The sequence below is a fragment of the Hibiscus syriacus genome, unplaced genomic scaffold (genome assembly GCF_006381635.1).
Source record: "Hibiscus syriacus cultivar Baekdansim isolate YM2019G1 unplaced genomic scaffold, ASM638163v2 tig00110422_pilon, whole genome shotgun sequence".
NCBI classification, from domain to species: domain Eukaryota; kingdom Viridiplantae; phylum Streptophyta; class Magnoliopsida; order Malvales; family Malvaceae; genus Hibiscus; species Hibiscus syriacus.
In genome coordinates, this window is record NW_024062732.1 from 1,238,477 (window position 1) to 1,310,565 (window position 72,089).

Consider the following 72,089-nt stretch of genomic DNA (forward strand, 5'->3'; position numbering starts at 1 on the left):
TTGGAATCCAATAGAGCGGTGGCAGTGGGCTGGATAAAAAATCCAGCTAGTTCCACCCCGATGTTCCTTTCCTTAGTCAAAGATATTGCAGAGATTGTGGTAGATAAAGGTGTCATTGTGCGGCATGTGGTGAGAGCAGTTAATTGGGAAGCGGATCAATTCGCCAAATTAGGGATTGGTTAAGTGGAGGGGATTTATTTTTGTTGTTGTTTAGATTCTAGGGAATATTTGACAGCTTAGGTCATTGTATAAGTTTGTTCCTAGTTGAGTCATATAAGGAGGTTGTATTCTGTAGGGTAATTATTTATGCTTAATTGTAGTGCATCTTTGCACAGTGTTGAGGGCTGCCAAGGGTTCTTGGCGGTATTGTGATCTTTTTGCACCTGGGTATTATGCAATAAAATTTCTTAGGCACTCTTTTCCTCCTTCCAATGTTCGTCAAGTCTTTGTTGCTTGACGGATATGAAGGGATTTTTAACGAGGCCTTCTTTATTATAAAAAAAAGATCCCTAAGAAAGTTCAAATCATGTGAATCATCCTTGCACTTAAAATTATGAGGAAACTTCTATAACCGGAAAGAGGAAAAAGCAATATTTCCTTCTTCCACCACCTACAATCATATTTTCTGCAGTCTCTGCTTGAATGCATAAGAACTCACTTGTTTATTCGAAGAAAAATAAATAATTAAAATATATATAGCATTGTCTCTTTTCAATTGTTTTTTCTAGTACTTCAAATTCAAATCTTTCTTCCGTGCAAGACTATAGTCTTAGCTAACTATCATCAATTCTAACTCCAGAAAAAAATCCAATGTTCATAAATTCTAAAACAAAATAGCTACATGGATCAGAAAACAGGAAGAATTTCAATATTACCTCCGGGCAGGTCCTAACCACTGGCTGTCTAGACTCGATCTCATTATTTACTTCATTTGAAAGATCAAGCTGCTGCTCACATATTGACATGTCCCCACAGCATCCAGCCAAATCATTAGAGCTACTGAGCTCAATCATAACAGATATGCCATTCTCCTCAGTACCACCCCATTCTTCACAAAAGCATTTCCAGTCATGCTCAGTGATAATGGTCAACCTATCTGTCTAAAATCCAAAGATGTGAGACTTTAAAATTTGAACTAATATTTTAGATGAAGAAGCAAATTGGATAGTGCAAAATATATAATTAAAAATAATAAATAGCACTAGCCACCAGTAGTTATCATTATCTTCAGATTCAACTAATGAATGTGTGTGTAAATAGTAGCACACTTACAGAAGAACCCTTCTGGAAAAAGGAACCACGTTTGTAAGCCACTTTAGGTGGCCTCTCCAGAAGGCGTACATGCTGGTGACAACAAACGAGGAAGAAGGATATTACAACCATTATCCTCGTGACATAAAATAGAACAAATAAAAAGATCACCAACTGAAAGCAATATAAGCGTCAATAATCTGCAGATAAAAATCTAACTTCAGGAGCAAATTCCTCACCATAAGGGCTCAAAATCAATTTTAACTATAAAGAGGTTGTTGGGTCATTCATAAGTTCATTGTACTGCTACATCAATAAGGCAGTCCATGCAGTAGTCATCTCTGGCAAATGTTGGCCCCCCATTGTACTGCTTTGCACAAACACCATCAAAATGAATCAGAGGTGATTGACATCACACTGGAGAGGCAAGCAAGAGATCCAAATGGAAAATCAAGAATATCTACACATGTACAAAACCACTTGCATAACAACTATTAGTTATATGATTTGACAAGAGACAAAATAAATAAGGTAAATTTGCAGCAAGAAGGAAAGAGAAAGTTATTATAACAATCACTATATAGCTATGGGGGCAGTAGAAAAGTATGCAAAGCTTGCATCAATTATCTATTCTTCTAGGAAATTGCATATCGTTGGAAGAACCAATTGTAGGATGGAAGTGAATATCATAAGGTGGAATATAAGCAAGCTAACTAAAAAAGAAGGTAATGAAATAAGAACTTTTGTGAATAAACTGCACGTCCATTTTATTAGAAACTTAACCAAACAGCAAAGATAAAAAAAAAAGTAGACAAGCGAAGTATCAAAGCGTAATCAACGATGAAAAGGAAATAACAGTAGACAGTTGGAGCAAAAGAGTTAAGATGATTACAATGATGCTACCTTAGAGAACAATTTCATCCAGGCTTCAGCTGACAACCGCTTCACAGAGCCAGCTTTGGAAATCGGTAATTTTCCATGAGAACATTGGATAGATGAATTATCTAAGACACTGCAAGACATCAAACCATCAGCAATAAAGTAAAAATGGGAAAAGAGTGAACCTTGCAACAGTTTTCATGGAAAATTACAAAATATCCACAAAGAGGATTAAATTCAGAAATTTAGTGGAGGTCATGGATGTATCAATGTATGTCTTCAGCTTCCATTTCGGTTCTTGTAAAGGGGTCTCCTACAGAGAAATTTCACCCAGCGAGGGGTCTGAGACAGGGTTGTTCGTTATCGCCACTGTTGTTTAATTTGGCCGGCGAGTTACTGCATCTACTGCTAACTAAAGCAGTTGACATGGGACTGTTTTCAGGTTTTGATTTAGGTGCCCAAGATAGAGCATTTAAACTTTCGCATTTGCAATTTGCGGATGATCTTATTATTTTCAGTAAAGGCTCTTCTCGTGATTTGAGGAATGTTAGAAGAGTGCTATTAATATATGAGTTAATGGTGAAGCTAAACCTAGCTAAGAGCAGCATTTATGGCATCAATGTTGAGGATGGGGTGGTAGCTTCTTGGGCTAATGACATTGGATGTTCGGTAGGTTGTCTTCCATCTGATTATTTAGGATTACCCTTGGGGTACAAGAGGAATTCGGCTGCCATGTGGGATCCAATTGTTAAGAGGTTCCATGTTAAGTTAAGTGGTTGGATGTCTATTTCCCTGTCGCTTGCTGGAAGGGTGGTGTTGGTTAAATCAGTTCTGTGCTCGCTCCCCGTTTATTTTCTTTCAATTTTCAAAATTCCAGCTTCATTTCTGTGTTAAAGAAATTGAATTCCATAATGGCTTCATTTCTGTGGGGGGGGGGGCAGCGGATCAAAAATGTATCCACTGGTTAAAGTGGAATTCAGTTAGTAAACCAAAAAGGATGGGGGGTCTAGGGGTCCCGAACTTATCTCTTTTGAACAGGGCCTTATTGGGGAAATGGGTTTGGAAGTTTGCATCTGAGAAGGAGTCTTGGTAGAAGAGGGTGGTATGTGGTGTGTATGACATGGAACCGAATTGTATAATGTTGGGGAATTCGTGGCCAGCCCGTGCATCATGGATTTGGAGAGGTGTGGTGAAGAATTTCTTTACAGCTGATGGATTTGGGGATTATATTAGGAAGAATATGCGTCTGAAGACAGGGAAGGGGAACTCTGTGCAGTACTGGAATGATGTTTGGCTGGGTGATGTACCTTTGAAAATAAGGTTTCCTAGACTCTATGTTCTCTCGAGCAACAAGTTGGGGAAAGTAATGGAGTTTAGGGTCAATAATGGCGCTGGCTGGGTGTGGGACATTCAAATGAGGAGGAATTTGGCGGATTGGGAGGTTGAACAACTGCTACAGTTGCTGTCCTTATTGAACAATTTTCCTATTACGCCATGTGTAGATGATTGTTGGATTTGGTCAGGGAATGGAGAAGGTTGTTTTTCAGCTAAATCTTGCATGAACGTTTTCCTCGATCAAGATGGTACTCAGCAGGAGGAGATATGGGAGAGGCATATTTGGGTTGGGATAGCTCCTCCTCGGGTGGAGTCATTTATTTGGCAAGCTGCTCATCAGCGAGTGGCGGTTAAGGTGGAGTTACTGAAGCATGGTGTGGCAGGGATAGTCGATTCTTTATGTTCATTGTGTGGTCAAGAAATGGAATCAGTCTCGCATCTATTCTTGCATTGTGAGGTCGCCTGGAGTCTGTGGCCTAGATTCTTGAATTGTTGGAATTTGTCTTTCGTGATCCCTAGAAATATCATCGGCTTTTTTAATTTGTGGGATGATTTACTTCCGAAGTCTTTGATATGGAAATTTATTCCAAGGGCGTTGATGTGGTCAGTGTGGAAATGTAGAAACGAGGTAGTTTTTCAGAAAGCAAAGCTAGATGTGGTGAGACTGTTCTTTATTGTTCATTTTAGAATAGCTTCCTAGTTTGTTGCTAAGCACAAGGATGTGAATATCCCTTTAGATTCACTTGTGGGCGATTTAAAACTTGTTGATTTAGTGGGTAGACAAGGAAATGGTATTCCTAAATCAATTTGTTGGGTTCTTCCTCCGGATGGTTTTTTAAAGCTTAATTTTGATGGAGCGATGGCTAAGGGCTGGGATAAAGGAGGTATTGGTGGTCTGATCCGGGACAGCAAAGGGGCGTTGCTTCATTGGTTTTCTGAGAGTATTGGGGGTGGTCCTCCTATCTTGGCTGAATTATTGGCGATTAAGAGAGGGTTATGTCTTCTGGATGATTTAAACTCTGTTATTTTTCAGAGGACTATTCTTGAATAAGATTCAAGCACTGCTCTGAAGTGGATCTTGAATCCGGGGTTATGCACTCCTATGTTTCAAGCATTGGTGAAGGATATTGTCTCCCTTTTGTCAGGGAAGGATATCATTTTCAAGCATATTTTGAGGGTTGCAAATTGGGAAGCTGACAAACTAGCTAAAGATGGGATAGGGTGATGTTATGGCGTATGTCTGTTTGGGTTGAGGTGTAGGAGTTTTATTTTTTATGCTTAGCTACTGTGTTTAAGTTTTATGTATTTTTGGGTTGTGTTTGCAGACGCTTTGGTCTGCTTTTGTTGTTCTATTTGTTTCCTCTAATATATTTTAGGCACTTTTTTCCCCTTTTTCGTCCTTCATGTTACTTGCACAACATGGAGGGTGAAAAACGGGGTTTTTAATGAGGCCTAATTTTCTATCAAAAAAAATTACAAACTTAAGTAAGATCACTGATACACATTATTCCACACCTTAGAGAACAATAATCAACATCCACATGTGCATGAGCAGATTATAAGACCAGGTTTCAATAAAATGTGGCACTGTACTTACGGTGGAGAAATATTATCAGCCCATTGACGAAGCCAATCAGTGCAAATCCAATAGAATGGTTCTTCAACAGAATGAACGGGAGCTTCAGATAGCACTGATCTCACTTCCTGTCTCCTTTCAGCTATGTGTTCTAGTTCTCTTTTCTTTTTCAATTTGAATTGTTCACAAGCATCAACATATGATGAATTCAAGTTTGTTATCTCCTGACAAAGATGAGATGGAAGCAAAATTCCATCATGTAAGAAAACTGCATCCCCTTCTATTTCCATTGTGTTGGCACTATTCTTCTTAACACAACTAAGATTATACATTAGCATGTAGGCATCAGTAGATGAAAACATCTCTACATGACTCCCACCACTAGATTCTTCATGTTGCAGCTTAATGGGATCCAAATGATTTCCATTTGCAGTGCCACCGACTCCTATGCAAGACGAATGAAATGGATCGGTTCGATTAGATTTAGTATAGGAAGTTGAAGAGCCTTCTCCAATGGATGATGACCCAAGTTTGAGACATGCTCATCATCAAACTCCCACCACTGCCTTGTATTCTCATCCTTAATATGAGCTATGTAGTGGCCACTGTTTGTGGCAGTTCCTTTGTGAATAAGAACTGCTGACAAGTCGTATATTAACTCCACTTGAGAAGGCTTCGACAACCTCCCCCGCATATCTAGCTTCCCAGGAAAGGAGAATACAGAAGTGATCTTCTTCTTTGACGTAGTCTACTGACACATTGAAGAACCCAAAATATTAATAATGTTATGACTGTTTGATGAAGCATTCTACTGACAGGAGCTTCTACTACAGACAACACAAAATGGAATTGGTTGTGCATCAAGTTAAAGGTTACAATAAAAAGGAAGGATCTGCTAAAATTAATTGTAAAATGTTAAAGCAAAGAGCAAATTGATACCAAATACACCATCAATTACCTTTTGAAGGAAATCATAGCGCTTAAGCTGGAAATTAAGCACATTAGGCAGTGAGCGCAGCTTGATACTGCGAGAAGCATCAACTCTTGTGTTGCATGACTCACAAAAATATTGATTATCGCCATGCAGCTCTTCCACGCTCAGGTAATCAGTTAAACTCTCTTCTAGAGTTTTCAGGCCCTTGACATTCAACTCAAGCTCATAAAAATCTTCCATATTTGAAGAAGCTTCAGAATCTTTGCCACATTTTGAGCACCTATGAAAGCAGGATAACATAAACACATTCGTCTACCTCTACTATAGTTGCATCCATATGGTTAATAGCAAACTTACAGTTTCAAATACCATAAGCAGGAAGACCATTTATATACATATATATAAATATTCAAAGGTGTAAGAAAATAAATGGGTGAAAGGTAAAATGCATACCTCAGTACAAATTAGTAACACTGAAAAAAACCAAGATATTAACAAATAACCTCACCACAGAAAGTGGATGCAACTTGATTAATGAAATGTTTATAAGGTAGATGCTATAATACAGGAGGCTTGTAAATAGTAGATGATCAATAAAGGCTGTTGATTCATGCACCTCATATAATGTTAAGCCAAGCATAACAAAGACTTAGACTAAAGCAAGTTCACATTGAAGGAATTGTTTGAAATAAGGCAACGAGTAAGTGCATTCATGGTAACTTAAATGAACCTTAATCATGTGCATTTTAGAACAAGGATTCCCAAAATAACATAAATTCAGTGTGATCTAAAACTCACATGAAGGAAGAACCTCCTAAGTGGACAGAAGTAAACAAGAAAAAGTTTTAAATGGCATGCAATCCCTCTTAAAAACATCATACAAGTAGTGCAAACTATTTTTTCCCTCGATATTAAAGAGTGGGTTATATTATTAAGCTCTCTCAGTTTTCTTCCCATTTTAGGTTAGTTAATCCTTTTTCTCGATCATAATATGAAGATCTTATATAAGCCTCTAAAACATATCAAACCAAGTAGACAGAAGAAAAGTAGAAATCATGCCATGGGGAAATAGAAAATTATAATTGGCAAACTAGCAAAGATGAAATCAGTCTTACATTGTAACATGTGATACACTTCCTCGAAAGAGATCTTGAACAATTGTCCTTGCCTTGGGAATTTTAGAATCACTTAGACATTGTTCAAGCAAAGAAAAAAGCAAGGTCAGAAATTCATGGCTGTCCTGTTGAACTCCATTATCTAACTCAAGTGTTTTTATAAATGGCGCAGAGTCAATGAAAGCCATTTTACTAGCATACAGTTGCGCAAAAAGTCGTGTAAGTTGATCTAAGACAGGATGTTTATTCAAAACATCAGGTTCAACAGAGAAAACACCTTGTCGAAATGATTTGTTCATGTACAGGCACTGTAGAATGCTGTTAGCATAGCATGTTGCACCCAGATTTGTAAGACCAGCAGGTGAATGAGCAGAAGTACGGAGATCTTTACATGGATCTGGACCAAGGGCCTGGACAATATCCGAATTTTTCTGCCATAAGCCAGTTTTCCTACTTCCATTTGGAGATGGAGTCAACCCACAAAAGCAATTAGGGTTGTCCTTAGTATTCACACGACATCCCTGGCAAACCGGTTTAGTGATCATGTACAGCTGATTTACATCATCATCAGTTATTTCACCTGTCAGATGAATTTTCCTGCACGAAGAAAATAAAATACATAAAGAACACTAATATAAAGATTAACAACTCTCCTGTGCCCCGTGGGAAAAAAATAAGTAAAATAATTATGTCTTAAATAGAAAACAGATAGTACCTTAATATTTCAGTAGTTGTATCATCATTCTCCACCTGCCTGTTTCTTTTATTTTTACTTCGGGTTGTTGGTCGGCTCATTTTATCATTGACCGACCCTGTTGTGGGCACAACAAAGAGAAATTTGTCATGTGATGCTGTTACGGAATAAAGCAAAATTGTAAGTTTAACTGAGAGCAGACTTAGAGCATAAGCATTAAATTCACAAGACAATGAACTGAGAAACGAAATAAGATGATGGAAACAAAAACTCCAAGAGACACTATTGGGACAGCAACCAGTATAACATTTATTGGCAATATAAGGAACAGTTCCAATCCATCATCCGCTACCGCTAGGGAACAGCGGGATGAACAAATTTCACGTCAATAGCAGCGGAACAAGGCCACGAATGGCAGTGTAACGGAAAATAAGGGTCCCCATTTCCGCTAAACCTTTCAAGAAAAATTATATTCTTCCGAACAAAGTAAACAGAGAGAGAACGTGATCAACAAGTAGTAGGATTGACAAGAGGAAAATCAAATATAGACCAGAAACACAAGCCGAGCCAGGACTGAAATCCCAAGACTCGAGTATAAATCTTCAAGTTAAGTTTAGGGTTCCGAAATTACCTTGTTTAATTTTCTAGGCTTTGGAACGGTCTGCCGGAAAATTGAGTGCAATAGAGGGATTGGAACAGCGAATAAAGGATAGGGCGTGGAATAAAACAGGGGGAAGAGAACGAGGAGACTGGAACAAGCGGTGATGAGAGGCTTCTTTGGCGGGGATGTGAAGAGAGCGGGTCGGGAATTTTTAGGGAGGAAAAATGAACATTTCCGTATATATGGAAAACTACGCGATTAGTCACCGAATTATTGTTTTTTTTTAATATGATAACTGTTCATTTTGTAATTGATAATTCAATTTTATTATTGTATATTATTTGTTAATGATGTAATTGGAAATTTCCTTTTAAATAAATCATTAAATCAGAATTTTTTGCCCTTAACGGGGATTGAGATTTATTCTTTGTTGAAAATTAATGATGCACGACATCTTGGTTTTGAATTAACTGATTGTGGTGGTATCCCGCGGAATGTTCATGAAAAATAGATAATAAGCTTCACGAAAATAATTATATTTATTCAATTTTAATACGGAGTTATGAGATGTGTATGAAGGATCGTCTGCAAAGAAAAAGGAAGCGGGCCTGAGAAATCGAATTAGCCAACTTGAAGCTTCTCCAATCACGTACGATACAGAGGAGAATTTGTTGGCTGCTAGAGGAGAGCTAAGGGACCTAATTAACAAAGATGAAATTTATTGGATCCAACGGTCAAGGGTGGCCTGGCTACAAAACGGGGACAGAAATTCAAATTTTTTTCATGTCAGGCAAATGGCAGGAAAAAGAAAAATTGGATTAAGAGGCTTGATGGTAAGAACTGCAGCTGGGTCGATCAGATTGAAGACATTTTTAATGTTGCTACCGACTATTTCTCCACTTTATTCCGGTCGTCCAATGCTGAACCATCCGAAGTAATTCTCAACATCATTACTACATGCATTTCACCGGAGGAGAATACTAAGCTGTGCGCAGAGTTCACCATCGAGGAAGTCTTGAAAGCCTTTGCACAAATCAATCCTTCCAAAGAAAACAAGATCACGAATGGAATGACCAAACTAGCTTAGAAAACTATCATTTGGCACAGGGATTTTCCAACGATCACCGACTGAAATAGAGCTCCTGCTGAATGAAGAGAGGCCAGACAGCTTGGTGGATGCTACTGCTACCTTGCATATTGCTTGAGCTCTCTTAGTTTCCTTTTTATTAAAAAAGCATTTTATTTTTTACAGTTTACCCGACAAAATATGTATTCCTCATATTTGTATCACATTTATTACTTTTAGCTATTTAAAGAATAAATAGCATTTTTAAAACTGTCGTAACCGTCTTTCGGTTGGGCCACGAAATTGGGCTTCGACTTGAAAAATGTGATTGGAGTCGCCACCGATTATTTATTTTAAAAAAAATAGGTTAATCAGATACCTTATATCTTATCTGATCTGCGTCTTACCAAAAATATGTCGGATTCGGGAGTCGGTTACGGTCAAGGAAGGATTAGCACCCTTGAACCGCCCTTTCGGTACTACGTAATTTCCAGTTGTTTTTAATTAAGAAAATCGAAAGTTAAAATTTAAAGGTAACATATGATCCAAAATTACTTACCTCCGATCAATTTGAAAGAGTACCCTTAAAAAGTCGAGAAACGCGTTAAAGGAAAAAGGAAATAAGAGTAAATGAAATAAAGAAAATAGAAGGGAAAAAATTAAAAAAATGATGAAAAACTAAAAGAGGAATAAAAATATATAATTATTAAGTACAAAATAATAATAATGATAATAAGTAGTAAAATAAAAACGCAATCACACCAAAAGAAAGTAAAAAAAGAAAGTCAAGGTTTGGTGAAGTATAACTGTCGGGAATAAAAAATACGATAAGGGGTAGGACCATAGTTAATAAATGAGTGTGATGTATCCCTATAATATAGTAAGAATGAATAAACAAAAAATATTATGATATAATATATATATATATATAATATAATAACGAAAAAAAATAATTTAATAAAGTAAAATAATAATAATGTAATATAATATAAATACATGAAAACAAAAAAATAAATAAGTATAAAATATAAAATATAATTAAATGTATATATGCATATGTTTAAAAAAAGTAAAAATAAAATATAAAATATAATAAAATATATAATGATAATAATAGTAGCAAAAGAGAAATATATTTATACGTTAATAGTAAAATAATAATAAATATAATAGTTATAAATATATATATATATATAATAAATTTAAAAAACATTAAAATAATATTAGAATAAAAATAATTAATATATATATACTTAATAATATGAATTATCAAAAAGAAATAAATAAAAATATGAAAATAATACATAAGTGACCGTTCATCGGCGGCAAACCTCGAAAAAAAATTAATTTTTAAAAGCCTTTTCTTCCCTCGTTTTAAATATTCTAGTATTTTTCCAAAACGGTCTCGGGGTTGTGTAGATCTAAAAGAAAAGTTTCGAACGACAACCCCTTTTCCTCGGCCAAAACTGTTTTTTTCAAGCACAAAGACGAATAACAACACATGCAAGTGAAGAAAAGAATGCGAAAGGTAAAAGCTTTCACCTTTTATTGCTCCTGAATTGTCGAAAAAAAATTAATTTTTAAAAGCCTTTTCTTCCCTCGTTTTAAATATTCTAGTATTTTTCCAAAACGGTCTCGGGTTGTGTAGATCTAAAAGAAAGTTTCGAACGACAACCCCTTTTCCTCGGCCAAAACTGTTTTTTTCAAGCACAAAGACGAATAACAACACATGCAAGTGAAGAAAAGAATGCGAAAGGTAAAAGCTTTCACCTTTTATTGCTCCTGAATTGTTTACAATAACTTCAAAACAATCTATTTGCTCGTATTTTTTTTCTGGTAATTTCGTATGCCCATCGTGTGTTACAATAGTGAGCTACAATGGCTATTTATAGTGCTTGTGGATCCTATCTTTAGGAATTTAAATCTTAGTAGAACTCTATCCTATTTTTAGGAGTTTGAATCCTAGCAAAATGTTATCCTATTTTTAGGAGTTTGAATCCTAAAATTCTATCCTATTTTTAGGAGTTTGAATCCTAGTAGGACGAAAAATGTGTGTTGACAGCTGCCCCTCTTTGCCCATAGTCGTGTAACGGGGATAGGGCAAAGATTAAGAGACACACTTTTCGTTCAGTGGAGTTGAAAATTAACTTTGATGTTTCAATAACTCCCTCTCGAATTGAGTTACGGATGACTCCTCCATCGTGAAGTCGAGTTCATCTTGAAATGATATGAAATTAAAGCCGTAGTTCGGAATTTGAATCAGCACGTGGCTTCCCGTTACCCATCGGTCTTCTTCTCGGTTTAAAGACCTTGGATCGGAATCGAACTCAGAAATCTTCATTGACAGATAGCTTTTTCTTGACTTAAGCTATGCTGTTTGAAAATGGTTGCTTGTCACTAAGGCACGGCTAACCCAAGTCCTCTTCTCGACTTGAAAACCTCGACTGCAACCGGAAAGTAGTGCGATTGATGTGTCATCGAGCTGAATGGAGTTGAATTCGACAATTTTGATGGCAGATAATCCTTCTTTGAGTTGGATATCCTTCGTCGTGAAGTTGAAATCCAAGTAGGTAGCATTGTTCCAAGTCCAATATCCTCCGTCGTGAAGTTGAAATTGGCTCTGGAACTGGGATATTGTTTGTTGACAACCAGCCGTCCCTTCGTTGTGAAGTTGAACTTGTGTTGTCTCGAGTCCAATATCCTTCGTTGTGAAGTTGAAATTGAATCTGAATGAAATTTTGTTGACAAGCAGCGGTCCCTTCGTCGTGAAGTTGAACTTGCATTGTCTGGAGTCCATATCCTTCGTTGTGAAGTTGAAATGGCTCTGAGATTGGGAAGTTGTTGTTGACAAGCAGCGGTCCCTTCGTCGTGAAGTTGAACTTGCATTGTCTGGAGTCCAATATCCTTCGTTGTGAAGTTGAAATTGGCTCTGAGATTGGGAAGTTGTTATTGACAAGCAGCGATCCCTTCGTCGTGAAGTTGAACTTGCGTTGTCTGAAGTCCAATATCCTTCGTTGTGAAGTTGAAATTGGCTCTGAAATTGAGAAGTTGTTGACAAGCTGCGGTCCCTTCGTCGTGAAGTTGAACTTGCGTTGTCTGGAGTCCAATATCCTTCGTTGTGAAGTTGAAATTGGCTCTGAAATTGAGAAGTTGTTTGTTGACAACCAGCCGTCCCTTCGTTGTGAAGTTGAACTTGTGTTGTCTCGAGTGCCACGATATCCTCCGTCGTGGAGTTGAAATCGCGGATGGCCCCTTCACTGTGAAGTTGAGCCTTGACTTGAATATCCTTCGTCGTGAAGTTGAAATCCAAGTATTGTATGTTGCGGGTGGACACAATTCCCTTCGCCGTGAAGTTGAAACTGTGGAGACCCCTTTATTGTGAAGTTTGGCTTCGAGCTAGATATCCTTCGTCGTGAAGTTGAAATCCACTCTCGAGCAAATCGTGTCGCTTTGAGTTCAATATCCTTCGCCGCAAAGTTGAAATTGACTCTAGCTAAAACCTGAAAAAGTTATGCATATATGTGATGCTATGGATGCAATGCTCTTAGGTGTGCCTAAAATGCATATGCAACATATGTTATCTTGGGGCTTTAGAGAGAAATCTCGATCTCCAGTTGCCTGTCTGGAATCTTGATTCTTGAATCTTCAAATTTTGATCCCTGATCTTGAATTCTTCAAATGTTCAAATCTGATGTGCACATTCTATTTTTGATTTGAGAAATGCTTCTCGACCATCTCAAGTATGTGCCTGAGCTGAGTGTAACGGTTCAGATGATGCTTCAAAGAAGTTGTCTTGAAAGAGATAGAATTCGTTTCAAGGGAAACGATCTCAAAGATATCTGTTGTTTCATGAGAAACGGTCTCAAGGGAAACAAAATTATGTTTTAAGGGAAATAAATTTGAAGATTTTGTGTTTCAAGAGCAACTGTCTCAAGATAGACGAAAATTGATTCAAGAGAAACTGTCTCAAGAGAGACAAAACTTAGTTCCAAAAGAAACTGTCTCAAGGGAGACGAAATTTGTTTCAAAGAAAACATATTCAAATATTTTGTTTCAAGGGAAACTGTCTCAAGATAGACGAAATTTGTTTCAAGAGAAACTGTCTCAAGAGAGACAAAATTTATTTCAAGGGAAACTGTCTCAAGAGAGACAAAATTCTTCTAGTGAAAACGGTCTCAAGCGAGACAAATCTTGTTTTAAGAAAAGCAATCATGAGTGAAATAAATCTTCTTTCGAGTAAAACAGTCCCAAGTGAGACAAAGTCTGTTTTAAAAAAGCAATCTTAAGTGAGATAATCATCTGCATTAAATGAGATTGTCTCAAGCGAGACAGAATTTATATTGGAAATGTCGAATCTGAAAATGAATGTCGATCTTTTTATCTGTCGAGTTGGTTGAAGTGTAGCTTCTTGCTGCTGAGCTAAGAAACCGACATCAATCTGTAAAGGTGCTTTTGAATCGAGTATCCTTCGTCTTGAAGTCGAACTTGACTCTAAAGCTGTAAAAATTATGTACGTGGAAAGAAAATGATAGATATGACGCTCTAAAATATATACATAAGATGCATGTAACATGAATTGGTTATATTTTATCTCCTGAAAAAGGTCTGATAATTCGCATTAGGATGATGAATCCCCAAAGATGCCTCAATATCCAAAAATGCCCCAATATTTGATGTTGAATCTTCAAAGATGCCCCAAATGTTCCTCATTTCTTACTTCAGCATTGATTCTAAGCATGAGTTTTGTGTCTAAGAGTCACATGTCATTTACCAAGATCCACTCTAGAGAGACTGTCTTGTTTGAAAAAAAATGTTTTTCTTTCTTTTCTATTTTCAAAGTTATGAAAATATCAATTAAAAGAGTTTTGAAAATATTATCACTTTCACGGTTTTACAATTGAGACGAATCATAAAACTAGAGTTCATTGGATATCAAATAATTAATTACAATGTTAATCCTTCTATAAATTATAGCTATTTGACAAGTGTCAAGATCAAAGCTATCTTTGAGAGATGGTCAAGTAAGGAAAGGATAAAAAGTCTCAGGTCATTGTGTTTGGTCAAAGGTTTGGCATTTGATGCTCAAAGGATTGATGGGGTAGCTCGCATGCTTCTCTACTGGAAGTGTTCTCTGACTCCCAACCTTCGTTGTCACACTCGGATTGTGCGATGCCTTATCAAGGAATTTGTGTGATCGCTTCAGTTGCACAATTTTTATATTCGAGCCGCCTTTTCAGGTTTTCAACTCGAATCCTCCTTTGGTTTCAAGACGTTATTCAGGATTTACGTATTGAACCCCCCCCCCTTTGTTATTTTTCTCTACCATACATTAATTACATTGTTTTTTTGCAAACAAAGATTAATCCTGATGTGCGGGATGAAATCTGAAGATAGTCTCTTCTGTTTAGAAATCCATGTATGATTAGAAGGGACTTTTAAGGCACGTAATGTAGGCCAGGGTTCGTGGTTATGAAAGAAAATGATAAATAGGCCCAAACAAGTGTTTCAGGGTATTGAACCAAGGATCAATTCATTTTGATGCCATCGATCTTGTCTTGCTCAAAATGTCTCTTTCTCTTGATGCTCTATGATCTTCGAGTGAAGGGATTCAGTGATTCGGGAATGATTGTGCTTGATCAATCTCATTAAAGCTTTGATGCACCATTTGTCTTTATGGAATCTTTGCATGTGCTTTTTGTCCCTTTTTCTTTTTGATTTTTGCTCTTTTTTCCTTTTGTTCTTGTTTCTCTTTTCTTTGGTTTTTTTTTGCTTTTTTGCTTCTTTTCTTTTTGTTCTTGATTGGATCTTCGCACTTGCCATTTGGTCCACCTTTTGGTGTCTCCTTTTGATTGATGTCTTCACTCATGTGAGCAGATTTCTTCCACCTTGCCCCCCAATGTGGAGGGTGATCCTTGGTTAGGGTTGAATCAGAAGAAAAATACTACAGGCTCAAAAGGGGACACAAGGGATATATATTTTCTCCTGTTGTAAAGGGATAAAGAAAGAAAGCCGTTCATCATTTCATACATGGAAGTCCTCACAGAAGAGGTATCCCCAGGGGGATAGATTTTCAGGATTAATTCATTCACATGAAAATAGTGTAGTTAATGCGTGATAGAATTATTTCGAATGAATTGTTTTTTGCTCCTTGCTCCCAACATATCTCAATGTTCAGGCTCCTGGCGAGATGCCCCAAATTGTGTCTTAGAAGAATGCTCATGTTCAAATGAACAACTCAATGCCTTGGGTATTAAAATGTCAATTTTGAGTCTAAAAAGACAATGGTGTGACTTTATTTGACTCAAAGAAAGGTATGGGTGTATCAAAAAGATAAAGACAATGTTCAAGAATTTCAAAGGGAAGTTATGTCAAAATTTGGTCTTTTTGGTAATGATCAAGGTTTTTTATTTTGGGGTTTGAGACATGATAAGAAATGTCTAATCTTGTCATATGTCAAAAATCTAAATTCTTGAAGAGTTAAAAGAATCCTTAATTCATTTAATATTCGAAGAACTAAAGATTAAAACTCGTTCAATTGCTCCACCTTATAAAGTAGCATAAATTCAATCGTTTAAATGATTAAGCAAACATGAAATATCAAAGACGTGTTCAAACAAAACAATCCTCTAAGTGCAAATGGTATATGCCATGCCCCTTCTTCGGCAAGCGTCTTACAGTTTTCAGAGGAATGTTTGGAGCATCTTATGTGGCAACTGCAAACAACTTCAACATCGTAGCCCTCAGGATATGTGGACTCTTTTCTCAGATCATCCTGGCAAGCTTAGTCATATAACCAACTGATCAAGCTCCCACTGTACTGATTTCAGTTTTTTTTTAATTGTTAAAATCTTACTTTCATGTGGTGTCCACTTCATCTAATCATCCATGAAGAAATTTGTGAAAATGCTTAAAAATGTATATGAAGATGCAAAAATGCAAAATGAAAGAATGCATGAAATGTTCGAGGCATTGATCCCGAAAAGTGTCCATTATTATAAATAATCTTTACTTAGACAAAAATATTTTATCTTGTAAGAGACGTAAAAATAATCAAAGGTACATTCGGACTAAATCCTCTAGACCCCGAACAGCTTCTAGTAGGTTGACAAGTCTTCTGTCTTCATCTGTCACTGGTTGTATGCCTTGTCGGACCACTCCAGCTTCCCTTGCCAGGCCCTGAAGATGACGGACTGCCTTATGTACTTGATCCAGGAAGTCTCGGATGACCGCGTCTCTAGCCTTCACCATTTGTTGTGATTGCTCCCAACGGTAGCGCCACTGTAAACCCTCGTCGAAGGGCATTATCTGAAGCTCACTCTCTTGCTTTTTGAACCCATCTACAACAACTTCTAACTCAGCTATGGTTTTTTCATCTCGCTCATGCTGCTTTTCCAGATCAGCCATCTGGATTCTTAAGCGTTGGTTTTGATGCTGATTATCTGCTAAGCGCCTCTGGGCAGTCTTCATATGTTCCTTCCAAGCTCTCTCATCAGGCCCCTCGAACTTTCTTTTCAAGTTGTGAGCTTCATATTTCCAGTACTCAGAAGCCACTTTTAACTTGGAGTTATCCTTGACTTTATCTTGATACCCATTTATCAAGTCTTCGAGCTCAAAACGGACTTTTTCCTGTTCTTTTTCAAGTTTGTCTGCTCTATCTTTCTGAGAGTTGGCATCTAGCTTCCATTGATAACGTTCAGCTTCGAGTTCCTTAACTCTTTCCTTCAGCTCGTTATTCACAGCTTCAAACTTTGCCTTAACTATCTCAAGTTCAGAAGGGACATGCTTGAGATGTTCTTCCATGGTCCGTGTGTCCTCACAGTCCGACACCGGGATGTTATCATTCTTTCTCAATCTTCGCCACTCCACATAGTCCGGAGTAAGCATGTTTCTGGCAGCTACCACATCCATCCGGAATACTTTCTTCCATGACCCGACTGCTTCCTTGATCATATTCTTATAGTTGTCACCATGGTACACAAACTCTGATCTAGCTAGTCCGCATGTTACTGGGACAAACTGACGTGCCACATACTGTCTAAGTGCTAACAATGGAGCATACCCAACTGCACCCCAAAGTCCAAGTAAGGTCATAGTGTCAGAGTCCCTACATCGGAAAAGAACGTCACTGAGGAACAACCAAGGGGCTCTCCAGACAATATCTCGGTCCTGAAGATGAGTGAACACTTTCGTCCACTTCTCTTTTGAAGCGCCTTCATGCCATTTCATGGTGATGAACTCTCCCAAAGGAGAATATGTAGTGTTAAATCGGCGGTAAGCAACCCCGTTAGTCTTCCAAAAGTGGCTGTGTATCCAGACTTGAAGGATCTGAACACATCCAATGAATCTACCTCCGCCAGCTCTTCAGCAATGGTTGAGAGACCGAAAGGTCTCGGCTAGGATGGTCGGTGCTGGGTTGACTCGTTTCGGAAGTTGCTTAAACAATTCTACTACAGCTGCGTCAATGCATCCCAAAACCTTCGGAAAGATGATCAAGCCATACAGACCTAGTGCAAAAAGGTCTATAATCTTCCATTCATCAGGGTGGTCCTTCATTAGTTGCCTTATGTGGATCCACTCAATTCCTTGCCCGTTACCTTTGTGTTGGAGTCGGTCAGTCGCCCACTTTTCATCAACTCCTGCAATCTTAGTCAGTCCGTTCTTGAAAGGCTGACTCTTGATGTGTTTGACGTAAGCTCGCTCCAGTTTAATGCTTTCACAGTGCAATAGTGTAGTATACTCCTCGATGGTAGGTATCATGTCCTCCTGGTTAAAAGTAAAGCAACTGTATCCCGGGTTCCAGAATTGAACCAAGGCTCTGATTAAGGGCTCATCGGTCTTAACATGAAGTAAAAGTGCAATGTCACCATACCACTGACTGAACTTCTGTTTCCCATCATTCTTCCAACTGTCCCAGATGTCTCGAAGTTCTTGCACATTGTTCTGTTTTAGGCTGATAGAGGCGTAACTAACCAGCTCTGACACATAGTTTCCTTGAAGATTGTCTCCCTTTTCCTTCTGAGTCTTCTCGGACCATAGTCGTACCTCGGGGTTTTTAATCTCTTGTATTACAACACCTTTGTCCATGGATTCAGATTATTCGAGTTTTAACAAACACGTTTTAGTGGATCAATACCTCTTTTAAATGATGCAAGTGATGAAAATAAAAGAAAAGAAAAAAAGATGAAAAGAGTTAGTGAGGTGAAAAATAATAAAAAACGATCATGAAAATGAAAAATCCTACCCCACATGATATCTACCCCATATGCTTATTATTCCTACCCGGACATGATCTCTATCCCACATGCTAATCTCAAACAAATCCTAATCGCATATTTGTCTAGTTCGCATGCTTTGAACAGAAAGTAAGGCAGGAAATATAACAGCCTAGGGTTTGAAGTGAGGTTTTGGGGTGGGCTCTAATTCTCCATAGTCTCCCGGTTTAGGTTCTAAAAAAACGGTACCCGAGTTCTCCTTGTTGGTGCCCCTTTGGGCTTGCCAGACCCTTAGTCCTAAACCCATCACAGGTTTGTGTGGACTAAGTTAAACTCGAGAGGACACATTCCCTTATGTCTATGCGGAGAATAAATTCACACGGAGACATAAGGTATATGAATCCCGAAGGCTACTTGCTAGGCATATGCGGTGAATAAATTCACACGAATGCGTCGCTTTCACCCCCACTTAAAACGGGTTCGGAGCTCGGGTTTAGAGCCTTAGATGAAAAAAGACTTTAAGGGCTGAAATCATTGAGAAAACGGTTAGTACAACTAATTACTCGAAAATATAATCAAAAGTAAGTAATAAGGATCGAAATGTTACCTTAAAATTTAAACTTACCCTTTTCATTAAAAAGACAACTGGAAATTACCTTAGCTTGACTCACTTACCTGTGTCCCCAGCGGAGTCGTCAAGCTGTCGTAACCGTCTTTCGGTTGGGCCACGAAATTGGGCTTCGACTTGAAAAATGTGATTGGAGTCGCCACCGATTATTTATTTTAAAAAAAATAGGTTAATCAGATACCTTATATCTTATCTGATCTGCGTCTTACCAAAGATATGTCGGATTCGGGAGTCGGTTACGGTCAAGGAAGGATTAGCACCCTTGAACCGCCCTTTCGGTACTACGTAATTTCCAGTTGTTTTTAATTAAGAAAATCGAAAGTTAAAATTTAAAGGTAACATATGATCCAAAATTACTTACCTCCGATCAATTTGAAAGAGTACCCTTAAAAAGTCGAGAAACGCGTTAAAGGAAAAAGGAAATAAGAGTAAATGAAATAAAGAAATAGAAGGGAAAAAATAAAAAAAATGATGAAAAACTAAAAGAGGAATAAAAATATATAATTATTAAGTACAAAATAATAATAATGATAATAAGTAGTAAAATAAAAAAACGCAATCACACCAAAAGAAAGTAAAAAAAGAAAGTCAAGGTTTGGTGAAGTATAACTGTCGGGAAGAAAAAATACGATAAGGGGTAGGACCATAGTTAATAAATGAGTGTGATGTATCCCTATAATATAGTAAGAATGAATAAACAAAAAATATTATGATATAATATATATATATATATATAATAAATATAATAACGAAAAAAAATAATTTAATAAAGTAAAATAATAATAATGTAATATAATATAAATACATGAAAACAAAAAAATAAATAAGTATAAAATATAAAAATATAATTAAATGTATATATATGCATATGTTTAAAAAAAAGTAAAATAAAATATAAAATATAATAAAAATACATATAATGATAATAATAGTAGCAAAAGAGAAAATATATTTATATATGTTAATAGTAAAATAATAATAAATAAATAGTTATAAATATATATATATATATAATAAATTTAAAAAACATTAAAATAATATTAGAATAAAAATAATATATATATACTTAATAATACGAATTATCAAAAAGAAATAAATAAAAATATGAAAATATACATAAGTGACCGTTCATCGGCGGCAAACCTCGAAAAAAAATTAATTTTTAAAAGCCTTTCTTCCCTCGTTTTAAATATTCTAGTATTTTTCCAAAACGGTCTCGGGGTTGTGTAGATCTAAAAGAAAAGTTTCGAACGACAACCCCTTTTCCTCGGCCAAAACTATTTTTTTCAAGCACAAAGACGAATAACAACACATGCAAGTGAAGAAAAGAATGCGAAAGGTAAAAGCTTTCACCTTTTATTGCTCCTGAATTGTTTACAATAACTTCAAAACAATCTATTTGCTCGTATTTTTTTTCTGGTAATTTCGTATGCCCATCGTGTGTTACAATAGTGAGCTACAATGGCTATTTATAGTGCTTGTGGATCCTATCTTTAGGAATTTAAATCTTAGTAGAACTCTATCCTATTTTTAGGAGTTTGAATCCTAGCAAAATGTTATCCTATTTTTAGGAGTTTGAATCCTAAAATTCTATCCTATTTTTAGGAGTTTGAATCCTAGTAGGACGAAAAATGTGTGTTGACAAAAACATTTTTTCTTTTCATTTTCTTTAATAATCTATTGTAAATAACTATTTTATTTAATAATTATGTAAGAATGAAAAGGATAAGAATACTTTTATAATATATTTGTTAGTTAATCATTTATAAGGGTTGATAATTATTAAGATATTGTTGGATTTTTTTTATTTTAAGAAAAAGGAATCTATTTTCCTTATATATAAAGATTGTAAAGAAAATGAAAGAATCAGATTGTAATTATATCAGTTTGTAAAAAAAAGGAATAATATATGGATTTAAAATCAGTTGAGGGCGACGAATAAGAATAGGTAGAAGGGGTAGGAGAAGAGGACAACCAGATCTACAACTTTTATATCAATTACTATATTAAAAAATTAATACGAAAAAAGGAGAGGAGAGGAGAGGAGAATTACAGGTATTTCTTCCTTATTTTATTGTTCATGCTTCTTGAATTAAAAAAAAAAAAAAGCAAATGATCCTCCAAATTCTTATTATGATTTAACGTCAATTATTTGCATGAAATGGTCGATTTGGTTATGACAATAAATTTAATGTGATTTGTTTTTGAAAATGCGACAGCAAGCGATGGCGGAGGACAAAAGCATTTCCGACGGTGAAAAAAGCAAAGAATCCAGTCCCCCGGCACCGGCAGTCAGGAAGAAGCCCAAGGGAGTCCTCTCCCGCGTTTGGAGCGCAATCTTCAGAAACGACAGGGACAATTTTGAGAAGAGGCTTAAACATATTACCAAGGAAGAGACTGCTGTTCTCGCGCGAATGAATAGAAGATCCCAGGTTTGGAGGGGAATAGTTAGGCATCTCATTGTATTTTCCGTCGTTTTGGAGGTACTCATCATCTCATCACCTTCTCTCTATTATCTACAATTCATTGCTCAACGTTTCTCACACACTGCTGCTATTAGTAATTGTCTCAGTAATCATATGCAACTTTCTCGTTATATTTAATTTGGCACTTGTCTACTATATATATCTTGTATATGAAAAAGCTCATGAAAGATTTCATTGGTGATTTTCTTCTCACTCTGCATCCTGTATTTTATATACCTAGCTTGTTGATTTTGTTTTCCCCCCATCCATACATGGTTTATTTATACTCTGTTTACATTTGAATCCAGTCGCTGTTCTATCAACTTCTTTCCAGAAAAGAAGTTGATGCAGATTTTGGTTTTCTATTGGAAGTTCTCATGAAAGATATAATTGGTGATTTTCTTCACTCTGCATCCAACATTTTATATTAGCTAACTTGTTAACTTTGGGGGTTTCCCCATCCATATATGGTTTATGCATATGATATTTACATTTGAATCCAATAGATGCAGGTTTTGGTTCTCTATTACAAGTGCTGCCTAAATGCCCCCTTAAGGGGTGTAAAAGAGAGGAAAATTGTGAAAAACTATTAATATCTGTCTACCGTTTCAAAGAACTTCCTTCTGGATGCCCTAAATGAGGATTTTTTTGTCAATTTACAGGTTATCGTGGTTGCTTATGCCACCATGACAACAAGATCCATGGATTTAAATTGGAAGAAGAGGGCATTAAGGGTTTTGCCAATGTTCCTTTTGCCTGCTGTTTCTTCCATCGTTTACTCTACATTTGCAAGCATCACAAAGATTCGTAAGTAACTCAGCTCAATGTCTTATAGAATTCCATTTTGTAGTTAAATGTCTGGACTAGTTTTGTCTATTTTCTGTTGTTTATGTTGTTAAATGGTATATTTACAACCTTGTGAGCATGCATTAACTTTATGCTCCGATTAGAAAATACAAGGACTCCCCCCCCCCACACACGAGAAATAAAAGGGTATTGAAACTTGCTACTGATTTGTTACATAGCATGGCTGATACAATAATGTGAATTAAGGTTTTGTGTATTAGATTATAGCATTGCCGATAATACTGTGTAGGATATTATGCACGGGTATATTACTTAGACCAGAGAAGTTCTAACCTTCTAGATAGTTGCGTGCTCAAATATCCTTATGAATTCCCTAATGTGATAGTTAGCAATATTTTTCTGTTCTTGTGCTTTATACTAGCTGATGGTAATGGCTTTAATTCTTGTTTATAAATATTGTAACTTGTTTTTATCTTATTATATTTGCATCATGTTAATTGATGCATGAGGCTTGCCTCCGGGGGTTTCAACTTCTTTCAAAAATGATTAGTGAGTTATATCTGAGAGAACTTAAAAAGCCTAAAGTTGTTACTTGTTAGTACAAATTGTGTTCCTAACTAGACATGTTGGTTCAACCATAGATATGATTTGAGGAAATTAACGGGATTGATTCGATTGGCAATTTGAAACCATAAAATCAAAATGTTTTCTGATTGATATATAATGTTAACTTGTATAGAACAAATAATTGGATGAATGTTTCCTATCCCTTTTATAGCTTTGTTACTTTCTTATCATCCAACTACTCTTGTACTTTTTTCATTCTGTTCTTTTGCTCTTCGAATATTTTCCAGACCAATTTCCCCTGTTCTTTAACCTTTTGTTTGTTAGTTATTATAATTATTAAACAGAGGAAAGACCCAAAGGAAAAGTGTATTGTATTGAACATTAACATCATTTTTAGTTTGATTTGATCAGAACCAAATAACATTATAATTAAGTAGCATAATATTTAGTAGCATTTCCATGTGATTTGTGTGTTTGAATTTCTAGCCTTGATTTATTGTTTCACCAGTGTAAGTCATCGTTTCAGAATGAAACCTTCATTATTTTATCCATCTTTTGATGGTCAATGTCTCTCACATGCTCTCTTTAGGTGATTGGACAGTTCTTAATTCTGTTGTCGAGCTTGTCAGGTTAGGCAAAGCTCTCTCTTATTGAAGTGCAAACAGCATAATGGCCTTTCCATACTTATTGCTATTCAAAATACTTTCCAGTCTTTTGCTTACTTCTTTACATTGGATTGCATTTTTCTAAAAGAATTATGTACCCTGAAGTTAAGCTGTGTGGATGGTACTGTATCATGAATATATTATGATATTGATATAATAAGCTCCAAACCGTTTGAAGTTTCCTAACATATGATCATTTTTGTTAATTTGTGATTTATCTTATAGGTGATGAGAGGGACAGGAAAACTCTAGAAAGACTTCGTGCTGAAAGGCAAGCAAAAATTGATGAACTTAAGGAGAAGACAAATTATTACATTACGCAACAGCTTATTCAGGTAGTTTAGAAAACTAGTAATTGGCTTCATGGAATGACCTTTAAGTCCTGAGGCTGAATTTTCAGTGAATTTTCTTCTGCTATTATAATTTATTGTGCAACAGAAAGCATGAGGTAAAACCTCCCAGGTACTTATTGATGCAAAAACTATTTCCTAAATTCCTAGTGTAGCCCACCTTTTGAAATGTTAGAAGAGTTATTTAACTAGGTTAAAGCCTCAAAGGTATTATTTGGAGCCTTGTATTATTTTGAATAATTAGGGAAAGAAACTATTACCGGCTTTGCTTGCAGAATGAGACAATTTATTGCTTATATTCAATGCACAGAACATTGCAGGAAGGTGTAGATGCTTTGAATGATCATCTTCAAAAGGTTGACACAAGTAAATAATAGGAAAAGGTTTTTTTTTAGATATTATGTCATCAAATAGAATGTCAAGCAATAGATACAGATTTCGTTTTTTCTATTTTCTCAATCTGGAATAAAAAAATGGAAAACTTGTTTGCTCATGAGCCAGATGATTGAGTATATCTTTGAATGCATGATATATTTCAAATCACTTTGTTGCAGAGATATGATCCAGATCCAGCAGCAAAGGCTGCTGCTGCAACTGTCCTTGCATCTAAGTTGGGTGCAGATTCGGGTCTGAAATTCTATGTTGAAGATGAATCTAAGCCTAATGTCCTAGGTGGTAGGAGTAACAATATTGAGGTAGTACCATCAAGTGGACTTCGAAAAAGAAAGCAAATCAGACCCCACAGTACGGTATGCAGTCCTTTGGTTCATTCTGATGATGAATCAACACCTCATTCTCCTGCAGGGAATGAGGCTCCTTGGGCATCTGAGCAAGGTCAAGTAGTCGTTAATCATCAGTCTCCACAGGGACCTGTTCAGGATGGGGGATGGCTAGCTCGTTTAGCGGCCTTGCTTGTGGGGGAAGATCCAACACAATCATATGCACTTATATGTGGCAATTGCTGCATGCACAACGGTTAGTGGTGTTTCGTTTCTGTTATATTATCAATTATTGATTCAACACAATTGCACGCATATAAACTGGATAGTCCTAGTGCTCTTCCAGAGCAATATTGAACTTCTAACTGTATTTTTTTTGGGTGTTTGTTCAGGACTTGCCAAGAAGGAGGATTTCCCTTATATAACGTATTACTGCCCACACTGTCGTGCCCTCAATAAGCCAAAACAACCGGTGAAGCAAATTTGTAGATCTAGCTCCCTTCCGACTAACCTCTTGAACCCAAAAGGAGCTGACGATGCAGTAGGAAATTCCAGTGATAACATGGATGAGGGTGCACTCACAAATTACGGCCTTGTGAGGACTAGTTCCGAGATCGAGGAAGTGGCCCAAAAGTTACTGTCGGGAGCTCCGGTTGCATAAAATGCATACCCACACGGGGCAATGAAATTTATTAAGGTGTTCTCTCTTTTGATCTCATTTTTGGCCTGTAGGCTGTAGGTAATGTATGGGAACTTTTGATCTCTGGGTTTTTTGCAGTGGTTTTGGTTCTTTTGTTTGACAAAAACATTGAGATGTCTTACTAGGAACTTATGATTAATACACATGTTGATATAGATGATTGATATGATTTGTTGGGTGCTGCACACACCCCTTAAAGGTCCCCGGTTCAATCCATTTTCAGTCTCATGTATTCCCTTAATTTTTTATTAAAAGATGATAACAAGTATTGATTTAATTTTTTTTACCAATATACAACAACAACAATAACAAAACCCTGATTCCCATATGCAATGGGATAAGGGGAGGTAGGGTAGTAGGCTGACCCCAACGCCAGGTTGAGAGCAATTTCCGTAGAAGACTTCCGGCAGTCAGAAAATTAAAAATATAATCTATTAAAAAAGTGACATATGAACATGATATGTTAATTTTCGTTATTTAACTATTGATGATCAAATTAAATTTTTTTCTTAATGATAGAGATTTTAATGATTTTTTTTTAATTTCAACCATCAAGACGAGCATCTTAATGACCACAATTCAACCATCAACCAAGAAAAAATTAATGAATTTTAGACAGGTTTAGATGAAAGGTGGCTGCATAGATAGCACATAAAATAAAATTGCGGTAAGGAATCGGTCCAGCTGGTGTGGGTATGTCGTATCGAAGCTTATAACTTCATTTCTCCTCGAGGCTTCACCCCATGAGCCTTTTTTCCTATCTTTCACGTGTATTATCAGCCTTACCAAGGGCCATTTAAAAGGTTAATGCAAATTTTAAACAAATTGCTTTCTTCATAACCAAAAAGGGCCTTTCATCACAGGCTCCGTTGACCTCACCCCAGCGTCCATGTTAACATCTATAATATAACTAATCCCCGAGTGAAAATAAATGAACAAAAAAGAAAGAAAAAAATTGCTAGTAAATTAGCTCAACGAAATTGAACATCCTTCTTCCAAATCCAACCGTGGGGGCATCATGAACGACTACAAGTCCGATGTCGGCCATGGAGGCGACGATATCGACAATTTCAAACAACCCTTGCTACTCCAACGATCATATGCAAGATCAACGTCGTTGCTGTGTGACGAGTTGTGCAGCTTCAGAATAAGCCTCCGGTGGTGGGCGGTAGATCACTCCACATATATAGGCAAATTCATATCCTATCTAACGTTTGCCATCCTCGTCGTTTTCATCCCTATCTTAAGCTCCCTCTCGGTCTGGTTCCAGGCCCCGTCCTTTGCTTTTCCAGTGGAAGCCAAAGCCTTCCACCCAGGGTCGGCCTTGGGCCGGGGCAAGACGGGCACCCGCTAAGGGCCCATAATTATAATTTATATTAATATACCCTACTTTAATAAACTATTAATTAATTCACCTTCATATAATGCACTCTCCATTTTTTATTATATTATTATTAAGAGTAAAACTAAATTAAAAGTATTGCAACCCAAGGCCCACAAATATTAATGCACTATTTTCTTACATTAATGCAAGAGGACACAAATAACGTTAAAAACTATTATTTGTTATCAAAAGTCCAAAAAAAAAAATCTTACTAACATTCAAATTCATAATATTTATCAAGAGTTACCTTTTATTCCCTATAAATGAGAGGAGAACATTGAAGTAAAATTAATTTATTTCTTATTGTTCTCAATTTTCAATTTCTCATATTTCTCACAATTCACAAACACAAAATCACAATCACTCATCATCACTTGTGGTCACTGAAGATATTTTTAAAATCCTAAGTAAGTTCATGTCTCCAAATTCTTTTTCTTTTTATATATTTCTAAATTCTAGATAAACTTATTCTCTCTTTTTTTGTTTCATAAATTTTGGATATGAACTTCATCTTCCTTCTAAATTCAATCATTACGGTATTACGAATTTGGCGTATAAATACTTCGATCGAGGATATTCACATTTACAGGTGTTATTGTTTTTTTCTACATTAGTTGCATTGTAATATAATGTTGCCTAAAAACATTTGTCTGGTAGTGAAAAAAAGAAAATAAAACAAAGAGATGATTTAATAGAATCACAAAAATGAGCTCTTGATAAATTCTTTAAAAGTGGAGTAGGAGAGCCTTATAATAAAAAAATAAATGATATTGTTGGAAATTTAAATAATCTTAATATTTCTTCAAATTGTACGAATCTAGGTGTTACTGATGCAAATTACCATGATATCCTAAATCATATAGATGGTGACATTTCTAATTTAAATGTCCATAATCATGCACAAAATGAGTTTAATGTTGAAGATGTTGGGATTGATCAACACTTAGTCCCTACTGTGGACATTTATGATCCTAGAAATTGGGGTAATCTTGATAATAAATCTAGAGATATTTTAGTTGAAAAGGGACCTATAAGAGAATTGAATTTGAAATTTCCCTTAGCCAATAATTCTATGCATTTTTCATATGCTTATTTTTCTAGAAACTTGAGTAATGGAGAGATTAGCGATAGAAAATGGCTGGTCTACTCTAAACATGTGGACAAAGTTTATTGTTTTTGTTGTAAATTGTTTACAAAGCAAAACAATAAGATTTATTTAGCAAATGATGGATTAAATGATTGGAAGCATCTTATGAGAGACTCAAACAACATGAAAATAGTATTGAGCATACGACTAACATGAATATTTGGAGTGAATTAAGAGTGAGGTTAAAAACTAATCAAACACTTGATAAAGATTTACAACAAGGAATTTCAAAAGAGAAAGAACGTTGGAGGCAAATTTTAATAAGAATAGTTTGTGTTGTAAAATGTCTTGCTAAAAATAATTTAGCGTTTCGAGGATCTAGTGAGAAAATTTACGATGAGAATAATGGAAACTTTTTAGGATTAATTGAAATGATTGTTGAATTTGATTTGCCTAAGTAAGACCATATTAGACGTATTCAAAATGAAAATATTCATTATCATTATCTTGGTCATAAAATTCAAAATGAACTAATCTCTCTCTTGGCCCATAGTATTAGAACTTTTATTCTAAAGATCATCCATAAGGCAAAGTATTTCTCTGTTATTCTTGATTGTACCCCTGATGTAAGTCATCATGAACAAATGACTCTAATAGTGCGATGCGTAAATATGTCAAACAACAAAGTAAAAATATAAGAATACCTTTTAGAGTTCTTGAAAGTGGATGATACATCTGGATTGGGGCTTTTTAATGAATTAGTAAATACATTGCAATCTCCAGAGTTGAACGTTGATGATGTGAGGTGTAACCCCCTAGACCCGGTCTGTGAGTTAGACTCAAACCTAAGTGGTCACATATCCCATTCAGAGGTTTTTTTTAATATCTTACAATACATTATATTAATAATACAGATATGTCTAAAATTTTAGCAAATACATGTCACCAAACATAACTGAAAAACATATAGAAATATATGTTCGTGCAAAATAAGTAGTTGATTTCCACTGATGCCAAATCTGCTAGCTTACTGTCTGCTACTATCTGAAAAAGGGTAAAAACTACAGAATGAGCTAAAAAAGCTCAGTGTGCTCCATACAGTATATAAGAAAAATATACAGATAAAATCTTTCAATGAAATCGGTTTATGCAATATGTTTTTTTTTTTAAAACATGAACACTACCCCCATCCGTTCACATCATAGTTGTGTAGGTTCCCCAGAACCATACACCCAACCGCACATGCCATTTAGACCCTGAGCACAAAGCCGAGAAGTCTGCAGATAATCTTCCTTCAACAATACCCCCCCAAATGACAATGAATGTATTCAATTAAAAACAATGATTAATCACTTAAAACATAACAAATATTTCATACTTAGAAACCATATGCAGAAATACGGAAATCAGAATTCAAATCAATAATTCAGATATCAGATAAACAGATCTCAGAAATCGGTATGAAATACCTTAATTCAGAAATTATATCAGAATATACAGCAAATCAAATATCAAATACTCGGTATTCAGATAAATTATTTAAATCAGTAATATAATACTGTTAGGAAACACACCTGTAACAGTCTGGGAAATCAGATAGGGAAGCCTATTACTGGGTATGTCGATCACGTTCTGCTGCAGCGCTAGACCCTACGAATTGGAAAAATCCATATTGGAATCCTAATATAAATAATCTAAATATTATTTACATAATATACGGAAACCTACGGGTAATTCTCGTAGTACGCGGTTCAGGCTGATCTAACGAACGGATAATACCGGACCTAATTGATCCTTGCTCAGGTGAAACACGAGTACCTTCATAAAATATTTTATTGAATAAATCCTTGACCAAATCTCAATTAAATAATCAAAATATTAAAATATTAAGCCTTTTGGGTTTACAAGTTTGATTCGGCAATTTCGGGTCAGAATTTGGCAAAACGGACTTCGGAATCAAATTCAAGACGTCGAAAAACATAAAGTATGACCTTCCGAAATTTTGAATTCTTGGTCAAAAATAAAGTCAACGGGTTTGACTGATGATTTGGAGACTTTCGGGTTTGAATTTAGTAAAACGGACCCCAAAAATAGATTCGGGACATCGAAAACTATCAGGATAGGTATTTTTGGTCGAAAACAAAGGTCGTTTAATAGCCGGTCAAAGCCGGTCAAAGTTATGGTCAAAGGCGGTCAACAAACTGTCAAACATTTTACACAAATAGCACCCTTTTTAAAATAATTACCAATATAGCACCCTTTTCGAATTAATTCCCAAAATAGCACCAAAACCAAATTAATTCCCAGAATAGCACCGATCAACGGGTCGGGTCAACGGGTAGGGTCGGGTCAACGGGTCGGGTCGTGACCGGTCAAAACCAGTTCAAAACCGGTTAAACCGGTCAAAACCAGTTTCCAGCGTTTACTCGCCTACGGCGGCGCGTGCGGCGCGTGCGACGTCCTCCGGGGCTCTAAAAATCACAGAAAATTTTCTAAAAATTATTTTGAGCGATTTCGAGATACTTACTAAGATCGGTTCAAATTTTTGAACGGCGGAGAGCTCGATTTCGACTCGGCCGAATCTTTGACTGATCCACCTCCCCACGCGCCGTCATCAACGGAGATCGAGGATGACACCGGCGGACTCGGAACGGCACAAGGAACACGATGGTTCGGGAGGTGTCGTAAACGGAGTAGCGATCGACGATGAATTTAGGATTTTCTAGGCGATTGAGCTTAAAAAAAACGTCGATGCTTTGACTTGAAATTCACGGTGTTTGGCAGCGTTTCGCTTCAATTAAATTGAGGGGATTGTTCCTGACTCGATAACGAACACGATGGTACTTTCAAAACGACGATCGGAATTCGGACGGTGTCGGAATCGTCGTCGGAAGTTGAGGTAAGGAAATGGAAATTTGGGAGGAATTGGGTTCTGATTTTCAGAACCCAATTCACGCATATATCATATATATAAACCAAATACCTAACTTTTTTGGGTAAATTCAGGGCTTGGTCCCTGAATTTTCTTTAACTCTAAAACAAGCTACAAGTTTTAAAATCTTTCAGTTTAATCCCTAAAAATTACCAATTTTCATAATTAAATCTTCAATTCCATTTAACTATTATTTTGATATTATCGGGTTGTTACAATTCTCCCCCTCTACAAGAAATTTCGTCCTCGAAATTTACCTTATGAAAACAGATGAGGAAATTGAACCTCCATTGACTCCAATGTCTCCCAAGTAGCTTCTGAGGGGCTACGATTACTCCACTGCACTTTGACCATTGGAATACGCCTATTCCGAAGGACTCGTTCATCCCTCTCTAAAACCTGAACAGGCTCCTCCTCATATGACAAATCAGGTCTCAGCTCTACCTCATCAACCTGAATGATGTGATCTGGATCTGGACGGTATCGCCTCAACATAGAAACATGAAAAACATCATGAATACGACTGAGCTGGGAAGGCAACTCAAGCTGATAAGCAACAAGTCCAACTTTCTTCAGAATACGATACGGCCCAATAAATCGCGGACTCAGTTTACCTTTACGTCCAAATCTCAATACCTTCTTCCATGGAGATACCTTGAGAAAAACCTGATCTCCAACCTCAAACTCGATATTCTTACGTCGCTTATCTGCGTATGACTTCTGACTATCAAATGCCTCTCTTAAGCGATCACGAATCAGTCTGACAGTATCTTCAGTCTCTCGAACCAAGTCTGGACCCAAAGTTTTTCTATCATGCAACTCTGTCCAACATATAGGAGTACGACATCTACGTCCATACAGAGCCTCGTACGGTGCCATGCGAATACTCGCCTGATAACTATTATTGTAAGCAAACTCAGCTAACGGCAAGAAATCTTCCCAACTACCACAAAAATCAATCACACAACCCCGTAACATATCCTCCAACACATGAATCACTCTCTCAGACTGTCCATCAGTTTGAGGATGAAAAGCTGTACTGAAATTCAAACGAGTACCCAGAGCCTCGTGCAAAGCTTTCCAGAACCTGGAAGTGAATCTCGGATCTCGATCAGATATGATAGACAACGGAACACCATGAAGTCTAACGATCTCAGAAATGTACAACTTAGCCAGTTTATCCAGAGAATAATTAACCCGAATAGGGATAAAGTGCGCTGACTTGGTGAGTCGATCAACAATCACCCAGATAGAATCCTTTTTGGAAGGAGTTAGAGGAAGACCAGTAACGAAGTCCATCGTAATACGCTCCCATTTCCACTCAGGAATCTTAATTGACTGTAACCATCCAGACGGATGCTGGTGCTCTGCCTTAACCTGCTGACAAGTCCAACACCTTGCCACAAAATCTGAAATATTCTTATTCATACCAGTCCAAAAGTAGCGCTCTTTGAGATTATTGTACATTTTGTCCCCACCAGGATGCATAGCATAAAGACTATTATGAGCCTCCTGAAGAATAATCTATCTCAACTCATCATCTTTAGGGACGCAGTAACGACCGTGAAAACAAAAAATACCATCGTGGTTCACAGTATACTCCGAACTCGATCCTTGCTTAACTTGTTCAATAATGGAAAGCAACGAGTTATCAAGGAGTTGTTTAGCCTTAATCTCCTCGGCTAAAGTAGGTTTAACCTGTAACTCTGCTAACAAACTATTATCATCAAATAAGCTCAAGTTGGCAAATAAGGCTCTGAGATCTGATATCGCCTTACGGCTCAAGGCGTCTGCCACTACATTAGCCTTCCCTGGATGATATTCTATCTCAAAATCATAGTCCTTTAAAAGCTCCAACCAGCGACGCTGTCTCAAATTTAATTCTTTCTGAGTAAGAAGATACTTCAGACTCTTATGATCAGTATAGATATAACACTTTTCTCCGTAGAGGTAGTGTCTCCAGATCTTTAAAGCAAAAACCACCGCAGCTAATTCCAGATCGTGAGTAGGATAATTACGCTCATGCGGCCTTAACTGACGTGACGCATAAGCGACAACCTTCTTCTCTTGCATCAAAACACATCCTAATCCAGAATGAGAAGAATCACTGTAGACAGAAAAATCCTTCCCAGATTCAGGCTGAATCAACACTGGGGCTTGAGTTAAAACAGTTTTCAATTTCTCAAAGCTAGCTTGTTGGTCCTCAGACCAGACAAATGGAACATCTTTCCTCAATAGTTTCGTCAGAGGAGCTGCAATAAGGGAAAACCCCTCAACGAAACGACGGTAGTAACCAGCTAAGCCCAAGAAACTACGGATCTCAGAGACGTTTCTGGGTTGCTTCCAGTTCATAATAGCCTCCACTTTGCTCGGATCCACCTGAATACCATCAGCAGAGACGATATGTCCAAGAAAAGTCACTTCGCTGAGCCAGAATTCACACTTGCTCAACTTAGCGTATAGCTTATTCTCCCTTAGAGTCTGAAGAACAATCCTTAAATGCTCCTCATGTTCTGCTTCACTTCTAGAATACACCAGTATGTCATCAATGAATACAACTACAAACTGGTCCAAATAAGGTCGAAATACCCTATGCATCAGATCCATAAAAGTAGCAGGGGCATTAGTTAACCCGAATGACATCACTAAAAACTCATAATGCCCATATCGAGTACGGAAAGCAGTCTTCGGAATATCCGAATCTTTCACTTTAAGTTGGTAATAACCAGATCTTAAGTCTATCTTTGAAAAGATAGAAGCCCCTCGAAATTGGTCAAATAGATCGTCGATTCTGGGCAGAGGATATTTGTTTTTCACCGTGAGCTTGTTCAGTTTCCTATAATCGATACAGAGTCTCAACGTCCCATCTTTCTTCTTGACAAAGAGAACTGGGGCTCCCCACGGTGATATACTGGGTCGGATAAATCCCCTGTCCAACAACTCCTGGAGTTGGATTTTCAGTTCTTTAAGCTCCTTTGGGGCCATACGATAAGGAGCCATTGAAACCGGGGTGGAACCAGAATAGACTTCAATCACAAACTCGACTTCTCTATCTGGAGGTAATCCAGGCAACTCCTTGGGAAAAACATCGGGAAATTCCTTGACAATTCGGATGCCTTCAATATCGGATTGCGATCTCCTAGTGTCCAAAATATAAGCAAGAAATGCCTCGGAACCCTTCCTGATCATCTTCTCCGCTACTAAAGTAGACACAACATTCGTCAGAAATCCACGTCGTTCCCCGATCATTACAATCTTTCGATTATCTGAGGTCTTCGGAACAGCTCTCTTAGTCTCAAAATCAATATTTACTCGATGTTTGTCCAACCAATCTACGCCGAGAATCAAATCGAACTCTTTAAAGGGTAACTCCATCAGGTCAGCCAGAAAAATCTCCCCATTGATCTCTATAGGGCACTCTCTAAAAATACGATCCAACACGATGGATTGGCCTAAGGGACTTTGAACTATCACTGAACGCTCAGTATTCTCAACAGGAATATTTAGACCCTCAGAAACGGAATGTGATACATAGGAATTTGTAGAGCCACTATCAAACAATGCAAAGTATGGAACTGAATGAATAGTAACAGTACCTGCAGTCACATTTGGCCTATCACGATCTTGTCGAAGTCTAGCAGTGTAAACCAATGCAGGTTGTCTGGCCTCAGATCTGACTTGAGCCCTACTCTGAGATGCTCGGCCCCTATTAACTGATCCAGGTGCTCTCTCCTGAGTACGACCACCCGCAGGAGTCTGAACAGTACTCTGAGTACGAGCGGGAGTACAAGCTGGTGTCTGAACTGTAGAAACTGACACTGTGCAATCCCTTATAATATGGTTACTAGAACCACATCTAAAACATGTGCCAAATTTTCTTCTGCATTCCCCAAGATGATGTTTCCCACAGTAATCACATGTCTGCAAAGGTTGCAACCCAGAAGATCCACCATGTCTAGTAGACTGAAAAGTTGAAGCACCAGATGCAACAGGTCTGACACTCGCACCGCCTCTCTGAAAGGAATCACCCCTGCCTCTCTTGCTAGGATGTGCAGAAGAATTAACAGAACCAGAAGGCCTCCTGAATCGGGTTTGAGCTCGATCACTATCTCTCCTGTGCTCCATACCCAGTCGCTCTATTTCCTCAGCAGTCTTGGCTATCTCAACCAAAGCATCAAAATTCCTCTCTCGATGGGTAGCGACTCGACTCCTAATCTCATACCTGAGTCCATTCTCGAACCTCAAGCATCGATCTGTCTCAGTGTCCACAAGTCCATGAGCATATCGGCTCAATCGAATGAACTCAACCTCGTAATCCATAACAGACATATTACCCTGCTCCAGATTCTGAAACTCTTGGCGTCGCTCCTGCAGATATCTCTCTCCGATGTAGCGACTCCGGAAGCGCGTCTTGAAAAGATCCCATGTTAATTGGTTCCTCGGAATACTACCAGAAATGGATTGCCACCATCTGAAGCTTTCTTTCTTCAACATAGTTAGGGCCCCCTTTAACTTTTGCTCAGGTCTGAGGTCCATCTCATCCATAATCCTCTATGTGTCCTCCAGCCAATACTCAGCGTCTGTCGGAGGTCCACCAGTAATACCCTCAAATGGTACTACACCAGCAGCAACCAGAGAATTTGAAATCTCCACTGCAGTCATGTTACTAGGGGCTCTAGCAACTCTCTGAAACATGCGGAAGATAGCTCTATTAATGGCGTCTTCATTCATCTCAGTATCCTCATCTTCAGTGACGGGAGGGTCTCTCACGGGAGTAAACTGATCATCATGAGAAAGAGTCGGATCTACTTGCGGAACAGGAGGATCACGTGCTGACATCGGATCGTCTATCGTAACAGAAGGTCGAGTGACTAGCCCTCTACCACGTCCACGTCCTGTCCTACGACCTCTAGCAGCATTCATCGTTGGATCTATAAGGCTCTACAGAAAGAATTTGAAATATGAGTCAGATTAGCATCTGGGATCTCGAGAAAACTTTAAATCATAACATAAGGTGACATTTTTTTTTATTTCTTAAAAATCCAAAATTTAGGACCCATATACAGTCCGAGTGTTTAAAACCGAAAGCTCTGATACCACCAAATGTAACCCCTTAGACCCGGTCTGTGAGTTAGACTCAAACCTAAGTGGTCACATATCCCATTCAGAGGTTTTTTTTTTAATATCTTACAATACATTATATTAATAATACAGATATGTCTAAAATTTTAGCAAATACATGTCACCAAACATAACTGAAAAACATATAGAAATATATGTTCGTGCAAAATAAGTAGTTGATTTCCACTGATGCCAAATCTGCTAGCTTACTGTCTGCTACTATCTGAAAAAGGGTAAAAACTACAGAATGAGCTAAAAAAGCTCAGTGTGCTCCATACAATATATAAGAAAAATATACAGATAAAATCTTTCAATGAAATCGGTTTATGCAATATGTTTTTATTTATTTTTTTTAAAACATGAACACTACCCCCATCCGTTCACATCATAGTTGTGTAGGTTCCCCCAGAACCATACACCCAACCGCACATGCCATTTAGACCCTGAGCACAAAGCCTAGAAGTCTGCAGATAATCTTCCTTCAACAATACCCCCCCAAATGACAATGAATGTATTCAATTGAAAACAATGATTAATCACTTAAAACATAACAAATATTTCATACTTAGAAACCATATGCAGAAATACGAAAATCAGAATTCAAATCAATAATTCAGATATCAGATAAACTGATCTCAGAAATCGGTATGAAATACCTTAATTCAGAAATTATATCAGAATATACAGCAAATCAAATATCAAATACTCGGTATTCAGATAAATTATTTAAATCAATAATATAATACTGTTAGGAAACACACCTGTAACAGTCTGGGAAATCAGATAGGGAAGCCTATTACTGGGTATGTCGATCACGTTCTGCTGCAGCGCTAGACCCTACGAATTGGAAAAATCCATATTGGAATCCTAATATAAATAATCTAAATATTATTTAAATAATATACGGAAACCTACGGGTAATTCTCGTAGTACGCGGTTCAGGCTAATCTATCGAACGGATAATACCGGACCTAATTGATCCTTGCTCAGGTGAAACACGAGTACCTTCATAAAATATTTTATTGAATAAATCCTTGACCAAATCTCAATTAAATAATCAAAATATTAAAATATTAAGCCTTTTGGGTTTACAAGCTCGATTCGGCAATTTCGGGTCAGAATTTGGCAAAACGGACTTCGAAATCAAATTCAGGACGTCGAAAAACATAAAGTATGACCTTCCGAAATTTCGAATTCTTGGTCAAAAATAAAGTCAACGGGTTTGACTGACGATTTGGAGACTTTCGGGTTTGAATTTAGTAAAACGGACCCCAAAAATGGATCCGGGACGTCGAAAACTATCAGGATAGGTATTTGTGGTCGAAAACAAAGGTCGTTTAATAGCCGGTCAAAGTTCTGGTCAAAGGCGGTCAACAAACTGTCAAACATTTTACACAAATAGCACCCTTTTTAAAATAATTACCAATATAGCACCATTTTCGAATTAATTCCCAAAATAGCACCAAAACCAAATTAATTCCCAGAATAGCACCGGTTAACGGGTCGGGTCAACGGTCGGGTCGGGTCAACGGGTAGGGTCGGGTCAACGGGTCGGGTCGTGACCGGTCAAACCGGTCAAAACCGATTCAAAACCGGTTAAACCGGTCAAAACCAGTTTCCAGCGTTCACTCGCCTACGGCGGCGCGTGTGGCGCGTGCGACGTCCTCCGGGGCTCTAAAAATCACGGAAAAATTTCTAAAAATTATTTTGAGCGATTTCGAGATACTTACTAAGATCGGTTCAAATTTTTGAACGGCGGAGAGCTCGATTTCGACTCGGCCGAATCTTTGACTGGTCCACCTCTCCATGCGCCGTCGTCAACGGAGATCGAGGATGACACCGGCAGACTCGGAACGGCACAAGGAACACGATGGTGCGGGAGGTGTCGTAAACGGAGTAGCGATCGACGATGAATTTAGGATTTTCTAGGCGATTGAGCTTAAAAAAAACGTCGATGCTTTGACTTGAAATTCACGGTGTTTGGCAGAGTTTCGCTTCAATTAAATTGAGGGGATTGTTCCTGACTCGATAACGAACACGATGGTACTTTCAAAACGACGATCGGAATTCGGACGGTGTCGGAATCGTCGTCGGAAGTTGAGGTAAGGAAATGGAAATTTGGGAGGAATTGGGTTCTGATTTTCAGAACCCAATTCACGCATATATCATATATATAAACCAAATACCTAACTTTTTTGGATAAATTCAGGGCTTGGTCCCTGAATTTTCTTTAACTCTAAAACAAGCTACAAGTTTTAAAATCTTTCAGTTTAGTCCCTATAAATTACCAATTTTCACAATTAAATCTTCAATTCCATTTAACTATTATTTTGATATTATCGGGTTGTTACATGAGGGGCCAAGGATATGACAATGGTTCTAATATGAAAGGAAAACACCAAGGTGTTCAAAAGAGATTGCTCGAAATAAATCCTAGAGCTTTATATATGCCATGCGCTTGTCATAATCTTAATCTTTCTCTTTCTGACATGGCACATTCTTGTGTTAAATATATTTCATTTTTGGGATTGTGCAACGTATATATTAATTGTTCGTAAGTTCTACCAAAAGGTGGAAAATTTTATGTGATAATGTTCCGGAAACTGTGAAATCCTTATCTGATATTAGATGGGAAAGTCAAATTAAAAGTGTCAAAGCTATTAAATGTCATGCTCCTAAAATAAGGTTAGCTTTGTTACAATTATATGAATATTGTGGTAATGATGCAAAAGCAAAAAGTGAAGCAGAAAGTTTAGCTAGTGCCCTTCAAAGTTTTGAATTCTTACTTGGAATGGTTATCTGATATGATATTTTATTTGCTATCAACACGGTGAGTAAGAAATTACAATCTAAATCAATGTGCATTGATACTACCATAAAGGAGTTGGAAAGTGTAATATCATATTTTAAAAACTATAGAAATAAGGGGTTCGAAGCTAGTATAGATATTGCTAAAAGTCTTGCATTAGATATGAACATAGAACCAATTTTTCTGACTAAACGTCGTATTTTTAGAAAAAGACAATTTGATGAGAATGACCATGATGAAGAAATGCAATCAGCAGAGGAGACTTTTAAAGTTAATTATTATTTTTTTGTTGATATGGCGATCTCTTCTTTAAAAGATAGATTTGAGCTGTTGAAGATTTTTTAAAATTATTTTGGATTTTTAATTGATTTTACAAGGTTGAAGTCGTTGTATGACAATAAATTAAAAGAATGTTGCAATAATTTTAAGATTATTTTTTCTCATAATAATTTGTTGGATGTTGATGCAGATGATTTTTTTTTCTAAAATGAAAGTGTTGCAATTGAATTTGCCAAATGTATTCATGTCAGCGCTTGAAGTTCTTGAGTTTGTTAAAGCTAGATATTGTTATCCTAATGTTTCAATTGCTTATCGAATATTACTAATAATGCCAGTAACGGCAGCATCCGCGGAAAGAAGTTTTTGAAAGTTGAAATTATTGAAGAATTACTTGAGGTCAACAATGTCACAAGAAAGATTGAATGAACTAGCTATGTTATATATTGAGAAAAATATGTTGGAAAGCATTGATGTTGACACTATCATCAATGATTTTGCATCAAGAAATGCTCGAAGGCAATATTTTTTTATAAGTATTTATATGCTTAAATATGTTTTTGACATTTTTGATATTGTAATGAATTAATATTTATTTAATTTATTAAAAATTAATTTTATATTGCATATTTTAAATTTACTTTTAAATTAGGGCCTATTTTTAAAATTTTACCCGAGCCAAGAAAAAGTCTTCCACCTTCGGGTTCAATTCCCCGAGTCAGCCTTGGCATTCTTGGGATTCAGAAAATACGGTTTGAGGCAGCTCTGGTTTCTCGACGTCCTGCAAGAAGATACGACGTTCGTGAGACGCGGGTACACCCGGAAGCTGGACAAAGCATTTCGTTACCTGGCGTTCATACTCCTACCGTCATCCTTCGTTGAAATCGTTCATAAGATCATTTTCTTCTCCACCGTGAAGATATCGTTGCCTTATGTAAGCGCGGGTTTCCCCTTAAACATGGTTTTCAAAACCGGACCGGTTAACGAACCGGTCATGCTATCGGTTCATTGGTTCAATCGGTCGAACCGGACCGACAGGTCGGAAGAACCGAACGACATCATAATTATTTTAAAAATTAAATAAAAATACCAAAAATATTTAATAATTTTTTTATATCACAAGTCATATTCAAAGCAAGTCATAACATATATAAGTTAAAAACCATAAAATCAAGTGAAACAAAATGATTCAAATTAACTACAACATAATATTTAAGGTAAAACATATTAAATAATAAATATAATTATATAACTATAATTAAAAAATAAATTTGGGGTTAAAAAAATCATAACAAAATGATATTGTTTGGTTTAATTTTTTTTAAAACAATCTCACATGGCTAAGAAACATAGAAGAGCATCCCAAAAGTCTAAAGAGTAAAAATATGAGAACAAAACAATATCACATTACTAAGAAACATAGAAGAGCATCCCAACTAACTTCTATAAATAATAGACGTAAATTTGGCATTCAAAATCATGAAGCCTTTTGGTGAGCATTGAGTGAACTATTTTTCACTTCAATCAAGCTCGAATTTTAGGCTTCAATCGAGTTTCTAAATTTTTTTGAGTTCAAACCTTTTTAAGTTCAAGTTTCAATATTATATTTCGAGTTTGAGTTGAACTTGATAATTTTTAGCTTGTGAGTTTGAGTTGAGTTGAACTTACTTTTAAAGTTTTCAAGTTCGAGTCGAGCTCAGTAATACTCGAGTTCGACTTGGCTCGTTTAACAAACGACGTTATTTGGTTTAATTTTTAAAAAAAAAACAAAATTCCCCGTTTTTTCCGGTTTTCAGCCGGTCCGGTTCGAACGGTTCATCGGTTCAGACCGGTTCACTAGCAACGGTTCAACCGATTTAGATTGAACCGGACTAAGCAACGGTTCCCGGTTAAACCGGCCGGTCTGGTCCGGTTTTCAAAATAGAGCCTTGAACTCCATCGCGTTCGTTTTGGTGTTGGGGTCTTGGGTTTACCGGACGGGCGTGTTTCTCCTCGTGTGCGTGCTGTTCTGGTTGACTTGAGAGTTGCAGATACTGAGATTCGAAGGGCTCCATAAGATGTTCGAGGGGTGTGGGTCTGATGGAGGTGAAATATTTCACGAGCATGTAAGGATCAGGAAACAGTTATCGGTCACCAGTCATAGGTATCGCTTCTTCTTTATTGCGTCCTTAGTTGTCATCACTGCCAACCACTTCGCAACTTTCTTTATGGTTTTGGCTTCGAAATCGGATAAGAATTTCTTCAATTCTGGTGATCTCCTGGTAAGTAGGTTAACTTGCACTACGTGCTACAACTATTGTTCAAGTCCATTTACTTTGGTAAAAATAGCATTCATGTCCCTATATTATACTCCCTACAAACTGCATAGTCGCTGTATCTTTAAACTGAGTACAAAGTCGAAGTTATTGAATATCAGAAAAATTATTAGTATATATTTTTAAAGAGAAAGAGATGTGGTGGTGTAGGTATGTTCAACGGTTCAGCTGAGCGGTTTCTTCTTGTGCTTGTTGGGTGCGGCGAGAATCACACATAGAGCCCAAGGAATGGCAGCGGTTGCTAGCAGATGGCATATGAGCATGACATGCGCAATGACAGGACGACGACTTCCCGCCTAAATCTAACTGCAATGAAAACGACTCGACGACTCGTCGGATATGTTCATCAGCTTTCCCGAACAACATCCTTCCAACATTCAAACCAGGCAAGCTTTAGGTCAGTGACATGTATCAGTTCCAAGTGTAAATATATATATTATAGAAATTACATTGTTGGTTTTGATAATTGGATGATGTGCATGCATATAGTGTCGTATTTGGCGTACAACAACAAGGGGATCACGCTGTTTGGTTGTGCTCTGGATCGAGGATTGCTTCACACTCTCTTTGCATTCGAGTTCTCCTTGGTGATGTGGATTCTCAGTAAGGTTGTTGTTTTGTCCCACTGATTTACCTGATCCATCAACCTAGAGCTACAAATCACCAATGGCTAAGCTTAAATTACATTCCCTGATGTTGTGAAAACGGGATAATTAACTCAGGAAATCAACAAGCAATAAAACAAATAAAGAACACAAGATTTAACGAGATTCGACAATGTGTCTACATCCTCGGGAACAATAAGAGGTTATTCTCTTTGTTATTCGCAATAATCCAAAATTAGGTTACAATTACATATATAAGAGTAACCCCAGTACAACCGCTCAAGTCCACTCCAGCATCTGTCCTCCAACTGGTATATGAGTCATACCTAACAACTGTAATAGTGGATTAATTAATCAACCTTCATGATCACTGATGAATGTATCCATCGAGGATGTGCCTTGATGCAAAACTCTCTGATCTTTCTTTATAAATTAACTATATTATAAACTAATATTCAGTATTCTATCCTATCCTGTATTTAGCTGGCCTTTGTTACTTTAGCATTACCATGAAACCATAAACATCCATACCTTCCGTCAAAAAATTGTTTTAAATATGTGTTTAGTCCTCAATGTTTATATGTCTTTGAATGCTTGAATTGTATGCCTTGTGGTTCCAAACAACAGGAATAAAGTTTTGTATGTTTGGTTTGAGTTTAATTAAATCAGTAATCTCCTTCTAATTACAAATATCTTTGGTCCCAAACAACATGAAATGTTTATATTTTTCCACTTAATTGAATGTCTAACGCGAATAGGGAACGATTCAATTTCTTTAAGTGAATTACATATATCTTTGGTCTGTTCGTTTAATGGTTTAAGCAGAGGCTATTCTTATTGAATTAGGCACGATTAAAATCAACAAAGCTATTACATACAATATTAAACACATCATATTTTCAATATCTTAAGTTAAACTAAAATAGCCCTACATTAAATAATTCAAACACTTGATGATATATATATGTACGCAAATATCTAACAGTGTTAAAATTTTAAGTTCTCAAATTAAATTAGATCAATCAAGCGCTAATTGTACTTAGTGGTGCGTATGATGGAAATTTTAGATGGTAAAGGAGTGAAATTTATTGATAACAAACGTCATATGCTTTTAACTATTATAACTTCCTTGTAATTGTATAAAAAATAAAATAAAAGAAGGGGATAGCCAATCCTTCTAATGAAGTTTATTTGTTATGTATACGAATAATTTCATTTACAAATTTTATTTGTGTTTTTAAGTTAAATTTGTATAATATTTTATAGAAATATTTAAAAATAAAAATCTTAACTAAATAAATATGTAATATAATAATAGATAATTTTTATTAAAATAAATACTGATTAAATTTAATCTCAATGCATACTTATTCATCTATTATAAATGATAATAATAATAGAAATATTGAAATTGCATTAGGCTCGATAATTGAATATCATAAAAGGGCCGATCCAGTAAACTTTAGTGGGCTATGAGCAGCTATATGGATTTAATGGACTTAAGAAATAAAGGGTTTTGCCTTTTGCTAGAAGGCTTAAGGCTATATATATATCATCCCCATCTCACGTCAATTGGAGCCGCTTTAGGGTTTGCAATCAACAGCCCCCCAATTTCTTTCTACCGCTGAAGTTTCTCTCGGTCATCAACATGAACGAAGAAAATCTCAGCTGGTTCGTTTCTTCTCTTTATCTGTTTCGGGGTTATTTTAGGGTTCTTTGATTCATCGATAGAACCTGGGCGTATTTTTTCTATTTTTAATTCGAGAACGCGACTGGAGTTTGGCTCCTTGGCTAAATCAAATCTCTGCCATGGAGATGAATGCAGTTCGCCATATTAAAATTATTCAACTTCGACCTCAAATTTTTTCTATGATATATATCTATCTATCTAGTAGATTTTAATGGTCGAGGTTGATACATCTCTTTTATATATAAAAAAAATTTCGAGTAGTAATTCAGGCAGCCTCGTTGCCTTTGACCATCATGGCAATGAAGGTGTTAAACTGCTCGGATAGTAAATATTACTTTTGCTCTTCAGTCTTGCTGAGATTTATTGATGAAGCTGGACTAGTAAGCCTAAGCAAATTCCCCTGCCCCTTCCCCCTTCCCCCTTCCCCCGCCTCCCCTTTTGTTTCCAATGTTGTTCTTTATGCAGGGGTCCTAGGAAGAAGATGATAGAGATGCTGACATTTGATAATAAAATTTTAAAATTGATTTTTTAAAATTATTTTCAATGATATATTAAAATTTTATTCTTTATAACTTATAGAATTATGTAACTTAATGCATTAAATCAAAATAAAAACTTTTAAAATAATACATATTTTCAAGGTAAAAATTCACCTGAGCTCCTGAACTTTAAAAAAAAATTCGATGTGACTTATCTTTTTTTTTTTTGGATTAATGTACTCCAACTAAAGATTTTTAATTCCAGAAATCTTAGAGTTTTCAACGTCTAAGGTTATAGTTAACCTCCCCTCCTCACTGCCGACGCATTATTGCTCTCAATTCAGTAAGCGACACATCGACTGAAACTGATAAAAAATAAAACTTAGAAATCAAAGAACGGCGTCATCATAGAGCAACGTCCTAACCTTCAAGCTTCATCTGCTGGTAATAATTAACATATCGGATTACTACACTAGGGTCAAATCCTAGATGAATCTTATGCTTGTCAACTCCACCTCCATCAACGGCGTCAAACCCCAACTTCAAGCTTATCTACGATCCTTCACCCGCTCCCTCGACCGCTCCTTCCTCGAAAACAAGCAGGAGCTTTGTACGACCAACGCTATATTTCATTATTTTTCCTTGATCTTGTGGTATTGCTTAGACAACTTCCTGAAATACCTTCCATTGGAAAATACCACCCTTAGATTTAGTAGCCAATGAAGGTAAAAGTAAATCCCCTTCCCACCACCTCGCTTGCACAACTCCAATCCAAATAAAGCTGCGGTACTAGCATCTACAACCTTCAGTTCTTTCATGTTCTTACACAAAATCCTTAACATAATCAAGCTCCTTACAGAATGACTTAGCACGACCAAGGATACTGGCAAGGCAGGTGTAATCAAGCTCATTCCAGAATGACTTAATGTGTAAACCACCATGCACCATTCCCGTGCATACATTCAAAATTAACTTCTTTTATTGGATAAACATCCAAAAGGGTTTAAATTTCACGGTTCAAATCATGGAAATGGCCTGAAATCGAGTGGTTTTGAATCAAAAGTCATAATTTACTGGATTGAGAGCAATAATGCGGTGGCGGCGAGGAGAGGAAAGAAGCTAGAGAAATTGGGGTAAAATGGGTTATCTTGTAACACTCCCAATCCGTATCTGACCCGGATCTGAGTATGATATGTCACATCAACTTTTAAACCTTTACTTGTTTAAAATAATAAAAAATCTCCGTTCAAGAAAACTTCCTATTATTTCAAAATAAAAGTTTTCACACTTATCAGAGCGTATGCAATTCAAATCGTTTATATGACATGCCAACTACATCTAAAAAAAAATAAAATACATATCAAACATTTCTTTACTGATCTAAACTTTGTAAGAAAGATGCTGACCTGTCTTGCTCCTCTCAGCTTCTATATTCACTTTCTGTAACCTGCGTGTGAAACACTCACACGCTAAGTCGATGACTTAGTGAGGCATAAAAAAACACATCTAATGAAATTCATATCTACTAATCATGCATGACTGTTTTATGCTATCAAATCATACAACTCATATACTTTTTCCATATAACAATTACATACTTGTGCACATACATGTCATCATTTATATTTTTACCATACTCTTATACTATTATACGTCATATCTCTTATTTTTTTGTTCATATGATCTCTTACGTTCATATTCTATATCTTATAACAAATTCTTATATCATCATATAAGTCATTTATACTCATCCACATATACATCAACATATATTCATGTATATCATGTAACAGATACAATCACCCATATCACACACATATATCATGTCATACAATTTATATCACACATCATATACATATAATACATACATTGTTTTCACAATTATCTCTTTATTAGCCCATGTACACATGTGAGAACTATAGATATGTGAGTCTATAGAGGTTTTGCACTAATGTTGTCACCACAGCTCGTATAAATGCACCAAAGTGCCACGTAAAATTGCACCGTAGTAGCGCGTAGAAATGCACCGTAGTGCCGCGTAGAAATGCACCGAAGTACTATATAAGGTTGTCCTTAAGGACCACGTAGAAAATTCCTTAAGAATCATATACATATGCCAAGGATCAAGTATGTGTCTCAAAAGACCTCACACATTTTCCAAAGAATACATATATGTCCCGAAGGACCGCATAGACCCTCGACTCTTGGCATGCCAACTATACCTCTAGCTCTCATGTCACATAACATGGGCATTAATATTTATGTTAGCATATATTCACATATACACATAATCACATAGTTCTTGCACATAGCTCATTGTCATATAATTCACATATCACATGTACATATAAACACATGGTTCACTTACGCGTAGAACATTTTCATATGATTCACATATCATAGAGCTTATCACATATAATTGTATTCTTTTTCATATAATCATATAGTCATATAGTATTTCATATGACATATACTTTCTCCTTCATATATCTCATGTCACGTATCATATCTTGTGATCATGTAATCATGTTACTTATAATCACATAACTTCTACTCATAGGGTTCAACATCATTAAACTTAGTTCACTTTCCATATTATCATACATTTATATAATCTTATATGTCCTATCATTAACCTATAAACTTACTAATATGCTCATATATACTCTTTAATATAATTTATATAGTAATGCTCTATAATTGTATCATATACTGAGTTTACCTAAGTTTTCCTTTATAAAGTTTATACTACAAGTTCAAATAGTCTCATTCTATCCTATACATAGTTTCTACTTATCTTATCTCACTTCCTCTTTCACTCACATAAATCATCTATATACTAGTTTTATCTATTTATTCAGTTCAATTTCCAAGACTTCTATAATACTTTTTCATAAAGTTTTGTAATTCTTCACTTTATAACTCATAACCTGTAGTTTCCTTTAAGTATATAAATCTTCCCTATATAACTTATGTATCATTACTTATGTTTATGCCCTTAAATTTATACTATCCTCATAGAGTCTCTTAACCTTTCTCGTGTAATCACTTATACCATATAATATGACTTATACTTGGTTATCTTATGTTCACACACACACACATATATATATATATATATATATATATATATATATATATATATATATATATCAATGATTCATGAACTTATAGCTTATGTCACATGTTCATTTCATTCTTTATGTCTTTATCATATAACTTATTTCATGTTCTTCCATTATTACATAATAATGTTTTACACAAATCATATAACATATACAAAGCATATCGATATCTTTAGTCATGCATACATACAATTAATATAATACATATAATCACATATAACATATATAATCATAACAAACACATAATCATGTTCACGACTTCATGCATATTACTCTAGGAAATAGACTCATCACAAGTCTTATTTCCATTAAACACTACAGGTACTAGTATGCAATCACCTGTATTTCTTTGCTTTTCCCCCGATCTATATTACCGGGTAATTGTTCTGGAACTTGTTTAAGCTCTGAATCTACATAGTAATATATTGATACATATTAGTATACTAATTAATATATTCTAAACTATCGATTCTTAGGCTAAAAGAAAGATATTTTTATCTTTTAATAAAGATATGCATCGATGCACTCTACAGTGTATCGATGCATTCCTTAACGTGTGCATCGATGCACTAACTATGCATTAGTACAAAAATCACCTTCGATGTTTTATTCTTAAGGGGATGCATCGATGCACTCTTTATGCATCGATGCACTAATTGCATTCGATGTTCATTTATTTGAAAGTGCATTGATACCAGAAATTCCATTTTAAGCACAAAATTCACTCTCTTTTCAGCTCAACTCTTCTTCTTTCACCTCCTTTAATATTCTTAACTCTTATACACCTATTTAAACTAATTAATACCCATTCAATACCTCTAAAACTTAAAAATCCAATCCTCCACATAGAATTCAAGAATCTCACTCAAATTCCAACATGATCTAAATCTAATTCTAACACTACATATGTCTTAATTAAGTTGAGGACAAGTCAAATTCATCCTTAGAATTTCAAAAACCATTATATATCAAAAGTTCATTTCTAAACTCTTAATAGAAATTTCTTTCTAATTCTCTCTTCTTGATGTTTTAAGCTTATATAAGCTTTCCTTAAGCTTATATAACCCCCAAAGATTCAAAACCAACTTATAAATTCAAGAAATTAACAGTTACATATCAAACTTACCTTTAAGCTTGAGCCACGGGAAGAAGATCAGGAAGAAGGCTTCCAGAAATCTCCCAAAACCCACGTGTATAACTCTTATCTAAAGGGAAAAAATATCCTTTAAGCTGAAAAGACTAAATTGCCCCTTTAATTATCCATCTATGCTTTTTAATCCATCATCAAAATTCTTTACTTAAATCCCAGTACTTTAACTTATTTCAAAATTGAGCACAAAACTTTCAAAATTCTTATTTTAGTCGCTAGTAGGATTTTGGGATATTACAAATCTCCCATCCTTTAAAGAAAATTCGTCCTCGAATTTTCACTGCATACCTTTATAATATCATGCCTTCTAATATTTTCATGTTGATTCCCTTTCTTAATCTTTCCTGATACCGCTAGCAACTTACCATTTTCTCATACTCAATTCTTCATATACGTCCACATCTTTATAAGTCCATATAATATCATTCATTATATAGACAATAACCCCAATCCTTATTCCTCCATATTATAGATCAATTGATCTTTTCATCATTCTCTATGTGCTTTGCACATAAATCAAGCTTTTGCTCATTTCTTAATCATTGTCTGTATTACTATACACATAATCTTTTCATATAACCCTCACGTATTTGTTCAAAGAATAATCATTCATTCTCGTTCTTCTAATAATTGAAAATTTTATCATTTCAATATCAAACTTATAACTTATATCTCAATATACCTCTTGTCATACTTGATCTTTCAAACTCCATCTTTGACTTTTCCTATCCCTTTATTCTTTCATTCCTTCAAAATTAAAATCTTCTTATACACATATCATATATTTTCTTTAATGTTCACATATTCTTTTCTTATCATTTATACTCATCTCTGATTACCGATCTTCATCACATCTTCATAACTTTGATAATCCACTTTACTTATACAGAACGTCATTCTTTACCATCTCTTGTACTTGTATTTCCTTCCTCAAAGCCCCTTTTTAAACATACAAATACTTATTTCCTTGCCTACAGCATATCTATATGATCAAAACCATATCCAAATCCACATTATACTTGATTAACTTAACTTTATTTTTTCTTCAAATCTTATAACTTTATTATTCATACTATCACAATTAATCAGTAAAAGTTTTTCAATTTAGGGCATAAGCCCTAATCAGACTAATCATATTCATCTTCTCAGTTGAAATCCAACCAGTGCAATTTACTCACTTATCCAACCCACACTCTTATTCATATACATTATTATTCTCTTGTCTCTTCCATTACCTTACATATTCATGATCAAAATACATAATCATGTCTCAATTCACACCATACTTAGTTAATTTACCCTGGCATCATCTTATAATCCTTTAACTTTAATACACTTACCATCACATAATTATATTTGTCAGCACCAATTATTCCAATCTAAATCATAAACCTTTATCAAACCATTCATATACATTCCTTCTAGTCGGAATTATCTCAGCAATAGTTTACTTAACTTATCAAATCCACATTTATTCTCATACACCATGTAATTTCTGTTGTTCCAACTTAACATTCTAACTTCCTTTATCTTATAAACTGATCACTGATGTACCCATTCTTAAACTCTTCTGATCAATCCTTAGCTTTAATTAAACATATAAATCCTCACCTTCTTCACTATGTCACATTATTATGATCAAAATATACAACTGTATCCCGATCCACCTCATCTTTAGTTGTCTTATCCTGATAACATCTCAAAATATTAAATTTCTATACATTTTCCATCACATAATCTTGTTAGTCAACGCTAACTCTTTCCATCTAAAATGCAAACCCTTATTCTATCCACATTCTTTCTTATACACGATACTATTCCTTTATTTCAAACTCATAAACTCTGGCTTTATATATATTATACGCTTGTCACTGATGCACTTATTCTCGAACTCTCTACAAATTCTAACCACATCATTAGATCTTTTAACTTTCTTATGGTGACACTTGTTCACCATATTCTATCTTATCCATGAAATAATAAGAATACTTCATATCACTTTTCCGATTCAAACCTGTGAAAACCTTCTATCACTATTCTAATATGATTTCAACTTTCTGAAATCAGTCTTTGATCTTATGAGGCACTTCCTGAGGTGTCTGCTCTTCCTCCTACCTGGCCAGGGCAGGTGAATTGCCATCACAATCAGGAATATCGCCTCTCACTTCACTGCGAAACAATTATAATCAAACTTCTTCTATATCATACTAATCTTATTCTATTAGCAAGACAGTACACTTCTTACAGTTATCAGATCAGAAATTATTGGCATGGTGTTGGCATGTACACATTTTACAACTCATTTAACTTCAGTTTAAGCCTAGAATAGGCTACACCTTAGCACTGATATCATTAAATGTAACACCACTAACCCGTATCTGACCCAGATCCGAGTCTGAGGTGTCACATCAACTTTTAAACCTTTACTTGTTCAAAATAATGAAAAATACCCGTTAAAGAAAACTTCCTATTATTTCAAAATAAAAGTTTTCACACTTATCAGAGCATATACAATTCAAATCGTTTATATGACATGCCAACTACATCTAAAAGAATAAAATACATATCAAACATTTCTTTACTGATCTGAACTTTGTAAGAAAGATGTTGACCTGTCTTGCTCCTCTCAGCTTCTATATTCACTTTTTGTAACCTGCGTGTGAAACAATCACACGCTATGTTGACGACTTAGTGAGGCATAACAAAACACATCTAATGAAATTCATATCCACTAATCATGCATGACTGTTTTATGCTATCAAATCATACAACTCATCATTTAACAATTACATACTTTTTCCATATAACAATTACATACTTGTGCACATACATGTCATCATTTATATTTTTATCATACTCTTATACTATTATACGTCATATCTCTTATTTCTTGTTCATATGATCTCTTACATTCATATTCTATATCTTATAACAAATTCTTATATCATCATATAAGTCATTTATACTCATCCACATATACATCAACATATATTCATGTATATCATGTACCAGATGCAATCACCCATATGACACATATATCATGTCATACAATTCATATCACACATCATATACATATATTACATACATTGTTTTCACAATTATCCCTTTATTAGCCCATGTACACATTTGAGAACTATAAATATGTGAGTCTATAGAGGTTGTGCACTAATGCTGTCACCACAGCTCGTATAAATGCACCAAAGTGCCACGTAAAATTGCACCGTAGTGCCGCTTAGAAATGTACCAAAGTGCTATATAAGGTTGTCCCTAAGGACCACGTAGAAAATTCCTTAATAATCATATACATATGCTAAGGATCAAATATGTGTCTCAAAAGACCTCACACATGTTCCAAAGAGTACATATATGTCCTGAAAGACCGCGTAGACCCTCGACTCTTGGTATGCCAACTATACCTCTAGCTCTCATGTCACATAACATGGGCATTAATATTTATGTTAGCATACATTCACATATACACATAATCACATAGTTCTTTCACATAGCTCATTGTCATATTAATCACATATCATATGTACATATAAACACATGGTTCATTTACGCGTAGAACATTTTCATATGATTCACATATCACAGAGCTTATCACATATATTTGTATTATTTTTCATATAATCATATAGTCATATAGTATTTCATATGACATATACTTTCTCTTTCATATATCTCATGTCACGTATCATATCTTGTGATCATGTAATCATGTTACTTATAATCACATAACTTCTACTCATAGGGTTCAACATCATTATACTTAGTTCACTTTCCATATTATCATACATTTATATAATCTTATATGTCATATCATTAACCTATAAACTTACTCATATACTCATATATACTCTTTAATATAATTTGTATAGTAATGCTCTATAATTGTATAATATACTGAGTTTACCTAAGTCTTCCTTTATAAAGTTTATACTACAAGTTCAAATAGTCTCATTCTATCCTATACATAGTTTCTACTTATCTTATCTCACTTCCTCTTTCACTCACATAAATTATCTATAAACTAGTTTTATCTATTTATTCAGTTCAATCTCCATGACTTCTGTAATACTCTTTCATAAAGTTTTGTAATTCTTCACTTTATAACTCATAACCCGTAGTTTCCTTTAAGTATATAAATCTTCCCTATATAACTTATGTATCATTACTTATGTTTATGCCCTCAAATTTATACTATCCTCATATAATCTCTTAACCTTTCTCGTGTAATCACTTATACCATATAATATGACTTATACTTGGTTATCTTATGTTCATATATATATATATATATATATATATATATATCAATGATTCATTAACTTATAGCTTATGTAACATGTTCATTTCATTCTTTATGTCTTTATCATATAACTTATTTCATGTTCTTCCATTATTACATAATAATGTTTTACACAAATCATATAACATATAAAAAGCATATCAATATATTTAGTCATGCATACATACAATTAATGTAATACATATAATCACATATAACACACATAATCATAACAAACACATAATCATGTTCATGACTTCATGCATATTAATCTAGGAAATAGACTCATCGCAAGTCTTCTTTTCATTAAACACTACAGGTCACTAGTATGCACTCACCTGTATTTCTTTGCTTTTCCCCCGATCGATCTTACCGGGTAATTATTCTGGAACTTGTTTAAGCTCTGAATCTACATAGTAATATATTGATACATATCAGTATACTAATTAATATATTCTAAACTATCGATTCTTAGGTTAAAAGAAAACTATTTTCATCTTTTAATAAAGATGTGCATTGATGCATTCCTTAACGTGTGCATCGATGCACTACCTATGCATCGGTACATAAATCACCTTCGATTATTCTTAAGGGGATGCATTGATGCACTAATTGCATTTGATGTTCAATTATTTGAAAGTGCATCGATAAACATTGAAGATGCATTGACGCACACAACCCAGAAATTCCATTTTAAGCACGAAATTCACTCTCTTTTCAGCTCAACTCTTTATCTTCCACCTCCTTTAATATTCTTAACTCTTATACACCTATTTAAACTAATTAATACCCATTCAATACCTCTAAAACTTAAAAATCAAATCCTCCACATAGAATTCAAGAATATCACTCAAATTCCAACATGATCTAAATCTAATTCTAACACTTCATATGTCTTAATTAAGTTGAGGACAAGTCAAATTCATCCTTAAAATTTCAAAAACCATTATATATCAAAAGTTCATTTCTAAACTCTTAATAGAAATTTCTTTCTAATTCTCTCTTCTTGATGTTTTAAGCTTATATAAGCTTTCCTTAAGCTTATATAACCCCCAAAGATTCAAAACCAACTTATAAATTCAAGAAATTAACAGCTACAAATCAAACTTATAATATCATGTTAAAGCACAGATGAATTATGCATGAATGTAAAATCATAAATTCAACTATAAGAGATAGAACTATCGCAAGTCTTATCTCCATACAACTCTATCTAGGATATGCACTCACCTTAGCCTTGTTTGATTTGACTCGATCCTAATCCTTCGATTGTTCTGGAACTGGATTACGTTTAGTCTCTACATAATCATACATGGATTCATATCAGTATTGTAATTGATATCCTCTAATCTATCATTTCTTAGACTAAAAGAAAAGTTACTTTCATCTCTTAATTAAGGTAGGTATCGATACCCTCTATAGGGTATCGGTATATCCCTTAACTGAGGTATCGGTACCCCCTAGGTATCGGTACCTTAATTGCATTCTGTAAAATTTTTGCTCAAATATGGTATCGATACCTTCCTTAAGGTATCGATAACCATTGGGTATCGATATTGTTCTTCAAGGTATCGGTACTTTTTGAATTCCTTCTTAAATTTTACTTTAGAGGTATCAGTACTTGTTGAATGGGTACCAATACCCCTAGCCCAGAATTTATATTTTCTGCACGAAAATTACTTCATTTCAGCTCAATTACTTCATATACCTTCCGCTTTCATATTCTTAACTAACATACACATGCTTAACCTCATTAATATTCATTTATCCCATCTTTAACCTCCATATCCTTTCATCTTTATGAAAATCAAGAATCATACTCAAATTTTAACATGCTCTAAATTCAATTCTAGCACTTATTATGTCTTAACTAGATTGATGAAAAGTCAAATTTAACTTCCAATTCAAATTAGGAACTTCATTCCAAAATTCCACTTATGAACACCTAATCTTTAATCCTTCATACACCCTTAATATTGTTGTTTAAAACAAATTAATCTTTCCTTAAGCTTAATTTCCATCTAATGATCATAAACCAACCTTAACTTTAACAAGAAATTGACTAACAAGAGGACTCACCTTTACAACCTTGTTTCACAGTAGAGAGAAAGAATAGAGATGAAGAGAACTCTAGAAACCTTGTTTTTGTTTCATTCTCTTCCACGTGGTTAATATATAACCATAATTTACTTATGTTTCTTACAATTTACCATTTTATCATTCTATTCCTCATTCTTTTCAATTCAATCTTACACAATATTTCCCATATATGTCCTTAACTATTCAATTATTATACTTTAATCACTAATTTCTAAAACTTTACAATTTAGTAACTAACCCGTATTGAGGATGTTACAAATCTCCCCCTTAAGAAAATTCGTCCTTAAATTTTCATTACTCAAAGAGATGGGGGTACTGATTCCTCATGTCCTCTTTACGCTCCCACGTTACTTCCTCTACCTTGTGATTCCTCCACAAGACCTTTACTAATGGAATAGTCTTGTTTTTTAGTTGCTTAACCTCTTTAGCTAAGATTTGAATCGGTTCTTCTTCAGAAGTTAAATCCGATTGAACCTCGATCTCTTATGGAGTCACAATATGTGAGGGATCAGATTAATACTTCCGAAGCATTGAGACATGGAAGACATCATGAATCTTTTCCATTTCAGGTGGCAAAGGCAGTTGATATGCCACTGGTCCAACTCTCTTAACGATCTCATAAGGTCTGATGAATCTAGGACTAAGTTTTCCCTTTTTTCCAAACCTCAAAACATTTTTCCAAGGAGATACTTTTAAAAACACTTTGTCTCCAACTTGATATTCTATCTCCCTCCTCTTTAAATCCATACATGATTTATGTCTATCCGCTACTATTTTGAGGTTATTCTGTATCACTTGGACCTTTTCTTCCACTTCCTGGATCAACTCAGGACCAAGAACTTCTCTATTTTTAAGCTCGATCTAATTTAGGGTCGTACAATATCTTCTTCCATAAAGAGATTCATAAGAAGCCATTTTGATGTTTGATTGATAACTATTATTGTAAGCGAACTCAGCAAGTGGTAAGTATATTTCCAACTATCCTTTGAACTCAATAACACAAGCTCTCAACATATCCTCCACGATTTGGATAGTTCGCTCAGATTGTCCATTGGTTTGAGGATGAAATGATGTATTGAAGTTCAACCGAGTTCCCAACGCTCTATGTAATGACTTCCAAAACCGCGAGGTGAATCTAGGATCTCAATCCGAGACAATGGAAATAGGTACATCATGTAAACATATAATCTCCTTGATATACAACTCGGCATACTTATCCATGGAAAAGTCAACTCGTACCGGAATAAAATGGGCTGACTTAGTCAATCTATCTACGATCACCCAGATTAAATCTATTTTATTTGAAGTTAGAGGAAACCCCATCACAAAATCCATCGTTACATTCTCGTACTTCCATTGAGGAATAGACATTTGTTACAATAATCCTGATGGAACATGATGCTCAGCTTTGACTTGCTGACAAGTCAAACACTTATATATGAATTCCGTAATGTTCCTTTTCATTCTAGGCTACCAATATCAACTCTTGAGGTCCATATACATTTTGTTTCCTCCAGGATGCATAGTCAATGGACTACAGTGAGCTTCCGTTAACAAATCCTTCTTCAACTCATTATTATCCAAAATTACTAATCTCCCATGATAATACAAGTTCCCATTAGACTTGATCTCATAATCTTTTATCTCTCCATTCTCTAATTATTACAGCTTCTTCAAACACATTTTATCTTTATTTTACAATTCCCTAATTCGATCTAGCCAGGATGGCTTGATAGTTAACTCTGCACATATTACACCGTCCCCGCTTACCGATAGTCTGGCATCCATATCTCATAAGGCTGCAAACATCTTTCAACTTAAGGCATCCGCTACCATATTTGCTTTCCCTGGATGGAAATCAATCACAACATCATAATCCTTGAGAAATTCTACCCATCTTCTCTGTCTTAAATTTAATTCCTTCTGAGTCATTAAATATTTCAAACTCTTATGGTCCGTATACAAGTAGCATCATTCACCATACAAGTAGTGATGCCAGATCTTAAGAGCGAACACTACTACAGCCATCTCTAGATCGTGCGTTGGATAATTCTTCTCGTGTGGTTTTAATTGCCTTGATGCATACACTACTACTTTACCCTCTTGCATCAATACGCATCCCAAACTGTTATGGGACGTATCATTATACATTACGAAGTTCTTTCCCGACTCAGGTTGGACTAACACTGGAGCTTCTGTCAAAATCTTCTTTAACTTTTCAAAAATCTCTTGACATTTTGGAGTCCAAGCAAATTTTACCACTTTCCTCAATAGCTTAGTTAGGGGTAATGCTATTATCGAAAAGTTTTTAACGAACGTTTGGTAATAGCCAGCTAACCCCAGAAAACTCCGAACTTCTGACACATTCTTTGGAGCTTCCCACTCGAGAATAACTTTTACTTTCTGAGGATCTATTCGAGTTCCTTCTGCAGAAATCACATGCCCGAGAAATGTTACCTCATTTAACCAAAACTCATATTTCGATAATTTGGCATATAACTTCTTGTCTCGAAGAGTTTGCAAAACTGTTCTCAAATGTGCACTTCATTCGTTTTTGAATACACCAAAATATCATCGATAAACACTACTACAAATTGTATCAAATAAGGTTGAAATATTTGGTTTATCAAGTCCATGAAAGCATCTGGTGTATTTGTAACTCCAAAGGGAATCAAAATGAACTCGTAGTGGCCACACCTCATTCTAAATGCTATTTTTTGGAATATCTTAGAGAACACTTAATCTCCTTTTAATTGATCAAACAATTAATCAATTCGGGGGAAGGGATACTTGTTCTTGATGGTTACTTTATTGAGTTGCTTGTAGTTGATGGAAAAACACATTGATCTATCATTCTTCTTAACAAACAGAACTGGAGCTCCCCATGGCGATACACTTGGTCTAATAAACCCCTTTATCTAGTAACTCCTGTAACTGAATCTTTAATTCTTGCAATTTTTTTGGAGCCATTCTGTATGGTGCCATTGCAATGGGCGTTGTTCCTAGCATTACCTCAATTTGAAATTCTACCTCTCTATCGGAGGCAAACCTAGTAACCCTACAGGAAATACATCGGGAAACTCTCTGACTATTGGAATTTATTCAATCCCCTTTTATTTGGATCTAACATCCAGCACATTAGCAATGAACCCTTGACATCCCTGTAGCAATAACTTCTTTACCATCATCACTGAGATTACATTTGCCAATGGTTTCTACCCTTCACTAAATACCACGACTTCTACCCTTTCCGGACTTCTCAATGTTACTTTTTTCAGTCTACAGTCAATATTAGCATAATAACAATATAACCAATCCATTCCCAGTATTACCTCAAATTAGTGAAGGGTAATTCCATCAGATTAGTAGGGAATTCAATTCCCTGAATCCGTATGGGACACCCTCGACACACCAATTGACCTTAGCATTGTGCCCTAAAGGATTAGTCACTATCACCTCACTGCTAGTAGCTTCTAACTGAATATTCAATTCTCTCACTAACTTACTTCAAATGTAAGAATAGGTATACCCCAAATCAATCAATACAAAAACATTCTAGTCATACAATTGAAAGATACCTACTATAATCTCTGGGTCACCTCGATCCTCGCTAGTCTTGAGATTATATACCCGAGCTGTGGAGCATATCTCTTGTGGAGCCGAGGACTCTGACTGACTTCTTTCTCTGCCTCTACCTCTTCCCCTCTGAGTAGCAGAAGTATACCTCTCTGGCTGTGTAGATTCACCAGCTATCATAGGACAATCTCGAACAAAATGTACCATGTCTCCACATTTAAAGCAGGCTCCAGAAATCACCCCGCATATTCCCAAGTGATTCTTTCCACAATGTGGACATTATCTGACTTGACTTGGGTTAGATCTCCCAGCTCCAGATCCCACTGACTATATCTGTCGTCCCCTCATCGGATTTATTCCTCTCGCGGAGGAGGTCACTAACTCTGATCTAGCTTGAGGTCGAGAACCGGCATCTCGACCCCTTTTTGATGGTACATAACTCGAGGACGCACCCGTGTTTTTAGACGTCTGAGCTCTTGGATCTCCAAGCCTATCATTTTGAGCCCTTACCAGAGCTTTAGCACGGTTCACTACATCTTGAAACGAATACAAATTCAATACAATCAACATTTCTTTCAATCTTGGACACAAACCTTCTACGAACCACTCACAAGCATCTTTCTCGGTTGGAACAAGCTCGACAGCAAAGCGGCTTAACTTAATGAATTCAAAATCATATTCATATACAGTGCGATTCCATTGCTTCAGATTCATAAACTCTTGCTTCATTTGTCGAATGAATTAATCTCCGATGTATTTATACTTGAATTCTTCTAAGAATAAGGAACAAGTTACTTGATCACCAGACATTCTCAATGTAACGTTGGTCCACCAAATCCTTGCTTGTCCTCTAAGCAAGGAAACCACTCCATCTAACTTCTCTGATCGGAGCAATGAAGTCCCACAAGCATGATTTTTACGTCATTGAGCCAAAGGTCTACAGCAACAGGTTCACCTCTAAGCTCTGGTGCTCCTAAACCCTTCAACTCCTTTGCAACATTCATTCTCGGAGTTGAAGTAACAGAAGGTTGAAAACGTGATAATACCGCGTCCAATGTTCTAAAGAATATGTCTTGATCAGCTACAAGTACTCCAGAAGGAACCTGCTCTTCACATTACTTGGCCAGGGCAGGTGAATTATTGCTCTCAGTGGGCCTATAATCTCCCGCTTCACTTCTAGAACTATCATGTCCAGAAATCTTTAAAAACATAACCATATCGTTATATTAGCAAAACAACATACTTACTATTATATCATATCAGAAGTTTTCATAATTTTGTTGGCATGTATACATTATAAGACTCCCTAGACTTCGGTTTATGCCGAGAATCGACTAAACCGTAACTCTGATACCATTAAATGTCACACCCCAACCCGTACCCGACCCGGATACGAGTATGAGGTGTCACATTGACTTTTCAATTTTTACACTTAATGAAAATCAAGGAAATTTTGAACTTTCATTACTATAAAAGTTGTTGACTTACAAAAGTTTGACCAGGACAATACAAAATCGATCAGAGCATTCGTAACTAACACATTTCTTACACGCCAACACACTATATACAACAAAATACATACTTTCTCAGTTACTTCTGATATGATTTTCTAATAGTCATGTTGTCCTTGCCACTCTTATTTCTACTCTTCTTGTTCCTTGGTACCTACGTGTAAATCACTTACACGCTAAGTCATAGACTTAATGAGGCATAATAATAAATACATAAAAATAATATCAAGAACATGTACTACTATCAATTCATTATGACATTGCAATGCACATGTAGATACTACACTATGACGTATATAAATATGATATGCATGAATGAACATTTATGTCTCATAAAAGTTTTCCTTTAATTTATCTTTGGATGCACATGTACATTATTGAGAACAGAAGGTACGTGAATACACTGAGGTTATGCACAATGTTGTCACCACGGCTCTTATAAAACCCCACTAGGGCCACTGAATATTTGTCCCGAAGGATCACTATATCCCGAAGGACCACTATGTCCCGAAGGACCACTGATAGTCCCTCGACTCTTGGCATGCCAATTATACCTACAGCTCTCATATTAAATAACATGGGCTTAAATATAAATACATTTCTCATTTTTATATCTCTTTTATCACTGCCCATGTAAACACATGAGTCACTTCATATGCACACATATTAACACTTCCATTATTTCACATACCTGGGTTGATGCTCTTATAATGGCATTCATTCATATAATATCATGTTAAAGCACAGATGAATTATGCATGAAATCGCTATAACAATAATATATATACATGAATGTAAAATCATAAATTCAACTATAAGAGATAGACTTATCGCAAGTCTTATCTCCATACAACTCTATCTAGGATATGCACTCACCTTAGCCTTGTTTGTTTTGACTTGATCCTAATCATTCGATTGTTCCGAAATAGGATTATGTTTAGTATCTACATAATCATACATGGATTCATATCAGTATTCTAATTGATATCCTCTAATCTATCATTTCTTAGACTAAAAGAAATGCTACTTTTATCTCTTAATTAAGCTAGGTATCGGTACCCTTTATGGGGTATCGGTACATCCCTTAACTGAGGTATCGATACCCATTAGGTATCGATACCCTAATTGCATTCTGTAAAATTTTTTCTCAAAGATGGTATCGATACCTTCCTTAAGGTATCAGTAACCATTGGGTATCGATATTGTTCTTCAAGGTATCGGTACCCTTTGAATTCCTTCTTAAATTTTACTTTGGAGGTATCAGTACTTGTTGAATAGGTACCGATACCCTAGCCCAAAATTCACATTTTTAACACGAAAATTACTTCATTTTAGATCAATTACTTTATATACCTTCCCTTTTCACATTATTAACTAACATACACATGTTTAACCTCATTAATATTCATTTATCCCATCTTTAACCTCAATATCCTCTCATCTTTATGAAATTCAAGAATCATACTCAAATTTTAACATGCTCTAAATTCAATTCTAGTACTTATTTGTCTTAAATAGATTGACGACAAGTCAAATTTAACTTCCAATTCGAATTAAGAACTCCATTCCAAAATTCCATTTATGAACTCCTAATCTTTAATCCTTCATACACCCTTAATCTTGTTGTTTTAAAACAAATTAAGCTTTCCTTAAGCTTAATTTCCATCTATTGATCATAAACCAACCTTAACTTCAACAAGAAATTGACTAACAAGAAGACTCACCTTTGCAACCTTGTTTCATGGTGGAGAGAAAGAAGATGGATGAAGAAAACTCTGGAAACCTTGTTTTTATTTCATTATCTTCCACGTGGTTAATATATAACCATATTTTACTTATTTTCCTTATAATTTACCATTTTATCCTTCTATTCCTCCTTGTTTTCAATTCAATCCTACACAATATTTCCCATATAAGTCATTAACTATTCAATTATTATACTTTAATCACCAATTTCTGAAACTTTACAATTTAGTCACTAACCCGTATTGAGGATGTTACAAATCTCCCCTTAAGAAAATTTGTCCTCGAATTTTTATTATGCAAAGAGATGGGGGTATTGATTCCTCATGTCCTCTTTACGCTCCCACGTTACTTCCTCTACCTTGTGATTCCTCCATAAGACCTTTACTAATGGAATAGTCATGTTTCTTAGTTGCTTAACCTCTTGAGCTAAGATTTGAATCGGTTCTTCTTCAGAAGTCAAATTCGATTGAACCTTAATCTCTTCTGGAGTCACAATATGAGAGGGATTAGATCGATACTTCCGAAGCATTGAGACATGGAAGACATCATGAATCTTTTCTATTTCAGGTGGCAAAGCCAGTTGATATGTCACTGGTCCAACTCTCTTAACGATCTCGTAAGGTCCGATGAATCTAGGATTAAGTTTTCCCTTTCGTCCAAACCTTAAAACATTTTTCCAGTAAGATACTTTTAAAAACACTTTGTCTCTAACTTGATATTCTATCCCCCTCCTCTTTAAATCCACATATGATTTATGTCTATCCACTGTTGCTTTGAGGTTTTTCTGTATCTCTTAAACCTTTTACTCTACTTCCTGGATCAATTCAGGACCAAGAACTTCTCTATCTTTAAGCTAGATCTAATTTAGGGTCGAACGGCATCTTCTTCTATAAAGAGATTCATAGGGAGCCATTTTAATGCTTGATTGATAATTACTGTTGTAAGAAAACTCAACAAGTGGTAAGTATCTTTCCCACGATCCTTTGAACTCGATAACACAAGCTCTCAACATATCTTCCAGGATTTGGATAGTTCACTTGGATTATCCATTGGTTTGAGGATGAAATGATGTATTGAAGTTCTATCAAGTTCTCAAAGCTCTATGTAATGACTTCCAAAACCGCGAGGTGAATCTAGGATCTCGATCTGAGACAATGAAAACATGTACACCATGTAAACATATAATCTCCTTGATATATAACTTGACATACTTATTCAATCTATCTACGATCACCCATATTTGATCTCATAATCTTTTATCTCTTCATTCTTTACTTGTTGCATCTTCTTTAAACACATTTCATCTTTACTTTACAATTCCCTAATTCGACCTAGCCAGGATGGCTTGGTAGTTAACTCCGCACATATTGCACCATCCCCGCTTATTGATAGTCTAGCATCCATAGCTCATAAGGCTACAAACGTCTTTCGGCTTAAAGTATCCGCTACCACTTTTGCTTTCCCTGGATGGAAATCAATCACAACATCATAATCCTTGAGAAATTCTACCCATCTTCTCTGTCTTAAATTTAACTCCTTCTAAGTCATTAAATATTTCAAACTCTTATGGTCCGTATACAAGTAGCATCGTTCACCATAAAAGTAGTGACGCCAGATCTTAAGAGCAAACACTACTGCCATCTCCAGATCGTGCGTTGGATAATTCTTCTCGTGAGGTTTTAATTCAATCGTTTTTCAAAGAGCTTCTTAATTTCCATATCAAAGCTATACTTATGAATAATTATATTTTGTATGTCTTTTTTCTAATTTCCCAAAGTATACTTTTGAGAAATCTAGGTATTTGAGTACTATGAGGTTGTGCACTAATACTGTCACCACAACTCGTAATTTGCACCGAAGTGTCACATAATTGTCTCAAATGACCACATAGGTTTCATCGAGGTGCCACATAAAGTTGCACCGAAGTGCCACATATTTGTCCTGGAAGACCACATAATTTTCCCGAGGGACCACATAGACCATCGACTCTTAGCATGCCAACTATACCTCTAATCCTCATATATATACATTGGGATTTTAATCACATAATTAGGTTTAATCCTTATTCAAAGTGTTCCTCATTCACATAGCTTCTATGTCATAGAATATTTTCACATTCACTGGTTCGAAGCTCATATGTTCATAACACATATTCATAATACATAGTTTGTAACCATTGGAAATTGAATATAACATTTAAATAAAACATAAAATAAATATATAGTTTTCGATCGAAAACACGGAGGTTGGCTTATCGCAAGTCTTCCTCAATTCTATTACGAAAAGAGAAGTTGCACTCACCTTTTTCTCACTAAAGTCTAATCCGAATCTTTTTAAGTCGATATTCGAAATGCCAAGCTGATTGGAAATTCACTTACGTTTAGTCTCAACACAAACAATCTAGAATCAATATCAATCTCATCTCAATCAATATCGAATCATAATAACTTGATATACAAGAACCTTATATTTTATTTCATAATTGGGGGTATCGATACACTCCTCAGTGTACCGAAACATAAATAGTACTCGATGTTTTGAGAGTATCGATACACTCCTCAGTGTACCAATACACAAATAACACTCGATGTTTTGAGGGTATCAATATACTCCTTAGTGTACCGATACACATATGGCATTTAATGTTTTGAGGGTTTGATACACTCCTCAATGTACCGATACACACTCATATAAATACGCATGTTCAACTCATGGGGTATCGGTACCTCTCCTAAGGGTACTGATACACTAAGCCTAGAATGGCCATTTTCAACTCGAAAATCACCTAAAATCCACCCCAAAAAAATTCTCTTAAACACATACTTTGAGTTTATAAACTCACCTTTATACCTTCAAACCAACTTGTACACATTTATAACTCTCAAACATCCCAAATTCTCATTTAAACACTTGAATCTTTAAATCACTCAACATTCAAACATGTTATTACCCAATTCTATCACTCCTAATCTTTTATTTAACCTATTGGCAAGTCAAAAATCTTATTCAAACTTCAAAAACTCATCCATAAAAAAATTTCATAAAAAAAACCCATTTTACAAATCCTTCTCTAAAATACTCATCTTATTGTTTTAATGCTATATAAGCTTTCCTTAAGCTTATATAATAACCAACCTTCCATTACTAAACCAGAAATTAAAGGAACAGTAAAAAATTTAGATCCTTACCTTTGCCACTGGTGTCTATGGTGAGAAGAAGAAGAGAAGGAAAGAGTTCAACTCTTCTCTCATTACCTCATATTTATCCTAAAATATCATTCCCATGTAATTACCATTTTTACCTTGTTAAACATTCATATTTTCTATAATACCCAACATACAAAATTCCTCAATAAATCACTAAACTTATTACTTTATTCTAATTCAACCACTGAATTTATAAGTTCCTACAATTTGGTCACTTACCCAGTAATTGGGATGTTACAAATCTCCCCCTTAAGAAAATTTGTCCTCGAATTTTCATTGCACTAAAAGGTGGGGATATGGTTTCTCCAAAGAACCTTCATTAATGGAATCGTTTTATTCGCAGTTGCTTGCTCTCAAAAGCTAGAATCTATACCGGTTCTTCCTCATATGTAAAATCAGATTAAACTTCTATTTCATCTGGAGTTAAGATGTGTGTAGGATAATATCGATAGCACCGAAGCATAGACACATGGAAGACATTTTGAATCGTTTCATCTCTGGTGGCAACGCTTACGCCCAAATCGAAGCACTTTTTTCCCAGGTGATACTTTCAAAAACACCTTATCACCCACTTAAAATTCAATCTCTTTTCCTTTCAAATCGGCGTAAGACTTTTGTCTGTCTGAGGCAACTTTCAAATTGTGCTGAATCACTTGAACTTTTTATTCCACTTTTTTTGATCAAATTCGGACCATGAACTTCTTGATCCTTTAATTCATATCAATTGAGTGGTGTTCTGCACTTTCTTTCACATAATGCTTCATACGATGCCATTTTGATAATGGATTGGTAACTATTATTATAGGCAAATTCAACAAGCGGCAAATATCTTTCCCACAATCCAACAAAATCAATCACACACGCTCTCAACATATCTTCCAGAATCTGAATTGTTCGCTCTGATTGTCCATCAGTCTGAGGATGAAACGCTATGCTAAATTTCAATCGGGTACCCAAAGCTCCTTGTAAAGATTTTCAAAATATCAAAGTGAATCTGAGATCTCTATCAAAAACTATCGAGATTAGAATACCATGCAGCCTCACTATCTTCTTGATATACAACTCTGCATGTTTCTCCATAGATAAATCCGTTCGTACAGGAATGAAACGTGTAGTCTTTGTAAGACGATCAACAAATACCCAACTCGAATTCTTTTTACCGGCGAATAAGGCAAACCCGTTACGAAGTCCATCGTAATGTTTTCTCATTTCCACTACGGAATTGAGATAGGTTACAACAAACTGGAAGGAAACTGATGCTCAGCTCTCACTTGTTGATAATTTAAACACTTTGCTACAAATTATGTAATATATTTCTTCATGCATGGCCACCAAAAAATGCTCTTTCAAATCTCTATACATCTTATTTTCTCCTGGGTGCATCGTTAAGGGACTACAATGTGCTTCATACAAAATATCTCGTTTTAGCTCACAATCACTAGGAATATATACACGATTCTTGAAATATAAGTATCCGTTTGACTTAACTTCGAAGTTATCAAGTCCACCTTTCTCTACTCGATCAAACCAAGCTAACCACTTATCATCTTTCTTTTGTAACTCCTAGATCTGATCCAACAACACTGGTTTCAATCTTAATTCAACCATCAATGCACCATTTTCTTTTACCATCAACCGAGCGTTCAAATTACGCAAAGCAGTAAAAGTTTTTCGACTGAGAGCATCTGCTACAATGTTAGATTTTCCTGGATAGTAATTAATGATCGCGTTATAATCTTTCAGTAACTCCATCAATATTCTTTGCCTTAAATTTAACTCCTTTTGAGTCAACAAATACTTCAAGCTCTTGTGATCAGCGAAGATGTAGCAACGTTCACCATACAAATAGTTCTGCCAAATTTTCAATGCAAAGACCACAACTGCTAGCTCCAAATCATGTGTCGGATAATTATTTTCATGAGGCTTCAGTTGTCTCGAGGCATAAGAAACTACCTTCCCATCTTGCATTAAAACACAACCTAAACCAATATGGGAAGCGTCACTGAAAATTGTGAAATCCTTGTTTGATTCCTGTTGCACCAACACTAGAGCTTCAGTCAAAATTTTCTTTCAATGCTTCAATACTTTTCTGGCAATCAGGAGTCCATTCAAAATGTACATCATTCCTTAATAATTTGGTTAAAGGCAGAGATATCATCGATTTTTTTTTGATAAACCTCTGATAATAACCTACGAGACCCAAGAAACTTTGAACTTCCGACACATTTTTCGGATTCTCCCATTCTAATACAACTCTAAATTTTTGTGGGTCTACCTGAATACCCTATACCGAAACCACCTATCCAAGGAATTACACTTCACATAACAAAAATTCATACTTTGAGAGCTTAGCATAAAGCTTCTTATTTCTCAAAGTTTGAAGAACTACACGAAGATGAACATCATGCTCCTCATTCGACTTAGAATACACTAATATATCATCAATAAAGAGGACCACGAACTGATCAAGGTACGGTTGAAAAACTCTATTCATCAAGTCCAAAAATGTCACAGGTGTATTTGTTAACCCTAATGGCATTACAACAAATTCATAATGACCATACCGAGTCCTAAACACCGTTTTAGGAACATATTTTTCTTGAATTTTCAACTAATGATACCCAAAGCGTAAATCGATCTTTGAAAACACGACCTCTCCCTTGAGTTGATCAAATAGATCGTCTATCCCTGGAAGAGGATATTTATTCTTTATGGTCACCTTATTAAGATAACGATAATCTATATAGAGGCGCATCGAACTATCTTTCTTCTTTACGAATAACACTGGAGCACCCCAGGGAGACACATTAGGTCTAATAAACCTTTTTATCCAAAAGCTCATACAACTGAGCTTTTAACTCTTTCAACTCACTCAGAGCCATCCTATAAGGAGCCATCAAAATGGGTGCTAATCCTGACATTACTTTAATTTGAAACTCAACCTCCCTATCTGGAGGTAACCCCGACAAATCATCTGGAAGCACGTATAGAAATTCTCCGACTGTCGTAATATCTTCAAGCTTACTTAATGTAGCTCTTGTATCGATTACATTAGCAATGCATGCCTGACATCCTTGCCGCATCAACTTCTGAGCCGATATTACTGATATCACATTAGTTAAATGATGAATTCTTTTGCTGACCATACTAACTTCCAATCCCTCCAGACTTGTTAACTTCACTCTCTTCAGTCGAAAATCTAAGTTGGCATAATAATGATAAAGTCAGTCCATTCCCAGAATAACCTTAAATTCATCAAAGGGTAATTCCATTAGATTAGCATGGAATTCAATTCCCTGAATCCTTATAGGACACCCTTTACAAACTTGTCTCACCCGAGCACTATTTCCTAATGGATTCATCATAATCAACTCACTATGAATAGACTCTAACGGAAGACTTAATTCTTTAACCAATTTACTACTGACATAGGAGTAATTTGAGCCCGAATCAATCAAAACTAAGATAGATTTACCAGCTATCTGAAAAGTACCTGCAATGACTTCCGGGTCATCACAATCTTCATTGGTCTTCAAATTGTAAACCCGAGCTGTAGAATACACTTCAGGTTGAGTTGTAGACTCGAATTGATTTTTTCCTCTTCCTCGACCTCTTCTTCTCACTGCTGCAACCTTATATCTCTCTGTCTGAGCAGGCTCTCCAGTCATCATTGGACAGTCTCGAATAAAATGCCTTGCCTCTCCACATTTAAAACAAGCTCCAGAGACCCGTATGCACACTCCAATATGGTTTTCCCATAGTACTGACATTGCTTCGGCTTATCCACTCCAGATTCTACTGAATAATCTTGTCTTGTTCTTCCCGGATTTGATCATCTGCCCGAGGATACTGCGGATTCTGCCCTAGTCTGAGGTCGAGAACTTGAACCTCTATTCTTCTTTGATTGTGAAGAACCAGGTGATTGACCAGATCTTTTATTCCATTGCATCTGCTGCTTTGCAAACCTTTTATTTTAAGCTCGCTCCAAGGATTTAGATCGGTTCGTAACCTCTTAGAAGGAAGATAGGTTAAGAGCCAACAACAGCTCTTTGAATCTGGGTCGCAAACCCTACACAAACCAATCACAAGAGTCATTCTTTGTAGGAACTAACTCGGGAGAAAATCAACTCAACTTGTTAAATTCACACTCAAACTCATATACTATGTGATTCCCTTACTTTAGATTCATGAATTCTTGCTTCATTTGCCGAATAAACTGATCTCCTATGTACTTGTTCTTAAACTCCTCCAGAAAGAATGACCATGTCACATGCTCCTTTGCCACCCTCATCGTCACATTAGACCACCATATCCTGGCTTGGCCTCTTAATAATGACACCACACCATCCAATTTCTCCATTTTAGAACAGGTGAGATTTTCTACCATTACTTTCAAATCATGAATCCACATATCTGCATCAACTGGACCTTCTTCTGTTTCCCCTAAACTCTAGTGCTCCTAAACTTCTCAGCTCTTTAGGGACATTCATCTTAGGAGTTGAAGAGATAGACGGTTGGAAACGTGTCATGATATCGTTCAACGTCTGAAAGAATGTCCCATGATCTTGAACAGACACTCCAGGCCGTGGCTGTTCCTCACTTTGTCTACTAGGGGAAGGGGAGTTACTACTATCCTCCATCTTATCACTTCGAGAGCCTTAAAAGTTCGACATCTATTAAGATCAAATTACTAAAGGTATTAGCGAAGATAGCCTATTGATTCCTTTATCAGATCAGAAAACTTTATTAAAAATTGGCATGTACTCTTTTTAAAACTGAAAACGACTTCATTTTGAACTTAAAATCACTTAAATCATAGTTCTGATACCATTAAATGTAACACCCCTGACTCGTACCCTACCCAGAAACGAATCTGAGGTATCACATTTGACTTTTCAAAACATGAGAAACTTACAAATATGAATAAATTTAAAATTTATTATTCCAATCAAGATAAAGAAAATAATACCATTATAAACAGGAAATCATTTCACAAAATATCTTAATAATTTACATATATAACCTCAAAAGTAAGAGTTTACAAAATACATAATATATAAGTTTACAAAATCGACCAGAGCATTTCAAATTAAAAATATAATACATGCCAACAGTTTACAAAATAAGCAACAACCTACAATTAATTTGCAATGATCTGATCTTCAGAAATGTATGCTATCCTCAACCCCATATCAATCATCAACCTTCTTCAAACCTATGCGTGAAAGAACACACGCTAACTCGATGACTTAGTGAGGTAATACTAATAGTGCTAACTTATTAACAAAAGTTTTATTTGTTTTATTCAATCATTTTTCAAAGAGCTTCTTAATTACCATATCAAAGCTATACATATGAATAATTATATTTTTTTATGTCTTTGTTCCAATTGCCCAAAGTATACTATTGAGAAATCTAGGTATTTGAGTACTATGAGGTTGTGCACTAATGTTGTCACCACAGCTCGTAATTTGCACCGAATTGCCACATAATTGTCCCGAATGACCACATAGGTTACACCGAGGTGCCACATAGGGTTGTATCAAAGTACCACATATTTGTCCCGGAGGACCACATAATTATCCCGAATAACCACATAGACCCTCGACTCTTGGCATGCCAACTATACCTCTAATCCTCATACATATACATTGGGATTTTAATCACATAATTAGGTTTAATCTTTATTCAAAGTGTTTCTTATTCACATAGCTTCTCTATCATAGAATATTTTCACATTCACTGGTTCGAAGCTCATATGTTCATAACACATATTTATAATACATAGTTTGTAACAATTGGAAATTAAATAAAACATTTAAATAAAACATAAAATAAATATATAGTTTTCGATCGAAAACTATGAGGTTGGCTTATCACAAGCCTTCCTCAATTCTATTACGAAAAGAGAAATTGCACTCACATTTGCCTCACTAAAGTCTAATCCGAATCTTTTCAAGTCGATATTCGAAATGGCAAGCTGATTGGAGATTCACTTGCGTTCAGTCTCTACACAAAGAATCTAGAATCAATATCAATATCATCTTAATTATATCGAATCATAATAACTTGATATACAAGAACCTTATATTTTATTTCATACTTAGGGGTATCGATACAATCCTCAGTGTACCGATACACAAATAACACTCGATATTTTGTGGGTATCGATATACTCCTCAGTGTACCAATACATAAATGGCATTTGATGTTTTGAGGTTATTGATACACTCCTCAGTGTACCGATACACACTCATACAAATATGCATGTTCAATTCATGGAGTATCGATACCTCTCATAAGGGTTATGATACACTAGGCCTATAATGGCCATTTTCAACTTGAAAATCATCTAAAATCCACCCAAAAACTCTCTTAAAAACATACTTTGAGTTTATAAACTCACCTTTATACCTTCAAACCAACTTGTATACATTTATAACTCTTAAACATCCCAAATTCTCATTTAAATACTTGAATCTTTAAATCATACTCAACATTCAAACATGTTATTATCTCTATAGGGTATCGGTACATCCCTTAACTGAGGTATCGATACCCACTAGGTATCGGTACCCACTAGGTATCGATGCCCTAATTGCATTCTATAAAATTTTTGCTCAAAGATGGTATCGATACCTTCCTTAAGGTATCGGTAACCATTGGGTATCGATACTGTTCTTCAAGGTATCGGTACCCTTTGAATTCTTTCTTAAATTTTACTTTGGAGGTATTGTTACTTGTTGAATGGGTACCGATACCCCTAGCCCAGAATTCACATTTTCAGCACGAAAATTACTTCATTTCAGCTCAATTACTTCATATACCTTCCCCTTTCATATTCTTAACTAATATACACATGCTTAACCTCATTAATATTCATTTATCCCATCTTTAACCTCAATATCCTCTCATCTTTATGAAATTCAAGAATCATACTCAAATTTTAACATGCTCTAAATTCAATTCTAGTACTTATTATGTCTTAACTAGATTGATGACAAATCAAATTTAACTTCCAATTCGAATTAGGAACTCCATTCCAAAATTCCATTTATGAACTCCTAATCTTTAATCCTCCATACACCCTTAATCTTGTTGTTTTAAAACAAATTAAGCTTT

General features: G+C 35.6%; 2 protein-coding genes and 1 non-coding gene across 3 annotated transcripts in view; 2 read left to right on the forward strand and 1 right to left on the reverse strand.

The window, feature by feature from the left end:
• The window catches only part of LOC120124653 (ubiquitin carboxyl-terminal hydrolase 26-like), a 17,253-nt gene extending 8,682 nt beyond the window's left edge, over nucleotides 1-8,571 (reverse strand). Inside the window, 10 exon segments of the mRNA XM_039143262.1 lie at nucleotides 876-1,100; nucleotides 1,273-1,344; nucleotides 1,556-1,618; nucleotides 2,155-2,263; nucleotides 5,063-5,555; nucleotides 5,558-5,789; nucleotides 6,000-6,255; nucleotides 7,091-7,687; nucleotides 7,806-7,902; nucleotides 8,416-8,571. Coding sequence (XP_038999193.1) covers nucleotides 876-1,100; nucleotides 1,273-1,344; nucleotides 1,556-1,618; nucleotides 2,155-2,263; nucleotides 5,063-5,555; nucleotides 5,558-5,789; nucleotides 6,000-6,255; nucleotides 7,091-7,687; nucleotides 7,806-7,885 — 2,127 coding nt within the window. The 5' untranslated portion in view covers nucleotides 7,886-7,902; nucleotides 8,416-8,571.
• A 12,910-nt stretch (nucleotides 8,572-21,481) lies between these two features.
• LOC120124668 (uncharacterized protein At2g24330-like) lies at nucleotides 21,482-25,743 on the forward strand. Its single transcript, XM_039143272.1, has 5 exons — nucleotides 21,482-21,774; nucleotides 22,419-22,563; nucleotides 24,021-24,130; nucleotides 24,700-25,120; nucleotides 25,257-25,743. Exons 1-5 carry the CDS (start codon nucleotides 21,502-21,504, stop codon nucleotides 25,523-25,525), a joined length of 1,218 nt encoding a protein of 405 aa, XP_038999203.1. The 5' UTR covers nucleotides 21,482-21,501; the 3' UTR covers nucleotides 25,526-25,743.
• Nucleotides 25,744-44,050: 18,307 nt separating this feature from the next.
• LOC120124707 lies at nucleotides 44,051-44,180 on the forward strand. The gene has a single exon (XR_005516298.1). It is a non-coding gene; the product is annotated as a small nucleolar RNA snoR77 (small nucleolar RNA).
• The last annotated feature ends 27,909 nt before the right edge of the window (nucleotides 44,181-72,089 follow it).

Excerpts from the sequence above, each read along its gene's own strand:
- LOC120124668 (XM_039143272.1), top strand. The coding sequence starts at position 21,502 with ATGCGACAGCAAGCGATGGCGGAGGACAAAAGCATTTCCGACGGTGAA. Across the intron at positions 22,564-24,020 it reads TGCAAGCATCACAAAGATTC|GTGATGAGAGGGACAGGAAA; the intron begins GTAAGTAACTCA and ends TTTATCTTATAG. Across the intron at positions 24,131-24,699 it reads TTACGCAACAGCTTATTCAG|AGATATGATCCAGATCCAGC; the intron begins GTAGTTTAGAAA and ends ACTTTGTTGCAG.